The 72,089-nt window shown below is 41.6% G+C and overlaps 1 protein-coding gene across 1 annotated transcript; it reads left to right on the top strand.

The window, feature by feature from the left end:
• Positions 1-14,327: 14,327 nt before the first annotated feature.
• Positions 14,328-70,650, top strand: T265_05285 (hypothetical protein; the record flags this gene model as incomplete). Its single annotated transcript, XM_009170260.1, has 12 exons — positions 14,328-14,661; positions 27,644-27,855; positions 30,470-30,656; positions 32,149-32,403; positions 34,789-34,914; positions 38,064-38,419; positions 41,193-41,269; positions 59,938-59,970; positions 62,038-62,147; positions 64,116-64,223; positions 65,743-65,859; positions 70,324-70,650. The coding sequence occupies 12 exons, from the start codon at positions 14,476-14,478 to the stop codon at positions 70,363-70,365; spliced, it is 1,809 nt and encodes a 602-aa protein (XP_009168524.1).
• Between the last annotated feature and the right edge of the window lie 1,439 nt (positions 70,651-72,089).

Raw genomic sequence — 72,089 nt, 5'->3', positions numbered from 1 at the left:
GAAGTTTCCCTATTTGTAATTATTCCGGTGAGTCCCCTATTTGTATTATGCATTATTTGGGAGAAATAAAATCTATAATTTATACGCAACACACTACTCATAAAATTGCTAAAAACTCCTCTGCAGCGAGTCATGATCGGTTTCACCCTTCTTGTGGCTCATTAAATAGGCGCAGTCTCCTATTTTCCGTCAACCTTATGTTCTACTTGAACCAATGGTGTACAAAATGTGACTTATTCGCTCACCTTCGCACCAGTATGGTTTTGAAAGGAGACTCATCTGGAACTCAGCAGGACAACATTATAAACAAGAGATTTAGTTGGGTTCCAGCCAAGTCTCCCGTTAAAGTCAAAGTGGCACGCAGCTCACTCTATGAAATACACATTTCAGATTGGGAAGCTTCCAGTATTTTGAGTGTGAAACTTCGAGGAGGGTCATAATGGAATAGGTGTTCATCCCGGAAACCATAATTCACACAGAAGTCTGAGTGAATCTGGACAAATTACTGTCTGGAATTAGACGATGAAGTGCTCAAATCATTGGACACGGTAACACACGAGGACTTGTGGGTACTTGTATTCATATTTCAACCATTTTCTCCCAAAAACCGTACGATTTTTATATCCGCGCAGAATGTGTTCGTTATCCGATTGGCTAACGTTAATCTGAACGACCTGGGATCCGAGAGTTGGATCCGAGATCCACATAAAGCTGACTGCAGGTGATTGGGGTCCGTACAGTTAGCGGTGTGTACCTGATTCCGATGGACCTTAAGCGGACTAAGTAAGTAGGGCTTCGCTGTCGTTGAGCACGATGCTTGTGTTGGGTCACTTTTGCAAAGGATGCTAATTCGGTCGCACTGATATGGCTTCACGAAAACACATACCTGGATTTCTATCTGAAAGCTGTTAGCAAATGCAAGCATCGTTCTTTTCGGATTTTCTCCTAGAGAGAGAGATTTCTTCACCTTAGACTTTTTAACCATGATTGGAGCTCCTATTTTCCCGACTGTTTAGCAACCCAGTGTTGATGTGTCGATGATGTTGATGATGACGAACTCTCCCATTTTTTTTAGAATTATTTCAATAGNCGATGATATTAGAAAAAAAAAACCTCCCATTTTTTTTAGAATTATTTCAATAGTAGAAGTCTTCGAAACTTCTATCATGACTTTTTTATTTGCTTCTACGGTGAATTATATTTTCTTTCACAAGTGGTTGGTTTATACATTCTCAAAACCGAAACCGACTGGTTACCAGTTTAAGTCTCACAGGGAGTTCGCACAAAACTGGGTGGAAAGTCTAACTGGTTCATGTATTTGGTGGGTTCTACTCATTAGATGCAGCCAGATGATGACATCCATTTGTATCATCAAATAGATTTGATGAGTCTGGAATTAAGGTTAATCTGTGCCGAAAAAAAAATAAAAAAACTGCACAGCTGCTTCATTCTTGAGGTTAACTATCACCAGAAAGCCTTCCACGCGCAGCATCTTGATGCTCCGTTTGCGAAATCTCCACACAGGATTGAAAATCGTGGTTACACACCACCAGGGTCGCAAATGGTGGACAATCTCGCGCGTCATGTTCCCAAAGCTTCTGAAAGAAAATTTTCTAATGCCAACGCAATTCCAGTATAGGGAATGACCCAGTCTTCAATTAAGACAGTTAAGATGCGAAAACTGGGGTTATTCATAGACAAGGTGTTTCTCTCTGATGGCTCCGTGTAATCGTCCCTATTCTCATGTCCCTTCAAATTAGACCACAGTCATTTTAGCTATTGCAAATACTGTTTTGCCTTACAATATTTCAATTTATTCCATTGCAAGGACTACCAAATTGGCGTAACTTTGCAGCCAGCAAAGTAGTAGTCATCTGCAGAAAGCCAACTTGAAGAAAACCGATGAGCGGACGGTGAAAATGGACCCAATGAATGTTGAAATGAGATCCAGACCACGACACAACACAAATTCAGAACCGATCAATGGACCACGGTGCAGTTACACTCCTAATTTACAAGAAACCGCTAAGCTGCTGGATGTGTTCAGTACACTGCAAAAACGAAAGAAAGATAGGAACGACAATCCAGTGAAAAGCACACTGATGGTACCATATCACGTGGTGAGAAAAAATTCTCCAACTGATTGGCAAACTCAGAGGCTGCGATTTGATATCTCATCAGCAACGCCTTAAAAATACCAGGTTTTGGGTTGCTCCATTACCGTGCTGCATATTTACTTCAAAGTTTACACTTGTGAGTAGAAAGTCAATCTGACATTGACTCACTGGGGAGTGGATTCTCAGTACCGTCAAGCGAAGTATCACTCAAAACAAGCCGAAGGTGGTGAAAAAAACATTGCCTGTCGGACACACAACGCCCCGAATAATCCTGGTCCAAGCACTTTTGATTTGATGCAACATGGAGTGCTCACATTTCATAGACGACATGAATAAATTACTCCTGCGTAAATTAGGTTTAGCGGAATTTCGTTTGCTACCCTGAATGAAGATGAGTGGCCCTAGAAAAAATCACCCACAGATTCACAAGTTAAAGATTCACAGTCATTCTCTTTCCTCTCTCATCAAAAGATCACTCAATTTTTTCGTAGAATGTAAATAAGATTTCGTACATTGTCGACTTAATTGTTAGACGGTGAAATCATACTTTTGGGCTAAACACCCCGTCAGTTTGGTGTTTCCTAACTAGAATTTGTTGGGGAGCGAGACAAGTTTTTATGCTAAATTTTTTTACTTCAGTTTTCGCACTTACTACTTATGCAATCAGGAGAGGAGTTTCTGACCATAAATCTTGTCGCTGCTATTCACCGTGGAGTAGATGGAGTAAATTTTCAATTCTTTTGGGTCATTTTACGTGCCATAAATAAAAGGCTGTCTGAGTTATGACGGATACCCAGTGGCCCGCATTCATGACAAGACACTGAACCGCAAGGTCAGTAGTAACTTAATTTATAGTTTAGGAACTGAACAATTGGATACAAACAGAACTGAAAACGTTTTAAATCTATCCCAACAAGAGATTGGTATTGATTTTTTTCAGTTACAAATCTTGGCGTTCATTCAACTAGGTTAGCTGAAGACGACAAGTGGCGATTGCTGCTAGCTGAGGCAATAAACTTTAGATGAGACAAAGCGAATTCTTAGACAATCATCAGCGTTTTTAAACGTGATTGAAACTTGGTTTTTTAGAGTCAATGACAAACGTCACTGATTGAGAAAACCAGAGAAACAAAGTTGGCGAAGAGGAAAAACGGATTGCCAATAACTGGTTACAAACAAACCACTTTTTGGAAAACATTCCAGGTAAATTAAATACCAAATCTTGTGCCTTGGTGTCTGTCGTGGAATATATCTCCGACTTCTTAGTCTGGATAGTGATTGCAATACGTCATTACAATAGATCACAACAGCCACATACATGATATTTTAGTCAAAATTTTCAAGACAGTTGTTCGATCATTGTTGTCACAACCTACATTTCAGCGATGTACAGAACAATATCTATCCAGAAATAGAAAGTTTATTATGATCTCTCTGGCTAGAAAAACAGGGGAGCCCATGCTCAGTCACCAAGGTCAAAGGTATCAAGGTTCACAAATCCGCGGTAGGGCTTGCAGTCCAACCAATCTCCCACAGTTTAGTCACTACGATAGCTTCCTTTTCAATGGTTTTCGGAATGCAAGATTACTAAACTTGGCAAACGCACGTTGTCTTCCACGCTTCTGATTGATGCATATCTGTTACAACCAATACCTATTTGATAGACAAAAATTTTACGTCAACCAGTACATGATGATGACATTATTAATCCATGCAACAACACTGAAAAACATAGAAGTTCATTTCACGAGCGACCATGCCGCCTCACATACAGAAGGTTGAAATGTAGGCATTGGATCCCTCTTTACCGTCTGAATCACTGGAAGTTCATTTTTGCCTAAAATCTGCAGTAAAGTGTGGATCACTTACTGGCCCCTTTCCAACGAAAAAACCTTGGGCCAATTTTTGCAATTGCAATATCAAAGGAATCCCGGCAAATTAGTGGAGATGCTACCTGATTTTCTGAATAGTTTCTCCACTTTTCCGTCACGAAATATAGTGGCAGTAGTCCTGGGCGATGGCTCTTATTCACATAGCAATCACGCAGCATCGGACGATTACATCAGCATCACTGATACACTTGCGGTTGCGCTGGCTTGATCTACCTTGACCGGACATCTAGCATGGTACCCGATCGGAACTTGTTTCACAGCTGTAATAAAGAGATAATTTGGTAAGTGCATACGACGGCTGAAAGAGGAAACTACTCACAAGGTTGCTGAAAACTCTTCGACAGCCCACGACCGGTTTCGCCCTTCTGGGGCTCATCAGGTAGGCGCAGTCCCCTAGTTTCCGTCAACATTATGTTCCACTTGAAACCAAATTGGACGGTTTTAGACAAATGCACTCACTTGCAAATTACTTTGCTTTTCAACCTAACTGAATCTTTCGTTTATGACATTCTACAACTGAATGTGCAGCGCACAGGCCGCCTCATGTTTCAGTTGGCACAATATTCGAGATATCGCAGTATATTTTCTTAAAATAAACTACTCTCAAGGTTGCTGAAAACTTTTCGACACCCCACGACCGGTTTCATCCTTCTTGGAGCTTATCAGGTAGGCGCAGTCCTCGAGTTTCCGTCAACCTTATACTGTGATAACTCGAATATCGTGCCAACTGAATCATGAGGGGGCCTGTGTGAATATCATAAGCGAGGGATTCAGTTGAGTCTCTCCTGAGAGCCACATTGATTTGCAAATTAGTGTAATTCTCGAAGGTTTAAACAGGCGATACAAGTCATTGACAGTCTAATTTATGAGTCTGCCGACAAGATGAGGAGATGCAGGGATGATTTACTCGAGATTTTGTTTGGTAAGTGAATCCATTCTGTGCTGAAAAACCAGGAAGCACGGTACAGCTGTTTTCTCAGCATTGCTCACCTACTACAGGTAGAAGCTTAACGTTTCCAAGTTTATTCGTGAGAGGCGCATTGTTGATGGTTCCTACTATAAATGAGACAGATTCAAGATTCATCTTAGCCTTTCCACACTGTTTTATTTCAAATCTTGGGACCCTTGAGACATACTAGAATGGGCCCATCATCTACCTTAATTGATAATATGAACCCAAGTTACAGGTGGATATCTCGTGGTAGCCATCGACTGCACCTCTTTACACCTGATTAAGTCACAGAATGAAATCGAAGTAATAAAGTGAAGACCGGAATTAGGTTATTAGCACTTAGATTAACGCGAAATAAGCCCGGAAAAACTGGTTAACCAAAGCACGCTGAGTCTGAAGCCCCCTCCCACACGAATGAAAATTCAATACAACTTGAGATCTGGAACCACAATTTTCAGTGATACATTAGATTAGAACGCTAGAGGCTCAGATGGACAGTGGAGCTATTCAGATTTTCCAACCAGTTGCGCTTATTTCTTAATGATGGTCGGACGACCAGCTAAAACTCCTTTGGTACAAACCATTGTGGAGTGCTATTTTTGTTTGGCCGTTGTACTGTCCTCAATAGACTTTTAACAGTGAAGTGCATTTAAACAATGCGTAGAAGAAACACGCATTTGAAGGACAAATTTAATCAGGATCGGCCATGAACGACCAATGAATGCACTTTAGCTATCAGTATTTTGACAAGTTACCAGACTGAACCATATTCAGGTCCAATATCAGGACATTCTATTCAGCTTAATTTAAAAGTACGTATTTTATGGCGAAACTAGGATAGCATAAGTAATTCAGGAATCATTCCAAACTCCAGATAAGTTTGCATATTCCCTCCAAAGTACACATGGGCTACTGAAGATCAATGTGCAATTCTTGGCCAATAAGCGTATATCAGTGGTTTCTGAGTGCATAGGCGATTCATAGGAATGAATTGAAAAGCAAACCAAAAATGCTAGCAAAATTTCCTGAAATATCCACAGATTTAAGTTTCATTCAACTATAGCAGAACACTTTGAGGAAATGTTGCCTGTCGAAAAGACATTGTGTTGCGCTCGTGAACTAAACAATTTAATAGCAACATTTTTGAAGCATTTTCTCTGGAAAGACAGTGTCAATACCCCCATGTTTGAAAGTAAAATATGATCTTCTTAAACATAAAAAGTGACGAGAATATTACCGTGTTTGTTCACGTGAGCAAGCTTTTTTGAAGTGTACTTATAAGTGCCATTTCCGCAGCTTAAACCAGTTGTGCATTACCCGACGAGCGACACTCAGAAATCGTGCGTCAAACTGTGAAAAATTAGTAAGTTTATACCTACTGTATCTTCCAGAGATTCGGGGGCTGGATTCGGGTTTGTGAACCGAGATTAAATGATAATGTTAATCAGTTATGAAATCCATTAATTTCTGAGTTATGCTCAAGATTTTGCGAGGTCCTCTGCACAATTGTTAATTTCACCTCACAGAAGTTGACCTTAAGTCGAACTTTCAGGTCAAATGTCCTTATCTGGTTGAGCAAATGATGTTTGATGCAAATGAGCACAAATGACAATTCGAATAATGTCGAGTGCTACTGACCGGAAAATCGATGATAATCAAACAATGCTTTATGTCAGGCAACAGCACCGTAGAAAACGAAAACAAAACTGCATCTGCTCAAAAGTATTGATCCGCTGACACCGTCTACTTGAATGAGTAATGTAACATTATCAAGTCAAACGGAGATGACGTTATCAAAACAAACCAGCACTAGTGTTGGCAAGAATAATCCGGAGGCTGGTCAGTTTTGAGACGATTGTATTAAATTTCATGCTAGTGGGCGTTTCATGCAACGTGTATATGATGAAAATATCATGCAAAATAGAAGAACTGACTAGCGAAACACACTCGTTTGCAAACTAGTTTGGTTTTTTTGAGAGATTCACCTGGAACCCAGCTGAATCTCTCATTTGTGGTGATTCCAGGCAACTGAATGTGCTGTATCAGGCTGCCTCATGCTTCAGCCGCTACGATATTCGAGATATTACGATACGCGTATATTTGTAATGCACTACTCATAAGGTTGCTGAAAGTTCGTCGACAGCCCGCGACCGGTTTCGCCCTGCTTGAAGCTCATCAGGTAGGTGCAGTCCCCGAGTTTCCGTCAACCTTATGTTCTACTTGAAACCAAATTGCACGAAATTAGCGAACTACACCCATTTGAAAACTAATTTGGTTTTCCGAGTGACTCACCGGGAACCCAGTTGAATCTCTCGTTTGTGATGTTTCCGGAATTACTGACTGCCCTTTTATTCAAAATATAGTTACCTTTGAAAGATCTTTTGTCCTTTTCCTTCCCTAAAGCACTCTGTTCCGCTGAACAGTTTAAACAAGGCAGCAAAAAACAACAAGGTTATTGAATGAATTTGTTTCGTACACTCCCATCCACCGCAGAACTTGTCAGATAACATAAAACAACATATCACAGTTTACGATATTTATACAACGATACTTGTCAGTAAAACCAAGGGAGTCCAGATTGACCCCTGGGTCTTTCTGTGCACAGAGGACAGGCTTGAAATGATTTATCGATATGGCCACAAAGAACCACAATCTATTAGGCCACCTGCCTTGCGCTAACACCCGGAATTTTGGTCTGAGTTAAACTCAGTGACATGTATCGGTTAGACGTCTAGAGATCGACCATTTGGTCCCGGATTCTACCGACATTGGGTTGGGGTTAGCTGATGTGATACAAAGTTTTTTAGGCACATGCTCCTTCACTCGCGTTCTGAGCCTTTTGTCACTTCCACCGATAGTTTTACCACCCCCACTACGGTTGAGAGAATAAATGCAATGATATGTAGATGAAACTAAAGTCGGCGTTTCGACTGGTGGGTGTGACTTAGCTCAAATGTGCTTCATTGTAAGTCCGGTGCAAGGAGATATTTAGTGTCCGTTGAAATAGGCCTAAAGCGTGGTCATCAGTGTGAGGAATTTCAGTGCAAAGGTTCTTTTTTGGTAGTGTGGATGACGCTTTCGGTTGATCACTTGGACCAAGATGCTTTCCGAAGAAGCTATTAGAGGGGTCATTTGACTACATTATACATATATATATATATATATCAGCAATTTAGCTTCTTCCGCGACTATATCCAAGATGCAATTCCATCTAGCTCCATGAAGTGAAACCATTACCAACGCGACTTTTTCATGTAACAGACAGAAACTTGTAAAATTCAGGTACTGCTGGTTCCCGATGAGTAAAGCAAGATATTGTGCTATCCGAGTTTCTGGTGATCGTAAACTTCAAAAAAGAAGTTTGCCGGCCTACTCAAATTCGCAGATAAATAAGATGTTTTAGTAGAGACTGTTAAAATGGAAGGTAGATGAGTAAAACAACATCCAAATATTTTCATAAAGGAAACTACTCACAAGGTTGCTGAAAAATCTTCGACAGCCCACGACCGGTTTCGCCCTTCTGGAGCTCATCAGGTAGGCGCAGTCCCCGAGTTTCCGCCAACCTTATGATCTACTTGAACCCAAATTGGACTGTTTTCGAGAAATACACTCATTTGCAAATCAGTTTAGTTTTCACAGGAGACTCTATTGAGGACACCATAAACGGGGGATTTAATTGAGTGTCTTCCTCGAAAACATCCAAATATCTTTTGTAAAAGAGAACTTGTCAGCTACCATTGCTTGGTAAAGTTTGATAATGAAAATGCCGGTCTCTAAATGCTCCCCAGAGCCATACCATTAAACTTCTCTGGAAGTAGAAATTTAGGTTCTTGGTACGAAGTAAAATGAGGTTTTTAGGAACACGGGTAAGAGTTTTGCGAGGCCTGACTGAGACTTCAAATAATCGCCTAATATATCCAGTTTTAATAAGGAGGACTCTCACAAATGCACGTCAAATGAACACAGGATTTTCTGCGAGGCATCAATGTGTCCTCGTAATGTTAATGAATCATTAATGATTTACAAACAGAGATTTCCGGGAATTATTCTAAGAATTAGTACCAGCTATTTAGCTGGGTAATGGCTGGGCTGAACTATATATACATATACATTTAGGACAAACGAATACTTTGTCTTATGAGTATTTGGGAATCCATAAAGCTAGAATACATATGTATTGATAGTCTTAGGCCGGTTCGATAGATGAACCCATGTAATGAAAGACGCTATAAGTCAGGAGTACTTTGTTCCACGTAGCTTATCGGAGAAAGATTTGGAACTGTCGGCTAAAACTGCGCTTATTTGAACAAGTGTTTAGTTTTATTTGGAATAACAGGGCAGAATCGCTTGTTTTAGTTGACTGCAATCACAGTTTAGTCTCCCGTTACTTTACGTAAAGCTTTTGTGTGTTCTTTCGATGTGGCACGTTTTTTGTATATCAAATAGGAGAATAAACAGTCAATGAAATCAGTCGGTTTCGTCTTGTATCAGTTCTCGTTCCCAGAAGACGTAAACTGAAGTTACCTGAGTTGGTCAAACAACTGCTCTTGTTCAGGAGTGCTCAATTTTTATGGGCAGAATTCCTAGTGATAGTATTTCAAGTTGTAGCAGATTTAGGTTAACATACGAAAGTTTCTTCCACATGATTTCTCAAGTCTGACGAAAAGTCATTCCTGGGTTCAGCCTTCCTTAGGGTTTTTAAAAATTTTTCGTGTCATCGCACAAGTGTGCAGTTTACTATAATATTTAATCTAGCCAAAAACTAATCGGCTACCGAGAAGTGGCACAAAATGGCCCTGTGTTTCAATCAGGGCTTCCAACTTTGGTTGGTGATGCTCAGGAACCATCGTCACTAAAATAGTTTGAATATTTGTAAAACTGTGGCTATTTAATTTTGAATCTAACTATCTCGTAAGCGTCCATTGGTTTTGTCTTTTGGTCAGCTTATATCAGGGATTCTGCTGAATATTTCCACTTTTGAGCGTGTTTTGATTGTCACTCTGGTCGCTCAGTGGCCCAAATAAAGTCCGTCAGTGCCATTTTCGTTTTCTTTCTTGTTTTGGGCTCATTTGTCAAAACAGCATCATTTGAATCTGCATCCGTGTCAGCTACATTAAATAAGGATAGTATCGCGCTCCTAAATTGTTATCGATCAAAGATGAGACACCGCGGTCTCTTTAACATGAAGGCCCCTTGTTTAGAAGATAGGCTGGTTAGCTCAGGCAGTGTAGTCAAATTCTGCATTCTTCTCCCAACTCGGGATTTTTCACAGTTTTTTTAATTCTGAAGCTAGCTATACGTTTGGCCTGGTAATATGTATGGCGTATTGTGCGTATAAAATACTCCGTTTTCCGCTATATTCCACTAGTCCTCCAGTTTGTGGATTTACACAGGCTATTTAAAATCATATCTAATTTGAGACCCACCCAGAGACATGAAAAACCGCTCTTATTAGCGTGAAAGATTTAGACAAACCTAAAATGCGAATCAAGATACTCAACAGCTGAAGGCCCACTAACTTAGTCGATATTTTGAATACGTCTATGAAGGTGTTCTCTCGTAAATGCTTTAACGAATAAGTGAGGAAAAAATTTATATTTGTGGGGTTTTTGCCTTACAGTGAAAGTCCACAAGTGGTCACTGATAAGTGTATTCAGACGATCAATTGCAAAAAGCATAAACCGAGACGTCTGGAGCTTGAAATTTGCCTTCAATAGAAAACTATTTTTAGAACATCAGAAAAAAAGCACTGAAACTTGCTGTTTTCGTTAAACGCTGATCGATCAAATGAGACCGATTCCTCACCATGACAACGTTCGACTCAGTGTCTTGTATGTGACCATGCATAAATTGAGCGGCCTTCTTTACAAAAAGCAGATTTCTGAACAATAAAACTTTCATCCGGCGATCTTTTTCATAATTTGTTTTTGTATTTCGGCTTACTGCTAGAATAAATCTTGTGTGCTGCAGGACATCTCAAGCCACAGCTATCGACGATAACTTAGTCATGTTGTTCACCCGAATTGGCGAAGGAGGGCTCACCATGCTCCACTGCGTTGATACGGTATGGAGTGTTTGTTGAATTCTACTCATCGAGCCCCGGAAATATGGATTCACGTTTCATCGTTTTCGTCACACGCTTCCGGATGATGAACTGTCTCGACAACAATTAAGGACCCTTCCGGGAAAGGCCTCTCTCTGGTAGGATAAAACGCTAAATGTTAACTGCTGGGCTTCTACTCTACCTACTTAGAACAACTTTGTATTATTACATCTTCTCAGTACCCAATGGCTCATGAGATTTTCATGTATTCGGTCAGATCTGTTCCAAACAAAGTATTTTAAGAGAGGCTAGAATTCATCCAAGTAATGCCATTCATCTCTAGTTACAGGATAAGTAGAGACCTACTTCTTGTCCTTTAGGACTGCTCCTAACACTCCCCACTGTAAAAAGAGCTTCAGAAAAAGTATGTTTGCATGTTTACGTTTCTGCTATTGGGAATTACATCACCAGGTTTTGTTTAGACTAACTGCACTTATTCACAAGCTCCTTAGATTCACACACTTTTGAAAACGCTTTTAGTTTACAGTAATGGGCTGGCTTGGGCAACGTGGCAACATCCCAGCCCTTCCTTCGGATGGCGTAGCAGCTAGGCACCGGAAGGGTGTTACAGCTGAACGATCAACTCACCAAGAATGCATTTATTTTCAAAGGAAGGATAAATTAAGACGGATGGACATTACCCAGAGGCGTCGAATATTTGTGACGGAAATATACTGGTGGCTCTAGCAATCGCTCAGCTGGCCGTTGATCTTTTCACCGAGCTTGGCAACTACCTTGCACCGATGGCGTCTTCTCGATTGGTGACAAAACATTTGCAAGCCAACTGCGTAGCTCGGAAAAGGGACCAACAGCTAACTGATCAACTACCACATTGGTATCGCTCTACAAAAAATAAAACGCAAATACGATTTGAAATAGAACTGTATCGTTCTCCCAACAAGAGTTGAGTTTTGTATAGAACAAATCTTTTTTATTCAAAGAGACGATATTTATCTTTCATTTTGAATTCTACACCTCGAATAGTCGCACTCTACGACGAACTTACAGAATCTTCCATTTTTTTTACCTTTACTGTAATGTGAGTTTATTTGGCTGGTTTCCGGTTGACAAGGGACATATTTCAGCCAGTAGGTTCCACGACCGAAATCTAAGTGAGTGTGCATAGAATATTAGAAATTATAAGACTCAGCGCAACAAGATTATTAGAGCACTGCCCCCTGCTCATCCACAGAGGTTCGGGTGATATTGGCCTGTCATTGTGCTTGAATACCCTTGTAAGATGCCTCGGTATACTTTTGACGGGTGTGTGGATCACGATATGATCGAGCAGTCTCAGTTTTTGTATCACTGAATTCACTGAATCCATTTTCTGGATCTCAGACTTTCACGTCTTTATACAATTGTCTTGTTAGGCCACACTACGGGGTATTCGTTGCGCTAAAAGTTTGCCGAACTTGAATTTGATTATGCATTAAGTGCAAACCACTGAGTTACTGTACTCAACTATCCATTCAGATACTACTTAAATACGTAGATATATTCTGTTATTGGCATAGCTTAAAAGAGAAGCCGATCAGAGAGGAAGCCGCAATGTCAACAGCTCCAAGATGACACTTCTTTTTGAATCAACTGGTAAAAATTCGTCATGGTTTAAAGATTAATAACTGCACTTTCCATCCATTAACAAAGTAGCCACGCAGTAAGATGTGCTCAAACGTGTTGCTGGTCACTTCTTTTTTAATACAGCCCACTAGTGACTGCATCTTGACTACAGCTACTCCACGGCAAAACCTGATTGTTGTTCGAAGAAATTTGTTGATGTGAGCTGCTTTATTTTCCTCGATTACGCAGCTTCCAAGACACTAGGCTAAAAACTTATCATCCGAACCGTCATTCTGTTAAAATAAAATAGAAGTCGCCTAGTTTATTACATATTAACCGTTCCATGAATCATTTATTAAGCAATCAACTCGTAAATAGAAAAGCTACTTTAAATCTGCATTGCTCTTCTCGGAGAATGAGAAGAAGTGCTTTCGGTGCCCCAATAGTTCATACTTGAGATAAGAGAAAACATACGAAAATAGGATCAGATATCTGTAACCAATATCTATAACTAGTATACAAAGATACCTTTGTATGGGTCCATACCTGACAGGTTTTTGTTGCTTACTTGAACGTCAAAAAGCTTCTGTGTAATAAAATGATTTTTGAAGTATAACTTCTCTTTCACGTCAATGCTTCTTTCTGAGGGAATGCGTTCGTCATTTAAACAAGCTCAGTGGTGTTTCGCCTCAAGTACTTTTATTGATAATATTATCTATCCTAGAAGACGATACTTTTATCTAGCTGGCCTCTCCTATCTGGCTGGATGTCGTTCCTCTCAAAAATCCAAGTGTGACCATACTAAACCTGCAGTGGAGAACTACAGACTGAATGTGTTACTCACTGATTATGTTCGTTCCGCGATATCGCAATCACAATGCAGGGTAGTACTTTGGTAAATATCAGTGATTTCTTTTAATCCAATTTCCTAACTTTTGCTTACTAACTTACTCAGTTTTTGAATGATTTCATCTCATGCGTACCACGCCGTTTGGAGGCAAGTTTTAGACCCAGTTCTGTTCCAGTCACCGAGTTGCTTGCTTTACATCGGTCCCTGTAGAAAACGTGTACTTACCTTGTTTTGTCTTTATGTAAAGTCGACGTAGGCTCAAGTAAGTCAAACCTTTTTCACATCAGTCAGCCTGAGTGATAGGATAAACTGTTTCATTGGCTCATGGAGCACTAATGACGTGTTTTGCATTGAAAGTTACATTTCCGCCATTATCTGTTTATCCACTTGGTTGTGACAGAACATTTGCTGATGGTGGATATGGCCTACTGTTATTATTGACAATGCCTGTACATAAAAAAAACACAACGGACACTTTTAACTAGCGAAGTACAAGCTGAGTATGTACACAATTAGTGCAATAACAAATAATCTAACTCAGTACTTTTCCACTCAGACCTGTGTGCGTAATGAGCTGAAGTCCAAAGCCTATATAATCAAATTGTGTACCATAGTTAACTGTAGAATTGTGTGAAATATACCATGAACATTTCCGGAAATCAGTAACCCTATTGGATGTTCTGCAAAGACATTCTGACGTGCCAAACGATCCCCCGAAGTCACGTGGATAGACTGCCTTAGTAAACGATTCTATTGGCAGGGCAAAACGGCCAATCAGGTTCCAGGAAGTTTAGCTGGTTAGCATGGAAACTTAGCCTAAAGACTGACAAAGTCAAACACGTGCCAAGAGGTGGAGTTTACGGATGTTCAGCATGTATTCAGGGAGTAGCTTCCAACTAATTAATCTGTGTGATTGACACAAACATCTTGCCGACAACTTGTTTATAAATAGGAATATTTCACTATTTCCACGTCCATAAACTTATCTGGAATTAATCATGGCGAGTTCACCCCAACAACCGCAAAGGTGGAAGCGTCTGGGCAGTATCAATTCGTTGGATGGCCTAGCTCGTAGTACCATATCTCTGGAGGTGCCGGAGGCAAGGAGCTGTCGTGAGGCACGTGAACAAAGCAGAAAGGAAATGCACGTATTGAACGAGAAGCTGGCATCACAGTTGGAAAAAGTGAGTACAAATAGTCCTTCAAAGCATTTCAACGACTGTCTGCGTCCCTACAACCAGGTTTATAAATATAAAAATGGTGATATTTTAAAGATGTTTTCCATTGTAGTTCATGATATTCATTGCAGAACAGCTCTCAGACTCGTGCTGGCAGCGAAGGTCGAAAGGCTGTCTTGTCTACTTGCTGTCATAAGCCTTATCAAGCATTCTTAAAAGTGGACTGTGGAAAAAATAAATCCAAGATGTTTTATTAGGCATCAGAGGAAGAACACAGGGACGAGAATAGATAAGCCACAGTTGATTCTGTCAAAGCAAATCAATAAACGCCTGTGCAGCTCATTAATTTGCACTGATTTCGAGCTCCAAGTGACGCTGGCGGTCCATAGATTGTTGCTGGTTGGGTGAATGCGGTGGCAACATCATATGGAGACAGCAGTGGCAGCACCGTGCTCTGTATCATTCATCCTAACACTACCAGATGGTAGGATGACTGACCATCACCAATTTCGCTGAAACGCACAGCCGCATTTCAAACAGGGTGTTCTTGGCACCNCACCTTCCGTGCATTTTTCTACACTTCTGGATGTCCTATTTATATCTACTGCGGACAAAGAAACCATTTCAAGACTCGCTGTAAAACATTTTCGTAACGGAACCACTCACAGGTTGCTGAAAACTCTTTGAAAGTATACAAATGGTTTTGCCTTTCTTCGGGTGCAATCCCTGAGTTTCCGTCAATATTATGTCATACTCAGATAGCACCAAATTAGTAAGATATACTCATTTGCAAAGTAGTAGTGTGCGGTTTCTCGAATATGGTGCCTACTGAAACATAACGCGGCCGTTGTGCAACAAATTTATTTGAAAAACTGTCATAAGGAGTTCCACTTAATCTCTTTATAAAATCAAATGGTCTTGCAAATGAGTATTTTAGTTTGATTGCAGGTACACCATAATGCCAAAGTGTAAGTGAAGTCTAGTTGCAGAATACTTTCAGAGAACCCACTAAGCTAGCGCGCGATCATACAGCTTGTAGTAGAGTTTAAGATCGAATGCACCACTCGAAGTCTATTTGCCTTGTTCGAGTTTAGGCGAACTCAGGCACACAAGATCTATAAGTATACCTTGAAGAGACAACTCAGCATTCTTTAGTCTAAGGTGAACGAGCATGTCGTTTCTCTTGACACGATTACCGAAGAACATAGGTGCCGACTTTCTGTCCATATTAGTGAGCTTTCATTAAGCTGGTAGTCGCCAAAACTATGGAGTGTTCTTATAGTCGACTGAACAAATCATAGCAACCACATTTGAGCACGTAGCCCGGGATATATATATTGTGTTTTCGTGGATTGAGTAAGTCCCAACGGTCAAGCTCATTACACAATACCAGAATAGTACGCTGGGGGTAATCCATAGAACGGAACTGGCCTTACGAAACTTCTGGCTAGCCATGGCTCTAACAGAAGTCAGCTGTTATTCCAAACTGCACTGGACTCAAACTGGTTTGTGGAAAATCTTCTATGGTTGGAATTGCAGTACACTATCTGCCAGGTATATTCCACCCTTATTTTGGGGCTTTTAGTTTCATCCAACAACCCGAGGGTATGTATCATGGGACCGAAAAGTTGGATGATCTGACCTCTTGAATGATCTTTATTCAGGACGCTGTCCCGTTACAATCCCTCAACACAGATTGGTCCAGTATCTCAGGTTTCTACTCACCGTAATACTGCTTCCTCAGACTCGGAGACGTGACCCTCATTGTCATTAGGAGAACACATATTGAGATCTTTATGGCGTGTGACCAGTCTGCGTCTGTCCTTGTGGAGTCAATATTTAACAATGAAAATTTGGACAGAGATAAAAAGCAAACATGCTTCTATCGAAAAATGTGGGGGAGTCCAGAAACATCACAAAAGTTCCTCATCAGACCCAAAGAACAGACAAAACACTGTCCAAAATATGGCATGTCGAATTAGATAGAGTAATGACTTGGCGTTTGGTCACCATTACAGTTCTGAGAATTATACTCACAATTAAGTAGGCAATACGTAATATATTTGTGTACACAACCCAGTCTTCTCATATAATTGGCAACTTGAAAGTAAACCACCTGAAAGACTACTAGTGGACTGTCTGGACGCGAACTTTTAACCTCGTTTTGCTAGTTGGTTTTTGCAGCAGTAATTTGCCTGCATATAATCATTTCAAAACAACTCGTTTGCAAAAGGTCCAATATCGCAAAGCAAATGCGGATTCTAAAGAGGCAATCAGATTACAGAGAATCTTAGGAGTGCCATAAGCCTTCAGACAAAGAAATGGAAAATAGCCCAATAGTGGTGTACAACCATTAGATGTTGCTAAGTTTTACAACTGTTTGCTTTCAGGCAACAGAATGCGGGCAGGACAGGCACTCTTACAGTGCCAATCGGAGGAGCACCGGAGGAACTGTGTTGATACAAGCGGCAGAAAAAACCATGCCATTACAACAATATGTTTTAAAGGCGCGTTTATCACGGCGCGATTTGCTTCCCTGCGAACAACGCGGCTACCATTGACTCCAAAGAGATGAGTATCCAAGGTCACCCGAGTTAATACATACTTTCGCCTTTGATTTAGTAGAATGACGAGCTCTAGTTTATATAAGTGTCTTGACTTTCAACGACGTCATACGAGAGCGAAAGTCAATAAGAACTCTTCTGAATCTTGGCTAAGAATGACAAAAACTTATTGAAAGAAGCCTGTCGTCTGAAAACCCAGAGATTAAAAGTTGGAGTACAGGCTCATAAAAGCCGTAGTTGTGACTAAATCAGAACTGAAGCTGACCAACTCCAGTAAAGCGTTGAACTCGGTAAGATGCTTTAAACACAAAAGTACACTAAACATTCAGACATTTCACTAAAAACAGCGTTTATAATGCAGGTCAGATGTGCAGTACTTCAAAATTAAAAAAGAATGTGGAATTCAGGCGAAAGTTGCTGCATTGCTTGCACAAGTTAATAGGCTTTTGGCGCCGGCATCACGTTAGAAATGCAGGGAGAACGGAGCCTTGCTGGTTTGTTTTTTTATTATATCAATATCTGCCGGACTGGACGGGAGCAGAATGATTGATCGACCTTATCTACTCAAAGTTTTACTTTACTCATGTTATTCCAAAGTGACCGAATCCACTAGGGTTGGTCGCAAAGTAAGGGGCGCACGATTCTGATGAACTTCTATAAGAAGCTACAGAGGTTGTTTTAACTTGACTCTCTTTTGAACAGTCTTACCCTGATACTGGAGCAGTTATTCTGGTCTATATCAAAGAAAGAAAGTACTGAACTCGAGTTTCATACTCATTAGAGGTCAGCAGCAGCAACATCATGTACTTGGCCGCGCAGGGATTGGAGCTCCGGACGTCCGACGTGTGAGGCGAGCGTGTTAACACTACTTCACCAGCGCACATTGGACTAGGTCGAATTCTCACATCTGAGCAAGCAAGCATGTAGACGCCTGAGCAATGTGATTGGTTTGCCGGATGTCTCGAACGATGGCCCAGTACTTGTCCTGGTTGTGACAGTTGATTTCCCCGGGCTGTCAGAGCTCCCAGTCAGATACCATCATGAATGCTTTTAACTTGCATGAGCCAGTACCAATAGTAAGCAAGGCATGGAGAACATAGAGAACGATTGTTTGGATTTATCATCATTATCATCATCATCAACAGCATGACAGAAGTGCTCAAAACTGATGCTTCGTCACCGTGCAGCCATGATTTATTTGGAAAGTTTGTTGTGAAGAAAAGAATAGAAGTTGAAGGGAAGGGACTTAGCGCTAGCCTACCACAATCATGCTGAAGTGCCTACCCCTTCGGACACTCATGTAGGCAACCTGGTTAGAAACTGGCAACAAGAACGCCAATGACATCGATTAGCAGTCATATCTTATGGTGCCTACAACCATGCATCGTGGGGTCGCGCGGTGTCCATTCAGGATAATGAGTCCCGCAGACATTAACCAGGCTTTTCGTAATCTCTTTCACACACCTCTACTTGCGCCACTATGAATTGCTTGGACTAAGCAATTCCGCCTGAGTGTGTTAGCGCTTCTAACCGTCAGTGTTAACGATGAGTTGGTAGGTAGAAGTCTGTCTTCAGTGTGTGCAATATTTCACAGCTGTAGTTAACCAATTAGGACCGTCACTACTTAAATTGTCCTTTTGGAGCGGATTTCTAGCGGAAGCTCCGAGTAAAGCCTTTATCTAGGAGATTTGTAAACATGGCACGGAACAACCTCACCCTGGTTAGTAAATGGCACATGGAACAGATCACAGATATGGGGAAAAAGCAAGCTTTTTTGAGCGATTCAGTGAAAAAGTAATGTTAGCTAGTCATCAAAAGACCGTTGAAGCCGTTCAGTTTGCTCAATAATTAATGACAAGACAAGCCAACAGAAACAAAGTAGGAATATCAGCGAATATTCTCAATTGAGTGCCAATCGCAAATGTATTTACTCGATCCGATAAATCCAGAATCTATCCTAATATTTCGATTATCCCTTGTCCTTCTTCCACCAGAGAAACAGCTGACTACTGGAAACTCTATCCTGGTTTGCGACATCCGAAAGTGTGTTGATTGGTCATGTGCGGTGGTTTATTTAGATTTGATGAAAATCCTCCGAGTTTTGGAATGTTAAATCGCCTGTATTTCATCCAGGACGTCCTGACCGGTAACAAAATGTAGATGTGTAGAATCAAGGTCAATGTGCTTTATGCATCTCATCTAAATGCATACAACTTGCTACTGTCATCAGGAAGCAGCTCGGCCGTTCCGTGTTCAGTTCACACGTGACCCTCGCTGTGAGGTTGAGCCTAAATGTCAGTGAATGATAAACCGGTGTGTGAGGACACCTTACAAAGAACAGTAACAAAAAGAAAAGTGAATGAAAGGCGGTGGAATCCCGATTGAAGACTATGGCTGGTAGATCAATATCTGAGAAACGTGTCGGCTCCTCAAACTACGGTGTGACGTTCCAGGCCACATTTCATCCTACAAGTAAAAATATTTGATGCTCAAAATCCGGGACGCACTAAAGAGATGTTTCGTTCCTTTAGGGAATCATCAGCAGCTGATACATAGAGAGTCTCCACGTAATTTCGAACCCGTCATTATTTTCAGCGGCCAAGACCTGTGCTATTCAGTCATTCCTGGATGATCAGCAATGTAGATGACCTAAACACAGTTGACCTAACGTGGCACTTTACCCTAGTCACTGGACTAGCTCCAAGTAAATTAGACCTTAATTGCCCCTTGACTGACAGGTTTCCAGAGAAAAGGCTTGTGAGTCCTCCAAGATGTTGCTTCTGTGAAGATTACTTGTAGTTTACAGGAGCGGATTTTGCAGAAACATGTGCCCAAGATTGCAACGTGTTCACGCCTCGTTACGACGTGCGCTAGTTTGTTTCCGGAACTAGGATCGCGCTCGCTAGCGCTTTACAACTGGATGTTTATAGTAGCTACATCTGGCATTCAAATTTACCTGGCGTTTCACAACTTGTGAAGTTGTTCTGCACAGGCTAAAATCGAATAACCTGGTCCAGTTAGGGGCACTCTTTCCATCTTTATTCTTCATTCCCCGTGATAAGTTTGAAACTGGATCCAAAATCAGGGATGCGTGTCCAACAAATCGTCTGTTGATTTNTAACCTGGTCCAGTTAGGGGCACTCTTTCCATCTTTATTCTTCAGTCCCCGTGATAAGTTTGAAACTGGATCCAAAATCAGGGATGCGTGTCCAACAAATCGTCTGTTGATTTGACGTCACCCTCCTTTTAACCTGGAAAGACAAACGCGAAAGTCGTTGTAAAGTACCAACTTGGAACGGGGCGTAAACAGAGTGTATGGACATGTATTGCCTTACGATTCGTTGATATGGTTCAAGCCATCGTGTTTAGATGGAACCTTTAATTGATACCCTAATAGTCTAGTATATGACACCAAAAATTGATATTTAAGTCACCATCCATCTTCTTACAATCAACAAATAACAGTTCCATTTCACAGTTTCATTCGGGTTGTAACCCATTTTAGGCAAAATAGGGTTGTTTAATTTTGGCACAGAAGGTGAACTTACCGCAGGTTATTAGATACATTTCAACTATTCTTCATGCCCAATGCGTCCGGAATTCAGAACTTGTCTTCCTCTCCATGTGTTTGTACTTCTTCATGCATGGGATGACTTGGAACAATGTCGGGCGGCGTGGAGACAGGCTAAGTCAAACTGAATACCACAGCTGTTTTTCACAGTCGCACCTCACGCATATCGGCCCAGTATAGCCAGGCTTGTGGGCTGAAACTTGATAGAGTTGTCCAAGTAAAGAAAATTTTCAACCGACGAACGTAACGAGAAATTTGATAACAACAGCAGCAAGTCACCCAAGGAGATATTCAGGCACAACACCAGCAACTCAAACATCCGTCCTAACGACACTGCATATCTGCCAATCAGTTCTCCTCCGAACACCGCCGTAGTCAGCAGTGCATAAGTCAGTGTTTTCCCGTGCGGAATTTTTCGCAAACATGGTTAAGACAGCAACTACCTTACCGACTGTTCTGCCTCGCGATCAATCATGCTACATCGGACAACTGATGAATGTTCCCTGCCGCTGCAGCTGGGATCCTCTCGACTCACTTGGTTGATCAGGTTGCAGACACCAACACCTATCAACCTGCCGGCGGACCCAATTTGGTTTTAAATACTTCCAATGGACGGTTTCTAGCATCTCTGCTTCTGTCTCATCTTGTCAGGTTAATGACGAAACCCATCCGCTTGCTTTAGGACCGCGTAGTGTAAAGCTAAGCGTGTAATTCCCCCCGTTGCCGCTTTTTCCCGGTGATATGCACCTTACTACTGACTTACCAACTCAATTATTTTGTCACGAAAGCACTCGCGCATTCGCTTGCGCTGAATACGTCCCAGCTTGCACACTGCGTGGATACTTAATCAAGTAGGCACTTACAAGGGAGGAACGCGAAGAGTTTTGTGTTTCGGAACATTAGGCCAGTAGAACTCACCACTTGACACGAGAGAGGTTTAATCTCACCTCCGTTCTTTTGCTCTCAGAGAGTAATGAGCCTCTAGTTTAGTGATCATCCTGAAAGTTTCTGTTGGTTGTGTTTCCGAAACCTTTTGAAGCTTAACTAACAGACCACACCTTTTCTGCATAAACTGGGCAACACTCTTCCTTGTGGTATAATTTTGTGTAATTTCTCAGGAGAAACTTTAGTACATATTCAAGTAGAAAAGAGCCCAAAAAGGACAATTGACAATTGTTGTGTGAACGAAATGAGAGCAATCTGTCTTCATGTCTATGCTGGTAAACTTGTGTTCCCAATGAAGCTTTGATTTGCACGTGACAGGGTAATTCTTTAATGAAGTATCGTTGCCAATTTAAGCTACACTCCGTAAGACAAGTGACCTGTTGCAGTTTGTTTCACCAAAAGTAGAGCAAACAAAACTGGAAGATCAATAATACTCATTTCTTTCATGTAACTCAGGTGTACCGTACAATGTGTTTCGGCATAATAAATGCGTCCGCATTATCTGCGTTGTCAAGAACGTTCAGTGTCTTTGATCAATGTACTCTCCTTTGCCTAAGCACTCAAGTAGCCAAGTACTGACTAAATAACTCAAAGCAAGTTCAGCGGACAGTTTTTATTTAAAAACCGAGGAAAAACGGTTAGTCTGTCTGAAGGTTAAGATGTGACGTTGTTTTCACACTGTAATTTGGGTGAATCTGAATCATTTGTTTCGCTGGACTATCCTCGTAATGAACCTCAACAGTTTAGTTATTTACCGAGTCACAAACGAGAAGTGGCCTAGCACGTGGTGAGCAGACTGCAACTACATCAGTTTGGTATATCAGCTACAGCGAAAGTTTTATTTAACCCTACAAAAATTGGCTTCTCAGTCGGGATAAGTTAGCCCAAGTGAGATAAGAACACTTATCACAGTGCACTGCATCACAGAATACTGACTGATTTCTTTTCTCTGACAGGCTATTTCGTCCTGTGGTCAGCAAAATTTAGTTTAGTTGTTGGTGTTTGCAGTTGGTGTTTGCTGTAGAATTCACGTTCACGTCTGAAAAGTCCTTCTCCTGTTCTGGCATAATCATTCTGACGAGCTCGTACCAAAGGGGGAAATCAATGGACTCGAGTTTTGCTCCTAAAAGAGCTTATCAGTGGTGCATCTCCTTGGCCTTACCAGGGCTCTCATTCCGGACATCTGAAGCACTATTACACAAGCGCACGCCGAACACATCCGATGGATACGTCTTAGGTGAACTGTTTGGAATAATTCCTCAAGACATTTGGACCACAAGAATGATCTTAACTTGAATTCTGCAAATGCTAGAACCATCCACAACTAATCAGGAACTTTGTTCATATTCACACCATTCTTGTTTGAACGGTCGTCTCCGAGTTCTGGTGAGTCCACACCAAACCACTGGACTGGAGTTTCGCTTTCATTAGAGCTCATCAGTGCATATCTAATGGCCGTGCCGAGATTTGAACTCCGGACGCCTGACATGCTAGGCGATCGGGATACCACTAATCCACCAACGCGTTTTGGACGCATTTGTTCATTCACGTTTGAACGTGTCCAGTAGGTTTCAAGCATTTCGCTGATGAGCTCTGATAAGAGCGAAAATCCAGTCCGTTTCTTCCCTCCTTTAATGTGGACTCACCAGAATAACCGTGCCAGGACGAAATAAAAGGCTATTCTAAAGAGAGTGATTTGAACGTGGAAAGTCAGTTTATGCGCGCGGCAAATGTATGAGTAAGTTGGGCAGCCGTCACGAGAAGCATAACATGATGAGTGCCAAGGAAACTCCGCAAAACTCAAACCGTAGCCCAAGTGCAAACTATTGTCATTTGTTGTGAATCAGTGCAGCTGATGGCCACGTGACATTCCTCTGATTAGTCAGGTGACATCTAGTCGTGCTAAAAGGCACAAGCTTGTGTTCTTATGAGTTCAAGAGCCTATCGGTAAGGTAACTGAATGATGAAAAGTGAAGTAAAGTGCAAATTACGACACAAGATCTATACTTGCTGATTGCCCAAACAATTTGTCAGAAGAGCTTTTACGTCATACTTCTGAACAGAAAAACTAGTCCTTTTTAGCCCTATACTGTCCCAATATCGATAACAATCGAAACAACAATATGAGAACTGAAATACGTGAAGGATATTAGGTTGGGTGTGAGGCTTAGAATCTATAAGCTCTCATGTTATCATAAGTTACGAGATGACATGCCCACAAATGGGGAGAGCAATTTACCCCGAAAATTGAACCATTTTGTTGATTCACCAATGCTATGTGATAATGGCATCAATATACATATATATATGAAGATTACGTTTGTCAAGCAACAGGTCGCTTCCATAAGTGACAATCCCCAAGAAGGGGAAGACTGTACTTAAGAAGCACCTAAAGTTCTCTGGGTTAGCCCAGTGAGACCGTATTCACTAAATATCGGAACAACATTAGTTATTATTGTGCGACAACCCAGGGCATTCACAAGTGATTTTCCTTGTTGCTTACATTCAAGCAAAAGCTGTGGTCCTCATAATATATTCACAAAGATCGTCTCTTTCCAGAGACGGTTTTGTTGCTTTTGCATCCATATTCGTTTGTAAATTGATCTTCTAGACAGGGAGCAGTAGGCGGAGTTAGATATTAGCGATCTCTCGGTCCGACCAGATACGGGTAAGATAACGCATTCCACATGACATATACGGGCCATCTGGAGCCCAGAACCTGTGGTTCCGTTTACCTGCCTGGATAAATCTGTTCCGGTTCTTTCACTCAACCAGAGTTTAGTAGGTACTGTTGCTAGCATATGAAGCACCATCTGTCAATCTAACGACATCAAGGCAGTTTGACAGTTCCAAGCAATACCAAAGCAACTCCACGCAACAATTCATCATACAACATCTATGGTCACCTAGATTTGCCACTTAAGCTGTGTTGTTGACATGCAAACATTCATCGTGAAAATCCGCGATAGCGATTGTTATTGCCGCTTGGTATGGCGAGTTATCCCATGTTATAGTGAGTTCTTGCGTAACGCATTGGTTTCAGTCGAAAGCATAACCTCACATTGTAAAGAACAGCGGCTGTTGACCATAGAATGGACCGATTCTTGGTCGAATCGATTAGGATTAGTCGTTTACTTCCAGTTAAAAGAGAAGAATTCTTTCCCATGGAACGCGGTTGACATCGGACCGAAGAACTCGTTCCTAGCTGTTCAGATCGACCGTTTAAAGGTATACCTGTTGGACTGATGTCCCCAGATCCATCAAGCTAGTGAACCTTTTTAAAGTACCTTGTACGGCGTAGAAAACTTTGATGAATATGAACATGAGCATGAACCATAAGTTGTCCTTTTGCATATTGCCTCTAGGATGGAGCTTTCCAAAGATTTCAACGATTGTCTTGCAGCAATCAACAGGCCACAACAGCTAAACTTGCGGGTTTTATTAATCCACTGTGCAAATTCTCGGAGGATTTAACAGAGATTTTCGTCCTATCTAATAGTTTTGTTTCGCCGTTGGTCTATGCAGCCACACAGTAGCTGGTAGGATACGTGGTCCAGAGCTGTACACCATGTAACTCGCTTGCTTGCACGCATTTCTTCAAATAATTGGATAACGGTTGGTTGTCCTTGGCCGTGGAGTCAGCAGTGCAGCTAATGTAAGCTTTTGACATCTGTCAGTTGGCGACTGACAATTTCTGAACTTCTGTTTTTCCACTCGCGTCATGAAACAACTGTTTTATGGCAAGACGTTTGGCAGTTTGTAGTTGAACATCTCAAGTGATGAGGCAAGAGGTTTGCTTTACCTGCATCAAATGGATGCTCCAAGATTCAGCAAGAAGAAGATGGATTGACTCAGCCCTTTCTGATGTATTTTTGTATTACGGAGTTCAAAGTATACTTACATGAGTACCTGGGAAGTCTGGATAACATAAAGGGGTAGCAACACAGATGGCTAGCACGAAATGGAGTCCTGTACTGCATACAAACTTCTGAGCAAACCAGCACGTGTTCTACAATTTCTTAGTAAGGAGGAGATTATTGGACTATCAGAGTTACCGAGTCTGCCTAAACAGCAATCAAAATGACCGTCTTGAAAACGACTCATCATTTTTTTTAGTTTGTTAACTTGCACGGTAGTATTCAGTGATTTGTCCTCCAGAATATTGCGAGTGAATTTCCGCAAACCACTATGCGGTCTCCGAGCTTCTGTGCTAAAAACCTGTTTTAGCTGCTTTTTTAACTTTCATTTTGTTGGTCGTTCCAGCTAAAAACGCCTCTGCCATTGAACAGATTGGAGTATTTATGGATAGATTTTACCCTTTGCTTGGTAGGCCCAAACATGCAGTCGGCGAACTAGGGCCATATTTTTAAGAACTCACTTGCCTCTGGCATTAATGAAAGCCATTGTTATTATCGAACCTCGCGGATAGTAAAGTATGCAATAGCAATTTTTCCCTGTAAAAGTTTTTTGCACAAAAGTTTGATCAGGTAAGAGTCGCTAAAAATTCAACAACGAAACATTCTGTCACAGTCCAAATGGGCTCTTCTATAGAACTTGATCCTGTAAACGGTGCTTTTTCACATCAATTTAATGAGGTAGCCGCTTTATAGGATGTCTGAAAATGAGTGGAGATTTTTCCTCTCCAATACGCACTGACAAATGGCATAGTAGGAATATGGTTGTGCTTCGGAGGCAAGAGTATTTAGAACGCCCGATCTTCAAAACATATATGAGATTTCCTTTGTAATAAATGAATAAATTCTAACATAAGAACGACGCTTTCCTGGCTACCAAGTTAATTCACCGTATTTTACTGCCATAACGGCTTTTATTTCGTTGTCCAGATTGGTGTGATCTTCTTTTCACGCATACATCATTCTGTATACTAAGAAAATAAAACGCACAGAGAATGTCTGCATACTTGGGGTTGAAGTATCGGTTATGATGGCGTCACATCTTTGATGAACGCTATCCACAAGGTTTACCCACTTGTCTGTAGTGGCTTTCAGTGCTAATGCAAGTATGCCTTGGGCTAAACAATTAATTAGCCAAGTTCCAACAGCCTCTTCCAGGGAGTTGGAGGGTTTGGTGTGCGCTACAGTGGTCACAACTAGTGAATAGTACTATGATGTCATGCTAGTGAATAGACAGAAGCGCAGGCACATTCTGCCTAAGTAGGTACATCATCCAAGACGAACTCTATGAGAGCGTACAAGTGGCAAACATTCGAGGTATTTATTCGAGCCGAATAGTTAGTGGAAATTATCGTCGTACCCGTATCCTAACTGCATATGTCAATCGATCGCCGGGTAAGAGTTGGGACGATCGATCGTTGTCTTGTAACTTAAACCCGAGCGAATCAGGTTGCCTTATGGGTGGTGTATTTCGTCACACGTTGATTCACGTTATTTTTAATTGCCGTCAGCCCAAGATATCGGAGTCACATTGTCTTAAGATGACGTTTTTTACGGCCGCATATGGGTGAAAAACGCACCTCAGCAAGTGCTACGGATTTTGAGCACCCTTTATTGCCATACATGTTGTGGCATCTCATGCTGCGAAGAAATTGTCTAGAAGTCAATTTTGGCCATGAACACAAGGAAGCAATTTATTGTGAGAAACAATGACTTATTTTGGAGGGGGTGTTTAATACAGGGCTGAGCATGAAACGTGGAACACCATAAAACTTGGAAAGTGTTTCTTGTTGACGCGAATTTCCTAAGAGTTAAATCGTATTCGGAGCAGCTGATCGACCTCTTAGTGCCTAGTGGAATTGCAGTATTACTAATACCAATAAATGTATCCCAATATTCGTACAATGTGATTTATACGATCATGGATGCAAAAATAGCATCGAATGTTCATTGAAGTCTCTTCAATGTCCAAATTCTACTTTTGCACTTTCCAGATGCGCTTTCTAACAGAACAGAACAGAAAACTGACGGAAGAATCTCAGGGATCTCGGGGTAGATTTACCAGAGAAACAGAAAAACTGCGACAAACATATGATACAGAGCTTCGACAACTCCGCCAGTTAGTAGACGACTGTGAACGCGAGAAGGCGGACAGCCTGGCGAAAATGGCCAGTTTGCAGCAAGCTCTTCGGACTAAACAGGACCAGTAAGTCTAATATCCGGAAGTATGCTGTGCAAATATTCTCATATTCTCCGTCTTTAAGTGATCTCAAAGGTGATGAGAAATTACTGAATTTCTTGCTAACGTAGCAAACTTTCAACAAACTCTTGAAAATGGTCTTAGCAAATTAACACTTGACTTGTCCTGAACCGACTCGGTTGCGTCATCAAAGTAGAGAAAAGCGGAAAATTGACCTCTCAGTTGTGTTCGCCGGTTAGTTTGTTTTATGAGACATCTATTTCAGTGGGGAAAGAGCGTTGACCATGCATTTGTGTGGTGAGTGACACACACATGTGCAAATGTGGTGTGGTAACTTAACGGTCTCTCTGAGTAGATGCCACTCTGGGACATATAAATGGTCGCTTTATACAATGAGATCCCCTTCCAAGGATTACGTCTGTAGAATCAAATAGCATCAATTCCAGTGGCACTCATTCATGTGTTTGGGGTGCAAAGTCACAAACAGTGGAAAAACCTGAAATCAGACAGCATAATTCGACAGATTGTTTGCACGGATCAACCTTGGTTGGTCGCGTGAAAAACCTCAGCTAGATTAGTCCGTACTGTGTAAACACGCCTCGGAACACGTGCTTTGTTACTCGAGGCGACTGAATGAACAGGCAGCTGAGGTTTATAACCAGGCCCGAGTGCATGGCCTACTATGGCCATAGGTCATCAGAGTGACCCGGGAACATCAATCACGGTTTCACTCCAAAACCCCAACGCAAGAAAATACCAACCAGTCACTATCTACTAAGCTAACGCGCACGACAGTCATTGAGAGGCGCAACTAGCTTGCCCGGGGTTGAGAAATCGACCCCGTTATTTTCACACGGCAACTGAATGCGTCTTTTGTTGTGTTCCTATTCGAATTGTGAGAAAACCTGATTATATCTCGCGTACGGCAATCTGCCTTCTTGCTGTGTTGTCAGTGAACTGATATTTGTAAACAAGAAACCTAAGGCAAGGTTATCCAATCAGCAACTCGTATTACGCCTCCCAGAACTACAAAGTAGACGAGATAAAATGCTCACAACGATCTGAGCTGAATATGCGTAGGCTAGTGCGTAGTAGCCCAATTCAGAGACCGAATTCTCAACTACAGTGGCAGTGAAACGGTCGGCTACATGGTAAGTGTATTTTCTGTAAATATAGGCATGCTCTGCTCAATCTGCACTCATATATTACAAGAAAGATGTTTGGTTAACATATTGATTTTGGGGTTGCTTGCAAAAGGAATTGGGTGGCACGTTGTGGTTTGTCTTCGAATCGCATCACAGCTGGAGTAAAGACACAAAACCCGTGAATTGAGCTTCCGTTTTCATCGAGGACAGTGTTGCATCCGACGATCTCTCAAGTTTGCTGGAACGCGCACCTATTCTGCTGACACGTGATCTGTTCACCAACCGCGTCGGTGATTTTGTCAGTCCCATGCACTCATTGATCTGTAGGTCCTTCCTATCACAATCTGAGAATTAGTAATGCATGTAAGATTGAAACAATTGTTCTACTTCATTGAATGCTAAAGCGTTTACCGTATAGGTGTCTGTCGTTGTAGAATATACCTTACTAACACCACCATGATCAACCGCTTTTCAACCGAATGTGTTCACTAGTGGTGTGTGTTCCCTACTCCCAGCGGCAAGCCTCCTCGGGTACAATACGCTGAAAGCATAAAAGCTCCTCAATTATTTAGAAATACGTTTAAATCTTTCCAGCACCCGCCAACATAAAACGTCTACTCGTATGTTTGTTTTTTTCTCTGCTTATTTATCCACACCTTTATCCTTCATAACACTAGCATATAATGGGGCGCACTTCATTACAAAATAAAAATTTACATACATTAATAGTCATCTGTTATGTTTCCGGAGACTTCACTAAACTATTATTGAAGGAGAATAATCAGCAGATTTCAATCGCTGTGTATAATTTGCAGTCACGCTATGGTGTTTAACAATTGCGCCCGTACATGTGAGGATATGGGCACTCAAAGTGTAAGTTAACAACGCTCAGCTTTACCAGAAGTTGTACATCCTGACGCACGCAGAGCTAGTGGGACAAAGTGTTGAGAGAGTCTGAACGGGGGCGAATATTTTATGGCTTGCCTTTTGGCTACTCAGCATGGTTGCACTAAGCGTTAAACACAACGAACAACACTGAAATATACCAAAACTCCCTCGCGAATCGTTTCTTTTTAATGTCAGACACAATCTTGGCTTTTCTGTTGCATTACTCCAGTGTGAATCATATTCGTATGTCGTTTCTACCTGAGTCTTAGCAATGAAAATAACAATGCATCTTATGGGAGATTATTAGATGCGTGCCTTCTGCAAATGTTGCTTGCAAAAAATTGGTTCGATGCTCTTTAGGCAGCTATGCTTCGGTGTTTTTTCGGACTCTTTGAGGTTAGATACACTCATCCATACTTGATAGACTATAACTCACCGTCAGCTGACTGGTCAGACGTCACACAAAGAACTAAAAATTCTGTCGACCAAACTTTCTGCTTTAACGGTACTAGCTGGAGTGAGGCCACAATGAAATTGGCCCTAAATCTGCTTTGCAATAAGGATACAAAATTTTCGCTTCCATTCAGAATTCAGCATCTGTCACAGGCCAACCAGAAACTATCGCAACAGTTGGACGATGCTTTAAAAGATGGCAGCGCTAAAGAAACGGACAGAGCAATTTTACAACGCCGTTTGAATGCAGCAGAAGAGGAAATGCAACGTCTCCGTGGTGCCTTGGAACAATCCAAACAAAATAATCAACAGCTACACAAGGTGAGCTTGACTATAGCATAAACTATAAAATACAACTTTCGGATGATCACGTCATGGCTTCCGGAATCTGCACTTTGGGTGGCAGGTCACGACGGTGTTCTTTGAGTTGTCCAATATGACAACTAGGCGCTTTGTGGGCAAAAACCTTTCCCAAATGAATTCAGAATTATTTCAGAGTGTAAATTCACACCTTTAAATCAATGGCGGATGACTCCAAGGATGAAAACCCGCGTGACAGTTTTGTACTACTTTCGAACGTTCTAATGTAAACAGACCAACAGCCGATCTGTGTGCCTTCCATATCTGACAAACGCAAAACAAACAAACGAGGCTGCTTCCCGATGTACCTAAAATCTTCACTCCTTTCGACGCCTAATTCAAACATAAAATAAGAATAGAGAGACTAGTCCTCTGTGCCCGGTCTTTAGCCAGTTTTACGAAACATCTAAGCAGTAAGACGACAACGTACGCCCAGATACACTAAACACCCTTCCCACAGAGGCCACGAATATCTATGCATGAATATCCCATGGAAAGTAGTGAGGTACCCACTTCCTTCAGGACCAAACCTAGAAACTATATTCTATACTTTTATTTTCTACCACCACGTGATTTTTTCAGAGAGGAGATAATACTTGACTTTATGCATTGAACAGTGCTAAACCATTTTCCACACAGGAAGGAATATAGAACATACAATTTTGACTTTATTGTTGCAATCGGACTTCAGGAAACTAAGGGCTTTAGAGTAAAATGAATCACGGCTCACCCACTACAACACAGTAATATTTTTTACCAATATGGCTACTGAAGTGAGTAGTAAAATGTATCCATAAATATCTGTCGCAAGTAGTATCCGTCGTGGCAAATAAATAATTTTTAATTGTTGTGTTGTTAGTTAATCTGGCGTTTATAACGAGATAATAAATAGTTTTGCCTTTTAAGTAACTCCATGTATCACTAGGTACTTTGCTGTGGTCGGGTAACAGGGAACAAGGGTGGTCGGAAACGTAGCTGTGGAAACGTAGCTGTATTCAAGCCGATTATAGATCTCAATGTTGTGTGGATTGCCCGATTGAACTTTATCGTTTTGCGGATGACCAGAAAGGAGGGTATTGGAGCAACTATGCGGGCAACCAATGCAGCAATAGAGAGGGCATAGTGACATAACTGTGAGACATCTTTTTGGTAAGCGGGAAGTAAGCAGAAGGTAAGCAGGAGTTCAAAAGTTGATGTGAAGTCTACAAAATTTCTCAAACTTTTTCAATCAGTTTGTCTGTACTGATAATAATGTCTGAAAGAAGTTCTCCAGCAGACAACTGTATTTAGTGCTCTCTCAGTCATCTGTAACTCATTATAATACGTCGTTTATTGACTAGTGATGAAGGAAAATTTTCGTTCACAAAATATTTAGCCTAAATTTGGCGATCCCGGTGTTTTACCTACTAGCCGGGTCCTTTCCAGAATCACAGACTTCAGCATCTCCTTTCAGAATCTTGACGAAGAAACCGCAAGCCGCATGGCTTGTCAGTCGGAGATGCAAACACTTCGAGAGGAAATGGAGTTCCAGCGAACGGTTCACGAACAGGAATTGGAAGAACTGCGGGTCATGTCCAACGTGGACCACGAACAGGACCGCAACCAATGGCGTGACGAGATGCAGCGGGCAATACGTGATATACAAACAGAGTATGATCAACGTTTGGACAAAATCCGCAACGAGATGGAAGCCAATTATAATAACAGGGTACACACTTGTTCATTCTCCTGTTCGATACCACTATCGTGTGCTTGATGTCCTAAACACACATATAAGGAGGCTAAATTCTGGCTCGGAAACCCCTACATTCGGCACAGTGCTTTTCTATATATAAACCGGAGTATTAACAGAATTAGACCATAGTTACTTTGTCCAACCATATCTTAGAAGCTTCTATTGGCGGGCAGGTAAACATGTATCCACTATTTTACACTATCTTTGTGTTTAGATACATGAACTGTGGAGTTGTTCTGGTGCGTTGGTGATAGGCATCATATTAGTCGGTAGTAAAGTTTCTAGCAGACAGCACCTCCGATGAATAGCCGTCTTGTGTTATTTTCAGAATTCACAGATTTTGTTGGACGTAATTAGCCTAGGGATCTACTTCTTCGGTCCTAGTTTGAATGACTGGTGATTCTCAGAAAGAGGTTCTGCTGTTCCAATTATCAATGCCATTTCTCACAGAACAGCCAGTTTTGTCACTCACATTTTGATCTGCTATAAACTTCAGGACTTTAGGGACAAAAAGCGGATCTTGTTTGTACACTAAATTTGATGCTTTTGAGAATTACGACCATAGTTTGAATAGTAGTCAGAATGTTTTGTCTGAGCAGTCCTCAATCCTTGTGTGGGACCTCATAACCACCAAGTCAGAGGCTTAGAGCTTCCAAAAACCCGTTCATAGGAGAATTCCCAGCAATATTTAGAATCATCAGTTTTTTGATCTGTATAAACTTCAGGACTTTAGGGACAAAAAGCGAATCTTATTTGTACACTAAAGTTGATGCTTTTGAGAATTACGACCATAGTTTGAATAGTAGTCAGAATGTTTCGTCTGAGCAGTCCTCAATCCTTGTGTGGGACCTCATAACCACCAAGTCAGAGGCTTAGAGCTTCCAAAAACCCGTTCATAGGAGAATTCCCAGCAATATTTAGAATCATCAGTTCATCTGGGAGTGACAAGAAGTGTTGCCCTTTGATTAACGGCGTTATCTCGAAACCTCAAGTCTCCAGGGACTCGAGCATTAGACGTTTGATGAAAATTCCAAGTCCAGAGCTTAACATTTATCAAGCCTTGATGAGGACCTACGACCGGCCAGATTTTTTTCAGTATTCAGATGATATTTCTCAGCATAACTTGAGTGCGCCTAAAGAACCAAATCTCTACTGAAAATTCCCAAACCTCCTCACACTAATAGCAGTTAATAAGTAGCTCAGAGGGGAGGAAATTCCACAAGACGACTCAAGCTCTTAGCTGAGAAATCGTTACTTAAGAAGTCGGCCAACACGTGACCAAATGATCCGTCCTCCGTGATTGAAGGATGGGTGGCGCTGTATCCTGTCCAAGTGCGAGTTATTCGTAGTGCTGATAGCCGCTCGTGGCCGAACATCAAAGCGTCTATCCTGCAGATCACAGGTTTGGAACTCTAGATTCTCGTAAGATGTTCAATGACGATGGTCCCCGAAAATGGTAATACAGCTGTACAATTTTTCTCGGTTTTTAGCACAGAATGGCCTTACTTAAGGGTGTATTCTCCATTAGATTCACATGAGTCCTTGAATTTATCGCCAGTTAGGCCAGGAGCCGCACTGTGACTCAAGTTCACCGGCCGCACAAACTGTTCGGTAGCCATCTGGTTAAGGAGTAGCAGCCCGGAACTGCTTTAATGAAGACCAATGGTAACTTTGCACTATTCCAGAGTGAATTCTTCTTTCTCACAAGTGCACCTGCCTTCAACTTATGCTTACTTTGAGGAAAGCGATGAAAAAGTTGCCTAATTCTAGCGAAACTGCATTTTGAATTGTTGTACTGTTGTTAAGTTAGAGTTCGACAAAACACTCAAATCGCTCAAGTGTGAACACCATCGCCTGAAGATTCAGGTGCGTCTGGCGTGCGCTTATGTGGCGGTAACACGCTCGCCTCGCATGTCAGATATCGGAAACTTAAAACCCGGGCACTTCTGATGAAGTCTAATAACAGCGAAGCTCAGGTCAAATGATTTCTCTCTTCGGTGCCGGCTCAACAAAATAACTGTGCCAAGACCTGAGGATGACTGTTCAAATGCGAGTTATGCGCACGCGAATTCTACCAATCTCGCAACAACACAAAACTAATAAACCTGATGATCAGTTTACCTGCTTTGGTGCAAACTGATAACGTTCTGGGTGTAGTGCTCAATCTTCGAACCGTTCCAACACTGTTTGCTTTAAACGCCATCTCGCACGGTTTTCGTCATCGTTTCTGTTCCAGATGGCGGCCAACTCTTACAAAATTGCCTATGATCTTCCAGTCACTGTTTTACTCGCCTATTCCATGAACAAATTCCATAGTGAAAATGTTCATATACTTCCACCGTATTCTCCACTCTTTAGCTGTCAGAAGTCAGTAAACAATACGCCGCCCAGAATGCACATAGTCAGCAGGTCTCCGAAGAGAACAGACAACTGAAGAATAATTTGAATGACGCGCAAAAGCGTGCGGAGCAGCTCCGTCACAAAGTGAGCGGTTTAAGTGTTTTGGAGACGTGAAGGCTTGTTTTGCATATGTTTTGTATCCATTTGGCGAAGTAATATTACGGTGACGGTCCGTGATGGCCGGCAAGATTTTTTTACACATTTTTGCCACATCGGTTCAAATTCGGTTTGACTCTCCTCACAAACTATTCCTCTACCTATTATTTCCGGGAACTCCGGAGATAAAGCAATCTCACTTCACCTGGAACCCATCACATTTTGCTAACCGCTAACGGTGAAGAGGAGCTTTTACGATTTGTTGTTCAGCGTAGCTAAATCCATTTTTGACCCGGTAACTAATGCATTCCTCGACTGGCTAGTAAACGGTGTGTAGTACCTTCGGAGAAGCTACACTTTGAAGTCTGGTAAACTCTCGACTTATAGACCATCTGGTAGCATCTTTGAAAACCAGTGAGATGCATTCGATCACGGACGAAGTGAAAAATCGATCAACTATGCAGATGATTGTTACTAAATCACCTTAATATTTACGGGCTAAGGTTGCTTGTTCAGGTACGTCGGAGGGATAGAGTGTCCTGAGGTCGCAGACGGAGTAATGCACTACCAGCAGAACAGCATTGTATCGGTGAGTCTGATCTACGATAGTTACTATACGCAATGAACCTCAAATAAACCACGAGTGTGAATATCCACAGTAACTTGAAGCCCTGCACAAACAGGATATGGCAGAAAGTCACCGAAAATATAAACTCTGCTGTCGTGCGTGTAAGCATATTCTAGGCAGACCTATGAACCTTTATTGAAAACACAGCTAAGATCCTTCAAAAGCAAACAGACGAGTCGGAGCGAACGGTTCGCAGTCATGTGAAGCGAGGACGCATAGAATATCAGCTAAAAGCAGTCACTCCACAACAGAAGCTTAATTAAAATTTTAAACTGCAAAAACAAGCGAGAATAATCCGCAAGGTAAGCGAGCCAGTATCACCTTTAAACATCGACCCGTTTATAGTCAGTGCAGCTGAACGTTGTAAATGTTTATCGATGAGCACATCTGCTGGATTACGCCAGCACACAATGGCCTGTTCACCGTAGGATAATGGTAGAAAAACTAAATCCAGAAGTTGATCGTGCCTTCTGGAAAGAAGGTTAAGAGCTTTGAAACTGTGATCGGTAAACCCTGTCCTCAACGACGGACCTGCTTGTTCAAACATTTCTGAACTACTTATAATGGAAAGCAAATGGTTCTCACTGAAAATAGGCCCGAGTTTATTGGAGCGATGGAATATTTATGATCGTTGTAGGCGATGAAGCACGCGTGGTTCGTACACTACTCGAAAGCCACTTCTAGCCTGTCAAGTCACACAGTAGGTATTTGGCACGTAAAGAGCATAGGTCCACACAGTGTGGTCAATCTTGCGAATTCAATGAATTGAGCCCAAGCCCCATGAGAAGGCACACAAGCAGCAGGAAGTACAAATAGAACCAATTTGTTGTGTACCGGGAGTAATAGCATGATGTGAAATTAAAGTAGAGAGTGACAAACGTTTTCGGGCCAGATATTTCTGTCCTCAGCAGTCTTTCGGTTTGATTCAACTTCTAACCCCGAGGCCAAAGTTTTCATTCGTTTGGCAGCCGACCGCAGGGTTTCAGTGCTTCAGGTCCTAAAAAAGAGAGGGGCACGGTGCATTGTTCCTCAGAAGTCAGCGATGACGCCTTTGGTACCTCATCTTTCAAACGTGTTCTCACGCCTGCATTTCGATTATCGGATAACTGATAGTGTTGTTGGTGTAAATGCGTTTAAATCGGTTCATTCTAGGAAGACGAAAAAGAGTGAGGGTCGATATTACTAACATCGTTTATCAATAGTAGCCTGAGGGGATTCAGGCCTACTTCGGTACGCATGTGGCTTGAATGACATAAAGATCCGAATAGTGCGCATTTTCGGTAGCTCTTGTACCATTACCTTTCGATGGAAAAGAGTTACGGGTGGGAGAAAACTCAAATGAATCGCGCACTCAGAGCACAGCTTACTGAGTTTGACTGCGTGTGTTTTATGGTCATTTCCTCTACTGGGGACATCATTCAAGAAAATCGTGTCAACTTACCATTAAAAGAAGTCATGTGAATGGTGACGTGCGTCAACAGTCTTAGAACTTCAAGGTACAAGATGTGAAAGCCAAACCATTCACACCAGATACATATGATGGTATCCACCTGATTCTTTGCCTCACCTGGTGTGTATCCGTTCATTTACGGTTGCAATGACGCGTACAAGCACAAAGCGACGGTTTCAGTTACTCTATCAATCAAAAAGGCTTACTGGGAATAACGATCACACCGTGGTTCGTAAGAATTGGTGGAGACACTCAGTCCCCTTAAAAACCTGACACACTTTTTGTGGATCTACCGGGGATCCTTCAAATACTTCGTTTATAGATGCCGCACAACAATGCAGGTGTCAGTGGTTTCCACGCGGTTTAGGTAAAGTGTTTCCTTTTTTTGGGAATGACCGTCGTTTTCTTTTGTAGGTGATGTCTGGAGAACCTTGTAAAGTGCCTTGCCACCATTCCCGCACTATAATTGTATTCAAAACACTATTCTAAACATGGAGGATCCATTCACTCAAACTGATTCCACTAAGTTTTGGGAATGACCTTTCTTTTGTAGGTGATGTCTGGAGAACCTTGTAAAGTGCCTTGCCACCATTCCCGCACTATAATTGTATTCAAAACACTATTCTAAACATGGAGGATCCATTCACTCAAACTGATTCCACTAAGTTTTGATTTAGTTTTTATTATCGTTTCAATTTTTCCCCGCAGATTTTTTCATGACCCCCATAATCGCCCAATTAATGAACATGACAGTTCTAGTAACTTATTTGTGGACTGCATACCGGATGATTCCATGGTCCGGAACATTAGTGATTTTCGTAATGCAGGAAGGGAGAACTTGTGTAGTTTGAAAGCGGTTGGTGGTCTTTTGTCTGTTTTCGTCTGGGAACTGAGCTAGGCTTGTAAACGATGCTTTGTAGCTCATGTTTTCGTAAGTGTTTGAAAAACTTGTTTGATTCACTGGACGCTGCTGAAACGTGTAGCCCAGTCATCGCACCCTTGCATACTTTTGTCTGAATGTGCGCTATTTCGTTTATTATTTATTCTCTCACACTATAGTGCACCCAGTTAGAAGAAGCCGTTCGCGAATGGCAAGAAAAGTACCAAGCATCTCAGCGAAAACACGATGCGGGTCTACGTGATGCAGAACGAGAAAGACAAAGTGCAGAGGATGCGCTCAACCGCGCATTGAACGAACTTGCTGCGTTGACTGATGTGAAGCTTAACTTGGAATCAGAAATAGCTGCATATCGACGATTGTTGGAGGCACAGGATTCGCTTATTTCTGGCACGAACGATACCCGAAAACCTCGCATATCATCGCCTACTCCCTACAAGCCAAAAGAGTTGAGAGTACGGGTCCCAACATACACCTCTTCTCAAACAACTTTTCCGAGGTCATCTAAAACTGACAGGTAAGTATGACGTTTACTATGAAGGGTAAGCATTGGTTAGTCGAAACAATTCATTGAATGAAAAGACTAGAAGGGAGTCAAAAATCATTTTTGTACTTTATTAGACTGGGATTAGATCAGTCGACTTTACGATGGCTTGCCTTTAGGAGGTGCGTGATTTTTCCTGTTTGTCAGGTGAGTTACTGGTCTGTGTGGCCTAGGTAGAATACCGTGGGGTATCACTTTTCAGCCGTTCAGGTAATTAAGTCATCCTCAGTAAGCCATCATTTTGGCCTGACTTGTGCATCACACCGCTGAAGTCGATAAATGAACAGATTGTGTCCAAGGGATTTTCTTTAAAAACAAAACATTTCACAGAGTATATTTTCAGAAAACTTAACACTGAGTCCTTCAGTGTCATTTGAGAAAGGCCGAATGCTTGCGCAAAGAATCAAAGGCTACCGCCATCCATCCGGTTTTATTTTCCTTAGGAACTTGACCTTTGAAAGTTAATATAAACATAATGGTTTGGTAAACCAGGCAAGGTTATTCCACTTGTGCGAAAATTTCGGTTGTCAAAAGTTCCAGAACTAACAGGGCAGAATTAGTGGAAGGATGAGAATGAAGTGTGGACTGCGGTGTTCCACAAGCGTCCTACTTAATAAGACACCATAAACAACTTTACTTCGTTACCGGATGGACCTGTTGTATAGATTAAAGCCTTAGTGAGGCAGAATAAATCATACAGTCCTCAAGGTAACTCCAGGACCTCGCGGCCACATGGAATGCCAAAAATTTACAGTCCACTAGACTACTAGTCCCCAATTCGCAATGAGAAGTGATCTGAGAAAACCTCACCCAGTACAGCTTTCAGTTCGATGGATTTCATAAAATAGATATGATTCACTTAGTATGTTGACTGCCTACATTGGTCTGTAATGGGGTTACAACCAGCTTAGTTGTTTTTCGTGACACCCAGACTTTAGTCCGAAATGTCAATAGTCAAGTGAGGACCTCTGATATCGCCTCAAGCGAAATAACCAGAGTGAGTGTGTACTCCAAAAACATACATAAATACTTGTATATATGTGCCTTATTAAGAATGTGGCGTTGGCACAGAGTTACCAAATTTGTCACATCGGTACTCAGACGATACTCTGCCTAAAGTGCCAAAACTGCGTGTATGCTGTATGTGTATCCCATGAAGTCCCTTGCAATTGGTAGGCCATCTGTCCAACCAATGGATCTGAAGCATTCCACGAAATTTGCTGAAGACGGCTCAGCAGGTTAGGAGTGAAGCTGTCTATCCCACGATTATTCAGTACCACATTGGAGTATCTTCTTAATACTTGCTTGAAAATACTATTTTTCCCCTACCTATCGTTCAAAAACTAGCATTATATCTCAAAATACCTTCGGTAATGAAAGACTTCAGTGGTTTTCTAACGACTTCAAGATATGCATTCTTCTAATCGTATGGACCTATTACTGTTGTATGGATGCTAATCGGCAAAGCTGACCTGATTGATCGTACGGCGAGAAGATAGCTGGAAGTCACGATGGAATGGATAAAGGGAACCTAGAGTTACAAACCCGTTTGACCAAGTTAAACTTTAGTCAAGAAATTATTGACTCATCTATATTGGATCACATTGAGCTTTTTGTTTATCACAAAGCATGATGACAAAAAATGTGTTGACTTCATTTGTCCATTACGTTCAGTCAAATCCTAGACTTACTTCCTCCGGTTTGGTTTCTTACGCTAAAACAGAAGTACCAGATTACAGCAGAACTCCGGTGAAACAACTACTAGATAACCTTCCACACAGGGAGCCACTTTTGGTACCATTTTACAAGAACAGCCTTCGTCAAGCATAGAGTTTGATCCTCTTTATGTGAGGTGGGCACCATCCACGCCTTCTTTATCGGTCACTAATGCAGGAACTGCTGTCCTTCCCCAGATATGTTGTATTGTCGCTGCTTCGTGTACTTCACCTCAGAATCTACCAAGTCCTCCTTTAGTTTCCAGTAATTCATGACAGCACCTTTGAGTATCAGAAGTACATCATCGTCCGGCCTTCCTTAGGAGTCACGAAAGGGGCTCCTTTCCGGGACCAGCAGCTGTTGTTGCATTATGCAGAGGGAGTTGCGAATCACTTAGGACGTTTCGGCGATTACTTTTGACAGAGAATGGGTATGTCTACTCGCATCAGCCCGTTAAGATGAATTCTGGCGGTTCAAATCCTTTCCCGTAATGGTTTTTCTTTCGTGCTAAGTGCACTTACGCTCCTCATCACAACATTACCGTATGAGTTAATTTCTGACTATTACCCTTTAGTTAGGAAAGTGACAAGTGACATAAGAGTGAATTACGGTTGTCTTCATTTCGGAACGTAAGGGCTTATGATGCATGCGGGTTGTCTGGCATACCAACCAAAAAATACAATGTCTGCTTTTGTGATTCAATTATGGTGTGTGAATTTGACTGGCAACTCGTAGAAGATACAGCGAGACAATCAGCCCCAAAGAGCCTAGCACATGACGTGTTGCTTTTTCTTCGGGGTTCGGTGATCAGCTGCACTACACCAAACGACGTTCTACATTTTACTTGCACAACTTTGATTTTTTCTCGGTTATTTCGTGCAGCCCATCAACTATCTCAGCACTGTCCTTTTTTGGTTCGTTTGTTCGCCTGCTGGTCGACAGCGTACAAACATCTTATCAGGCTCAAGTTTTTTTTGCATAGTTAATTCAGGACAATTATTTGCCTACTCTTTTTGGCCTTCACTTTCAGTGTAAACCGATGGACTGATAGGGAAGAACCCAGCGGGCAATCGGCACGATCTCACTTGGTTGAACGAACAGTCGAAGGTGAGACTCTCTGGGTTGTTTATATAGGTTTTGTTCCAAACATGACTGCCATGTGACTCAGCAACCTGCCAGGTCTGTTTGGCTGGTGTGGATTAAATTTCCGAAGGCCATTACTGACCACACCCTGTTCTGTCCCAAAGGCTTAAAGTGATTCACACTGGTAGGTGCACAGTTGTGGGAAACGCCCTTCGTGAGTAGGCTATTGTGACTGTACAATGTTCGAGGCTCGGTCAGGTCTGAAGCGCTTACGACGTTCCGATAGTCCGATAACCAAGGTAAATTCCAGCTTCAACCAGCCCATATTCCGTCACTTTCTGAGCCCCACCCAGTTGTTCATTTGGCGGTATGTTGAATCATTCACATTTAATTCCGTAGTACCTGAAGAGACAGGTGAAGGTGTGAGCGGAACGGAAATAGCCGTACTGACTGAGGGTATCGTGTATCAATTTTTTTCTGAGTATTCCCTAATGTCCACTGAATAAAGAGCAGAAGGGTCCTAATTATCTTTGATTTCTCTTTTGTCTGGATAAATGGCCGAAAACAAACCTCAACACAGGTTTTTTGTCAAAAGAATTCAGTAGATTCGCTTAATTATCAAACTGCCAAAAAGGTCAATGAGTGAAATGTTTGATACGGTGTGATAACTTCGAAAGCAGCAGAAACGTCAGGTGGATTACCATGGCTAATTAGGTGATAAGCAAGAGAAATTAATTCGGACCTAGTCAAGCTTTCTACATCAATGTTGGGTAACTGTTCAGCACTCACATTACGGGTAAAGTTACCACAGGAGAAACGAAAAACAAACGCATCGGAAAGGTAAAAAACAGTTTTCCAATGAGGATGGTTTTTGCGGTTGCACACCAAGTAGAGACAGTTAAAAGAAATCATGTGCTCGTCTGTATGGTAATCAGCTAAGGCTTAGGTTGTTTTTTTGAATGTCGAAATAATTGCGGCATTTAAGTATACTGGGAGTTGTTGATGTGCCGAAATGATACAGGCCAAAAATGTTTGCGGGTGATGATTCTCATTGAAACAGTGCTTGATAAACCGCAGAACCTGGATAGCCACCTGAAAAGATTGATATCCTCAGTCTAAAAGGCACACTCGCTTGGCTCAGAGAGCGATAAAGGAAACATTCATCCGTCATTACCTGGGTAAAATGTGAAAGAATGGCTTGCATGAACAAGACGGATATCTCCGGGTATTTTGTACTAACAAGAGCGAGTTTCTATCTTTCATCAACACCTGTAGCTGTTATTCGAATGTTGCCACTGGGGCTTCTGACCACAGAACACGAAGGGTACAGCACCTAAACGTGTTTCGGTATAAACTAATCAAATTTACAAACGAGCGATATGGAATCTCACATGGTGTCTGATATACAGTTACGATGTTTTTGAACGTCCTCGCTTTACTTTGCCAGCAATCATAGGATATCCAGGTGAGCAGGCTTTTTCTACCTCACGCCAGGCATTTTAAAATAAGGCACTACAAAAATGCAGTGCACTGCATTCGCCTTTAACTTTAAATCTCACCGCGTTTGTACTTGCGCCTTGATTCCACTATTCAGATGCTTTGTGTAGACCTCGCAGCAGAGTCACTCTTACACTGAGTCGAACTATTCCTGCACATTAGGATTTTTTTTACAATTTACGCGTAACTACATTTCCGATAACGGCATCTGCCAATCACCACTGCCAGCTATAAATTTAACAAATACGGGTTGGTATTTTCGCAGGAAACCTAGCAAACCCACAGCAAACCCGTCTAAACAGAATCATGTTCAGTATTTTAGAACTGAAAAGTACCCTAATATTTTTCAAGGGGATAGTTTGTTTTATTGTACTATGGAGTTTAAGTTGCATCAAAAGTTTCGGAGAAAAAACAAGTTCCAACGATGGACATGAGCCTTATAATAATGTAAGTGACGCAAGGCTGTGTCCAAAACAGTCCTCTTTCAGCACCGGCAAAATTATTCAAGCCAGTTTACTGCACAGTTTGCGAACACTGTCCGATTTCTTCTCGTAGCAAAACTTATCTGTAGTACGGATCCCTGGCTATGTCAGGATTTGGGATTCTTTCACCTGAGGTTTATATTAGGTACCTTGCCAACTAACCAACTAATAGCGCGTGCTGATCGAGCTTGAAAACTGTGTTTACAATGTGAACGACTACAATTTACTGCAATTTTTGGGTTTTGCGGAATGGATATTTTGTTCACAGTCACACCACTCTCGTTTGAACGGTCGTCCCCCCGTTCTGACGTAATTGTTCCGGTGAGGCCATACCAAAGAGAACCCCTGGACCCAATTTTATTCTTATGAGAGCTCATCGGCAGTGCATATCCATTGACCGGGCCGGAATTTGAACTCCGGACATGTGAAACGCGCGGCGAGCAGGCAACCACTAGTCCACCAACTACGGAATTATTGTCCGGAGGTTCCACGAGACTGATTTAGTGTCCGTCCCGAAAAACAACCCACATTCTGATGAAATGTAAGCTACTTAAAGGGGTCCGGTGTCCTTGCCGGGATTTGAACCCCGGTCACTACGATTTGACGATTCCACTTGCCTTGGTCAATGAATCACACGGCTTTCAATGGATACTTCTAACCTACTGGATACGGAATCCACTCCAACTGTTATAATTTGGAAAGAACAATGGTGCTTCTGGGATTAGTTTACCGTCGAAATATGTTTCAAAGAGTCGTCGAAAAGTATTTTTTAAGAAGAGTATCCTTTTCAGGTGCACCATTTCCCTCTGATGCAAATCAGGAAGGAAGAATAACCGCAGCTGAACACCTGGAGGAGTGTTCAAACGAGAATGATGTGCATGAAACTGCAAAAAGCCCAAAGCTGCTCGTTTTTTGGTAATCTCAGCTATTTCTAACAAATAAAAGAACCTACTCATTAGAAGAACCCGGCGCTGTTAGCTCACTCTTTTGACGTACGAATATGCTACCTACAAGCTTTAAATATGACGTCCAAATAATTGGACAACTCATTAGGGACGTTTTAACCATTGTACCATCACTTGGTGGTTCGCACTCAATGACGTGACCCACACCGAGCACAACTCGAAAGTACATGCAAGGCCGGAAATCTGATATCGGCTCATCATTTTCTGAAATACTGTACAGTTACGAGAATTGACCCATATTTAATCGCAACTGTTTTCTAAGCACCAAAGTGCCTCATGATGATGATTATGCATGGCAAAGCATCGGTTTGCTGGGAAATTGTCTTCTGGATTTTTGAACAGTTTACACTTACCAATGACAAAATATCTAACAAATCAAACATCCCAACTGTAACCGGATCACTAGATGCCTCCATCGCAAATGTCTTGTTGGATCAAGAAACCTCTCTACTGTAACCGTTCACCAAACATGTGTGTAGCCAGTTGGGCTCATTTCGGGTTCAGCTGAAGCCGGCTAGTCGGGTGTGAACTTTCGCATCCCAAGACCAATTCCGCCTACGTTGAAACTTTGATGATTGGCTTAATCCGGAATACCACTTGCATCCACACATCGACTTTATGGGGGCACTGACTATTATTTCACTATTCATTTGACGCAGTAAGTTTTTTTTAACTTCATCAAAGCACATTACCATAGTTTGCGACGTTTGTGTGTTTATTTGGATGGCATGTCATAAAACCTGTTTGCTCACTACTAGATATTGCTTCTGTTACGATTGTAAACTACGGAGAGTGAAATCCGGCTAAGCAATCGAGAAAATAAGATTGAAGGGAGCTTCTGGCGACAGATCAAGCTTAGCACACTCTGATCAATGGCGTATACCCGTGTATGGCAGGTGCGTGTAGTCAAAAGCGTACACAGGTCCCGTTAGAGCATGACATTTTTTAGGTACGACTTGACTATCCTCTAATGAGTTGATAACTAATATAGCAAGCGGGAGATTTGCACAAAACCCCTTCAATTTTGGAATGATGAGTGATCACATGGACTTAACTTACCTGCTGACCACGCCGGGGGTTAACCGCCACGTATTCTATCCGGAGCGACACTATTTCATGATCACTTGATACGGCGCTTACGCGATGTCCCTTCACTTATTCTTCGCCCTAAACTTCAATCACCCTCGCTTTTTGGGAGAAAATTCAGCGGAAATTTTGACAGCTTTCGGAAAACAAAAACAGACCAAGGTAGAGCAGTAATAGGCAGTTAATTGATACCCGTTATTTTTTTAGTTTTGAATCACAGCCTACCAATGGCTCACTGTCGGGTACTCCACCCTCGTCGTCAATGATCCGTTGTACATTCTCTCACTGCGCTATTCATTTTTCTGTATCCGGTGAGGATGTCCAAGCTGGTTAGTCCGCAGTGTGTCGTGACTTTATCACTCTAGCATTTGACCACTTTAAGCTGCCTATTCACTGGTAGTATTTTTATACAAGCCCTCGGAAAGCTTCTATGTTTAGATGATTAACATTCCATCTTTGATGTTCTACTTTATCGTTTGACTAATCAGTTACTTTTTTTGGATATCCGATCTGATTAGGATCACTTAGGCGGACTTTAACAAGTCGTTTCCAAGATACAAGCTTCGCATTTGAAGAGGACTATGACAACATTATCCCGCTTTGTTTTGTCTCCACCAGCTAACAGTTCGCAACGGTACCGAGTCACATCTGACTTTAACGAATATCCCATTCACTAGAAGCAACCTGTTCTTTTGATTCCTATGAATAGCCAGTATAACAACTCGTCTTCCGCTCCCAAGAGAACAGGTTTTCTCTGTAATAGGTAACATACTTTTCTATCGTAAGAAAATTTATGGTTAAGAATCCAGTGTTACTACAGTACCCCTTTATTGGGAATCCCCAATCGTTCATAGTGAATGAAAACACAACGTGGTGTGATGGCCGAATGTGGACCGGCAGTGCGAACAACCCTCTCTTATGCAGTATACCAACTTATATGCTCCATTTGGTGTAGATGTATGGCAACTGCACTGATACTAACCGGTCTGGCCAGTTGGAATAGGTCGAGTTTAATTGCACAACAGAAGTGACTCATTCAAAGACAAGATAACTTGTGCTGGTGACCTGATAGGCGCTGCACAACCATTCCGTCGAATTTCTGTGCGTCTCAAGACTCTGAAGGAGACTCGAACTACTTTGAAACTTCGTCCCTATTCCGTCTTGGTTAATGTTCATTTGTGCACGACCGGTTAACAATGAGGCTATTTTACCGCTTGTTGTTCAGAATGCCTTCTTCAATAAGTAATCCGTGGGTTCATATTTTGTGTAATGTCGCCCGTAATATAAGGCTTTCATGTAGAGAGTCTTTAGTTCGTCTGGATTAAACGAACTACAAACTCTATCACAGCTGCTTGTAACATATGCCGGGGCAAGATGGCCCAAGTGGTTAGAGGGCGAAATTACTGACTGGAAGGCCCGTGGTTGGAATCCGACCTCTGCCTCTCGACTTCCCCTGTCTCGGCCTGGGCAACCTGGCAGTATCCCAGCCCTCGCGCTTCCTTCGGGTAGCATGGTAGCAAGGCACCGACAGGGTGCTATAGCCGAACGGTTTTTTTAACATATGCCTTCCAGAAACGAAGTAATTTGTGGAAACTATCAAAGTAAGGCAGAATGTCTACTCCATCGCACGGGGTCAATTTTTTTGACGTTTACCTCACTGAGTTTGTATGTGGAACAATTTCTAATTCCACTTTCCATAGGTAAATTGTGTTACGTCCAGTAAACTTCCTAACCGCGTTAAAGAAAATATATTGACAGCTGATTTTCAGATTAGAACTTTGAGTGCAGGATAATTTAAGGGCTTCGAGAATGGCTGAATAAGTACACAAGAATTTATACAAAAAGGAAAAAGCGAACCGGAAACAATATCTTCTTCAGGATTGCGAGAAAAAAATCTGGGGCAGATGATAATGAGCGCAGTGATCTTTGTTTTCCAACAAAATTCCGTCATTTTTCTTTCTAAACAAGGATATAGATGCGTCCTCAACTGATGTGATATAATGTTCATTTACTTAGGAAACAAATTCTGTAGGTGGGTGGAAGCTTGAATTTTTGGTGTTATTGACTCAATGACATCAACTGTTAAAAAGACACACTCTTTGCAACTCTGTGGAATGTAGCAAGAATAAACTGCCACAATATCCACGGTTTCCTACTCAAGTAACAATTCATTAACGAATACTAAGATCGGGCTCTTGAATCAATAGATTTTCTTCGTACGAAGTCTGGCGTTCTGACATGTGAATCCATTGCTGTAGGAGACACGTAGTTGGGTTTAGACGCCGCCTTAGGCAAATCAGGTTACTGCTAAGAATCCACATTTGAAACACTAGACAAATGGTCAGGACAGCCAGTTATTCATGACACCAACATACCTCCACAGTTTGCCTTTCACCAAACTTGTGCATGACTCAACTTTGAAATTTGGTCTTTCATTAACACCACTAATCATACAACGTATGGAAGATGTGACTTTTTCTGACAGACTCCAGGATGTGCTTAATCCAGTTCATGGTATTTAGGATACAAAACCGTGATTAAGTTCATGGGAGCTAAGTTGTTGAGCCTCCCGATTGCCAAGCAAAACATCATAGATCTCAGTTGATGTCATGGAACTGAATGAAAAAGAACCTCGTTTGGTGTCTTGCTTCTATTGCAAAATTACATCCTATTTAATCATGAAAACCATCAAAACGATCTGTTCTAGCTAGTCAGATGTTCTGTGCCTCGTATATATCTTGCGTGAGTGGTTGCACCATTCAATGCACTGTTAGGGTTAGTTAGTTCCGACTCAGGTAGTTCCCTTTTGAACATGTTCGTAATTTATTCACATGACACTTCTCATCGTCAGTTTTCGACGGGGCCCGCACCATACTTTATGCAATGTTAAAATTCAACCCTTGGAATCTCCAAAACTCTTGACCACCTGTCAGTAGACTTGCGGCAGCAGTTGAGCCCCATCTAAATCACTCTATATTTTACACTGTTTCCTTAGTAAACACCTGTTTTGGGCTTTAAAAAGGCAATACTCAACTGTTTCCACAGCAAGATTTTGCCAGTGCTCAGTCCTCGCAAGTCACTTGGATCTTGAAGATGATTGATGAAAAACGATTTTTCATGAAGTGCACAGGCCACTTGCCATATACATATTTTAATTGATGGTGATAAATGACATCCTGTTGTTTGACCATGTGGATATTTTGCTCATCTGTTCAAGATGTTTCTAACACCGCTACACACCTCCCAGGCACTCCATCTGTGGCAGATTGATTCTGCCGTGCCCGGATTGAAATTCGAAAATGCATTTCTTACAGTAAGGTTTGTTGTCCTAAGTACAAAGGTGTTCAGGGGAATTGTAAAAGATAGGATGTTTCCGAAAGCATTTCGTACAGTAACTTCACATGAATAGGAGACCGAGTATGGTGAATCGGGGTATTGTTGAACTGATGTTACATCCGGCAGAGACCTCGTCATCATCTTGAAAACGTACAGCTCACTGATAACGGGTAGAAAGTGTGTTTGAACTTCGCCTCAAAGATGAACCGCTTCCTGTATGATGGGTAATGTAACCCAGTTAGATTGAAGCTTAGCATCTCGAGTTATTAAAGCTCCTCGCCACATAAGTGATCTTCCCTTAAGTCAAACGGTGACGTCAGCGACGCATTTACTTCCAGTTCGTGATTTCACATAAGCTGACAATGCAGACTAGCAGTGAAACTTGTTGGTCGCATAAGTGTTATGGCAACATCACCAACATCGTAGCTCAGTTCTGAATAAAAAATCACCTAAGCTCTGTGAGGGTATGTTCATTAACCGGCGAAATCGCCAGATTGGTTTTCATTCAAAATGCTTTTTTATTGCTCAGAGAAATATAACGTATGCCCGAAGGTTTTTTCGGTTTTATGGTGGACAGCTAGGCCAACTTGAACAATGGTAAACGCTAATTGCCTGACGTGAGTTCTGGTCAGACGTTATTTCATGCGGCATGTCATAGTTAAAGGCGATCCAGCAATTAAGACGAATGATAAGGGGAAACTTTTATTCTCTGAATCATTCTTTCCAGCAACAGTCCCTCCCGAAGGCAACAACGTTATGTGATACCAGCTGGCTGACCAACAGGCATCACAATACACTAGATAGTTCGCATTCATATTGCATAATACGCACGTGATTCATACTGCATGCCTTACAAAGCCATTTCATATTTAAATATGTATCTGTACACGGAAGGTGTCGCCTCTAAAATATCCATGAAGCTCTCTTAACATAGGAAAAATCTAGTTATTGGATAAGTTTGTGCGAAGCATTTCCGACCCATTGTCACAAAATGGGCAACAAAATATTATCAAAGCAAATTCGCATCTACTTTATCCACACTGGCTCCTTGTGGTCAACTTGTCCTTGCGCAAAACGATGTTATCTTTTGAAAAGTTGAACTTGTGCTCACGGAAACACTATTCACATTCTTTCTCATGACAAAGGTGGATATATCACTCGGTCCTGGTGCCTGGTAAACTCATATTTGGANCGTCATATACAAAACGCTCTTAGGGTTGGACAAATGGTTTTTGTTCTGTGGGGACAACAGTATTTTTAAACCAAATATTTCGGACTAGATGCAGATATTCTCATTGTTTTTGCCGTCAGTAAACAGAAGAAGTTGGAATGTGCCATTAATTGCATTATGGTGCTCATAGGCGCCTGACAGAAGCACAAGTAAAGCAATATTCTGGTCTTGCATTTGTACTACCAGCAGGAATCCTAAAGTTTCACATGACTATTCTAGTCACGTGCTTAGAAAACAACAGTATGACGTGTCTTGTGGGTCCAATGTGTAAGGTTACTAGTTAGTCGTTGGTCGAGTGAGCTTGGGAGTTGCCCAACTGCTGAGACTTTCCGCGGGTCATTTTGGTTCTGTAGGCAGACAGCCAATCGAAAAACCGATTGGGGTCTACTTCGTCCACACTGCTCTCAGTTACTTTATCCCACCCTGACTTGATTAGTCTGTTTGGCTTACATGACAAAGGCGGTGTTGGATTCAAGATACTCTTTTGTTCCAAAAAAGTCACTTCCACTCACCGTACAATGCACTGTTTGAGTACATCAAATGTGCTTGGAAAATTTTGGGAAATGGAGTAACTTGAAAGTGGTAGTCTGTCCAGTACCAAGTTATATCATTCAAAATGATACCACCAGACAACTGCTTAATTTCATGCCTGATGGTAACTAGAAAATGTGATAACGATGTAGCTATGATATACCACAAGTGGAGTTTTATGGCAAATCCCTTCAGGGGTAGTAATATTGAGGGGTCGGTTCTAACTGGGATTACATTTTAGCTCGTCTATCAAAATGCGATCTCAATAGAGTGGCTGAATAAAGGCAGCTGTGTTTGATATGGTTATTTCAATGTCTTTCGTACGCTTCCTTGTTTCCTCGTCCTCCACACCTTCACTGACTTAGAAAAAAACAGAATAGTCATAAGTTATCGTAAGCCAAACTAATCTGTGCTGGAAAGCCGAGAACCCTCTTACAGCTGTTTCATCCCTGTTGAGAATCAGTGCGCATATAAAAAAACCCTGAGGAATCTCGAATCCGCGACCTGGTTGGTAGTTTGGATACTTAACCTCTCGGCTTTGAGTGGCTAATGATCAGTGTGGTCAGCTCAAACCCATAAAGGATGGAATGGCTTCATGTAGAGGACGAAGTCCTCGTTACACATTCCCAAACCTCCGCACACTACCAGCAGTCATGAACTGCTTCCGGAAGGTAAACTGGGTTCCATCTGCCTCTTTTACTTTCCGCATTTTGTCGTAGAGTTTTTGAACCGAAATTGTTGCTGGCCTTCTACGACCACCGTCTTTGACAGAGGTGAGTGCACTGTGTTTGGAACAATCTAACAGTCTCACCAACACCAACCTCATGAGAGGAATGTTATCGCTTTGCTTAAGTTTTATGACCCTGTTTTCCCTTATTTCTGGGAGAACCTATAAACGATTGGATTAGTGAATCTTTGTATTTTGAAACTTGGCTAACAAGCCTTATCAATTAACCTTTTCGTTCTAACCAGAAGCGAGTTTTCGCTCAAAGAGCGACATATCTGTGCATTATTTGTTGTGTATTCACTTCCTACTTCGGTCGGATGGATTTTCACCGACGTAGGGGTTGAAAACCATTTGATTCTACACTACAAATTCTGTTGGTACAGGTTAACAATGTGAGGAGATCATATGACGCAGTTGAACTAATACATATGAAAAGGCTTCTAGAACATCCTCATTTACGTGGAACTAGTGCGATTCCTTAAAAACTGACTGACGAGTTTAAAGTGCCAAGCGGATAACAGCCCCACTGTCCAAATGAGGAGGATCTGCAGTGTACTAACAAAACTCATTACCATGACATTTCACTCAAAAAGATCTTCAAGCAACTAATCAAAATTCGAAACTACAGAGCTTGCATCAGACTAATCCGCCTTGTTTTAGCTGGCAGATGGAGTTAGGCCAGGAGCAGCTGAAAATAGAACTCAAAAAGGCCTAACCTCTTGAACACACTAGTGAGGTTTTTTGATCCCAATTTTTGTCACAGTATAGATGAGCCTTACCTCTGTACCGTGAAGACGGGACAAATTTGTTCAGTTTCAGTTTCATCTTCTCATAAGAATATGGTTTCGATGGGTGCCTCTCAATATGCTTGGGATATTTTCTGCTATATAACCCAAGGAAACTCAGGGCATACACCAAGCCAATACAAAATGAACTTGGGGAAGCATCGTGCGACCGACCTGAACAAAACGCAGTAATCCAGTGGTGCAAAAGCATAGTCTTTCGCCCGATCACATTACAAATTTTGACCGAAAAGGTCTAATTTTAGAGCTAAGGCTGTGTGTGTATTTAGTATCCATATCTGACTTCAAAATAGGTCGAACACTGTTGTTTAAGCACCTTGGACGCATCAGTGGGAGAAGCGAGTAGCAAAAGTGTAATAATCTAATAGAGCAATAAACACCACTCCACTGCCATCGCCTGGTAGACACCAAGAGTCACGCCGTCACCAGTTAAATCTGGTTCCATATAACTTAACCCCTATATGTCTGGCTACCTCTTCCTCAAACAGTTGAAATAGAATACATCAATCTGCCCAACAGATGGACCGACGCAAGTGTTTGTTTCAAAAACGAACAATATACTCATTTCTTTCGATTTTCAGGAGGATCCATCACTCACTCAATGAATTCGTGGTCCTTCAGTGTTTTCCGGTGATCACGTTTCTCCATAATCAACCCAGATTCGCTCATCTAAACTCTATACTAGACTGGACGTCACAAAAGTTTTGGCCATTTATTTTCAACCAGTATGTATCAACTGAATTGACGGACAACTATCTGTAGTTCAGACAGGGATAAAAAAACAACAAAACGGCGGAACGCGTCCGGAAATATCCGTTCTGGATGACATCTGGACACAAACCATCAGGTCAGGTTTTAATGCACAGATCTACACTAGTGGTAGCCAAAGTACTCAGTCCACCAGGTTGATCCACTACGTTCAATTCAAAAATTTCAACCAGTTGTAAATTTTTAGGACCAACTGAGAGGTAATTGTGTCAGAAACGTTTGTTAAACACTTGCAACTCATTTCGAACATCGTTGTGCAGCACAAACCTCGAAGTTCTGGGGATACTTGAAGCTCTCTTGACCACCAAACCTCATCTTGTTCACGAACACTGCTGAGGTCAATGACCGGATTGCCTTGACATTGATCAAATGGCCTGTAAAAAACAACCAATCATACCTTCAGCTGCAATCTTACGCTTGACCGTACACAATTCGAATGTTTGCAACTGGAGAAAACTCAGGAAGACTAAGACAACTCAGGTGGTGACCGTTGCAACCACATTCTACAGTTAGGCGGAAGAATGAACGGCCATATTCGCAATGCTTTACATGCATGGCCTAAGACCCTAAAGAATACGGCAGCATATATTCTGAAATTCCCAATGAAGTGTATGAAAGAAGTACAATATATTGAAACAAATGCCCAAGAACAATCTTTAAATAAAATGTTCTGGGCTTGAAAAGCAGATTTCGAAACCCGGTCGAAAATTCTTAACTGTAAGCCCTCGGTTTTACCGCTTACATATCCAGACCAGTCATATAAAACGCAGCCAGCATTTAACATGGAGTTGGCTTACTGATATATAGCAACCTTGCTGGCTGGCTCCCATCGTACCTAAGAGATTGATTAAGTCACCTATGATATTGAAGTTTCTACGTCAAAAGCGAAATCCGTCTAGTATCAGATCCATTAACTTTTCACGAAACGGTAGGCGTGGACACTCCTAGAAATTAGTTATCATTGGATTCGTTTTTTTGAACACAGTCTAGACTCCACTTTTCAACGCTAAGTACAATAGTACCGGATGATGTGCAGACTAACCATTTGTAATTGCTTGCAAATGCACGATCGCCTGCGTATGTATATTAACTAACCAGTCATCTAACCATTGATCTAGACGTCTTATGGAGAGAAATGTGCACTGGTTTCATTTGATGCCTCTCAACTCCGAAGAAATGAAGATCATAGTAATGTGTCACAATAAACAGCCGCAGATCTCCCCAAGCTTTAGGTCGTTCCATCAATGAACGGTACTTCTTGTAAAGCCCACGTTGTGTAAATAAATTCATCACCAATAATCGCTGAATCCCTTATGTAGGTTCTGTTTTTTCATGGACATAAAGTAGTCGAGTCCTCCGTGATCAACAGTAAAATTTGTGCACGATTCGTGCAGTTTGGAATCAACCTGAATATGAGGTTGGCTCCAAATCCCGGAATACATTCGCTTGATGAACCCTAAGATGGCTAGAACCAGTGGTGAGCTGGCAAAAAGTTTTCAGTGACTTCATGAGTACTGCGCTCTGTCAAGAAGATTTGCCATTCGTAAACTATCAGCACTAAACAAAATTGTTCACATATGTTGATCACCGATCATGTTGAGCGCAATTGTTTGCTACCTGTAAGTTTTTAGTCTCTCTCAATTTTCCATAGGTTATTTTGAGTATCAACCAATAAATTATCGATCGCCTTATGGTGGCTTCAACACAAAAAGCCTCAATTTTGTTCACATCAGTTCTCATAGTTTACCAACGATCAATTCGTCGCCACCATATCTATTACTGTGATCAATACATACACCTTATATTTCAGTACGGCGCATTGCAGTTCCCCAAATAATAATTTGGGTAAATATTCACTTCCAGGGACTAAGGAAGTCACTTAATCTTCCGTCTTTTGAAACACAGTAATTCTGACTGTCGGCTAGTCAATAGACCACAAAGAATACGACTTTACGCGGGCTTACCTTGCAAACGTTGATTATTTTAGTCGACTAACATATCCATAGCATATTCATAACTAGCCGGCGTAGGAAACTGTTTAACCGTCACAATGACTGATGCTTTACCACCAGCGTTCGGTCAGTGGGTGTTTTTTCACGTTTCTAAATGGCACACTGAACTTTGTGTCCGATAGATTTACCTCAGACAGCTCAATGAACCTACCGAAACTCAAACAAGGTGGAGAAAAGTATGGTACGGCTATAGATTATCCAGCTGAAAATTAAAGACCTAACTTAATATTTTGCCCATATGGCAACCACGTTTGCTGTTAATTTGTGAGTCAGATCAGGTTAAGGGAAATTCAGAAACCCTGTACAGTTGTCTTGCCATTTTAGGTGTCGCCACCAATGCGAACTTCACCAGGGACATTTGAAACGTTTCACGTATCGCACTGCAGATACAGCAACTTGTGGTAGGCTGACCAGATTTTACTGTCCAACTGTTAGTAAAATTGATACGGCTTTCGGATTATCCCGCTATTCAGCATAGGAGCAGCACTGGTCCTTCTTATAAAGTAGGAAACACCTGCACAATGCCATTCCAACTTGCGGCATAAGATAAATAGTTATCATACAGTAAAATTTATGATTTTACTCACGGTAAGCCGCGGTGAACGAAAAAACTAAGTTTCTCAACACAATTCAATAAATTGATAGGCTAACTTTCCTAGTTGGATACACCACAAGCTAAACCACCCAGTTTAATCGGAAAAATCAAACGATTTGAACTATTCGAAAGAAGTGAACTTTGGTCGTTAAGACACGGCATCTAATTGCGGCGGCTGAACAGCCAAAGTCCTGTCTATTTCAGTTCCTCATTATCCACATCAGCTGACTACACGTGGTATATCTCATATAACTCAGTCTGGTCAAAACTATCAGGTAGCCGATTATTTTCGAGTGACAGCTGCCGCTGAGAGGAAGAGGACCTTCGCTGAGGAGTTATTTATTAGAAAATGCCAACTGACCAGTTACAGACTATTGGACAGGGAAGCAAGACACTCATATACAACTTGTTTATAAAAACTGAACATTCATCTTCTCTTGAACGCGTCTTCCTGAACTTTCCCGGATATTGATTGACTGTTGCTCAAATCCAAGCAAATGCTACAGAGCGACTCCACAACTTTCGCAACAGATCTCCATTTTCAAGAGACTAAAGCGGATTTACAAGAAGAAAACATACTACTCGCATGTCTTTCCCATCGGTATTATCACCGTTACACCTCTACTGCTGACTAGATCGGGAAAACCAACCAAATCGCTCAAGCGTAAAAACATTTACCTGTTTAGTTGTGCATTCAGAGTACGTTTGGCCTCGCATGTTACATATATCGGAGTTCAAATCCCGGCACCACCAAGGATATGTACTGCTGGTGAGCACCGCATTATTAAGAGTGCAAATTCAACCCGGTGCTCTTTCCTTTAGCGTGGATTTACCGAAATATTTGCCCCAGGACAGGAGAACCCTTGTTCAAACGACGCAACATCCTCTAAGAAACAACATATAAAAACTGGAGGTATCTGGGATTTACTGCTCCTGAGGATACCGAAATCCAGGGCTTTTTTAGTTAAAACGTGTCCTAGTATAATGCTTTAGAAGAAAAACAACAAACTGATATAATGTAAACAACTGTACCTGAACAGTAGAATAACATGACAAGTTTATTCTTTAAACCTGGTATAACTCTAGAAGATCCTTGGAGAATAGTCACATCATAGTGATGGGTTCTGCGTTTCGGAAAAGCAACTTCTCTGGAACAAAAACACATTTTCTGCCCAGATATCCACCCACATATTTTATCTCATCCTTCTCCCAAATATGTGGTTTTCGCCCTGGAAAGAAAGATTACTTTGGAGATGGCGACTGTTACTTATCCGGATTAACCACTAACCTGTTCATTTAAACAACTCATGAACTAAGCACGGCTGATTCACAAGCGTACTATATCGGCGAACCCACATTGGTCTCACTTAGTCGGTAATTTAGCCTTGGTCACGCCCAAAGCACCGCTCATTGGAACCTTGTACATTTACCTTATCAAAATCTGGCTATATAGCCTAAGCATAAGACAGTACAGTGAGACCTACTCCAGTGGTTATATTGGGTTTGAAATAACCACTTTGGTTTTTATGATCACGGCGATAATTATCTTTTCCAGTGACCCTCAAATGACCCTAGATCTGTTTCAAAATAGTCCATCATAACCGAGATGACGGACGCTGAGTAATACTAAAACATATGCCTCGTTTTGCTGAAACGCATCAATCATGAGGTTCGTAAACCAAAGACAACTTCGTTTCGTTCTCAAGAAGTTCGCCTAATTTCTCACACACAGATGAAATGTTTCTAGCTCAGTATGCGAATCATGTGCAACAGTTCCCGTTTCTCAGCCTCGACAGGATTAAACAACCCTATTTGAATTTGCTAAACGCGCTTTTTTGACGGAAGGAGTAATATAGCGGTCACCTTGAAGTGTGCGAGCTACAATGACCACCCACTCTACTAGACTGCACTGAAACCGTGTTGATAACGTAAAACGTAGGAGTTATGGCGAACGAATACTGCCATGAAAATTGATGTTCTTCCACACAGCCTTTAGAGGTTCTGTGGGTTTCCTGTATAAAATATCGTTCTGGAAAGAGTAATTTTTCGACACAAATATGTATGGCGTTAATTTGGTCCTTGTGTCTAGAATGTACTATATTATTCCTCAATCATTTGGATCAGTTAGGTCACTAACCGTAACAATTTTCAGTCTACCACTTCAAAAAAGGACTAAAATGCAAGTTTTTTTATAATGTTTTCTGTTAAATTCAGAAAACAAATCGGAAATCGTATTGAAATTTCAACTGAAACTTTATAATCTTCCAGACTTTTGTTTGAACCGATCAGAAAATTTGCTTTCGAGAAATGCGTGAAAGTGACCAAGAATACTTTAATTACGAAGCCATGTAACTAGAGGTGATTAATAGATTTGAAACTGTTACGGCATATGGCAATATGGTAAAAGACGGGTTCTGTCTCAATCAGAGAGCGGCTTGTCGTCAAACAGTTGACATCCGTTGGACTTTTTGCAGTTTAACAGCACATGCTACGTGGTATTTGCCGCCACGTTATTTTCCTCTTGATGGGTATGATGCGGAAGCCTAAGTGGAGAACCTTGCGGAATCACATATTGAAGTAAAGTGCGAGGTTGATCGATTTACAAAAAAAATACAGAGAATGAGAATCTAAAAACAACAGTGTACGTCAGGCTTTGATGATGAGATATGATAAAACGGTCTTTTTGTGTTGTTTCACATTTCAATTTTAGTGCCAACAGAAACGAGTAAACCGACGACTCGGCGTCCAGTTCTATCAGACAGTGTGTTCCTGCAAGATAACGAAGAGAATCACCTCGGAAAACAGACCTGAAATATAGTTGCCACTTCGAAAATAATGAAAACCAGCGTCGTTTTGCCCTCATTTATCACAACAATGCTTGCAAACAAGAAAAACCTTGAAGTCATATCCGAACGCTGTTCCGCTAATTATAGCAGGTTTAACGCTACTTATTGCTCCAAAGTAGTGCGATATCTAACACAGTCTCACCGTCTTTGCTAACCATTAACCCGTTTTAGTGTAGGTAGTTATGCCTATCTATGTGTTGCATTTAGTCATAAACAATATATCAAATTTAATCTAATCATTTTACTTTTTTGATATGCACTATGAATTATGAAAACACTGGAATGCGATCCTGGATAGGGCAGTAAATAAGTTCATTTTTTTAATTCTAAGTGTTAAGATGACAGAAGTCAGCATAAATAGCAAACTTTTGAAAAGTTCACTTTACCTTGTTCGTCATCTAAACTTTGTAGTTCAGCTGCAAATAAACAACGTTATCTGTCTTGAATATGAGTTGCAGGGTCTGTCAAAATTCTATAATCTTATATAAATCTGGTTGGTTTGTTATTGACCGCCGAAAACATGTTCGTCAAACTGCCATTTTTTCCCAAATTGACACACTAGTGCCATTTGTTCAAAGACGAGGTTTCAAGCTAACTACGCCGTTTCTGTTATTTTTCGAGCAAACAAGTAAATATTTTACTATCAAATTTAACAAAGACCCACCCAACTCTGTTTGCAGGTGAAAACAAAACGAGATTGAGCACACAGCAGCAGTAGAAGTGATAAAACGTGGAACACGGTCACCAGACACCCGTTCTGCTAACAAAGCACGTGGTGAATCGGAATATGGTGTAGTTCAGCCTCACATAAAGTGTAAAAAGGATGTCTCTCCGAATCATTAACCGCAGTTTCAATTCGAATTTGTTCTGGAGCGGCTGCTGACACTTTCAAAATCATCTTACTTACCTAAGCTGATCTGCCTGCAACCGGGTGGGTTTGAATACAAATCGTTGCCACAAAAGGTTTAAAAAACCCACTGAGCAACATGAAACATGACTCAACGTACTGTGTTCAAAACTGTTTGGCACCAAGATAAGTAATTTACAGGTGTGGAATCGTTACAAATAATCAACAGTGCGTGCCCAGATGCTTCGGGTCAAAAAATATTGTCGTTCCTCCCTGCATTCTGGGGAAATATTTTTTGTCCGGAGGTTATTTCCCAGTAGAGTCTTATTTGATTTTAATGCATATTTCAGGTTTTTGCTAAAGCCGAAGTAGAGTCGTTACCTTTGTGATGTACGGCACTCTTGGGTTGCTGGAAAAGCACTTCACCAACAATGGTTCATCACTACTTTAGGCCACATCTCGTGAAGTGCCTTCGTACCAGACCTTCCACCTCCAAGGATAAAATTTTTGAACCACTACTTGGGCTTTTATTTGCTGTATACAGTCGTTTAAGCAAATGGGCTTGCCACTTAGTTTTAGTATGAATGAATGACCAAGCAGAGCCCCAGCCGGGGCTACGCATGCAGACTGGGTTTGTTCCTTGACGAAAGACGTGCTAAAAATCAAACATTTCAAGGGGTATACACACCCAATTTTACAAGATTTCACGCCGTATAGGCTCGCTTGCTCCATGAGGGTAGAAACTGGAAGCAGTTTGTGTGCGTCGGTATGAAGTGTGGTTGCGTGAGTTCATTGACCGGGTATGAGATGGAGTGTTGTCCACCAGAAAATCTAAAACTATAAAGAAGTCTACTTTTCTAATCTGAGTGTCCATATCTTACCCCCATAACTCTGACTCAGCATACTACAAAGCTGTCACCTTTAGAAACATGTATCATATTCACCCTGATTGTTTCTCTGTTTCAGGCAGTCAGCAGCTGTCTTGCAGCTATTCTGATAGTAAGTTAAAATATCTATTTTATGCGTTTCAATATCAGGTTTACCTTGATTCAGCTCTGTCGTATGATCACTAACAAAGTAACTAAGATTGCTGTCGCGGTGATCTGCAGACACTGTTTCCAAAGATTGGTGATCACGATACTCTGTGTGATTTTCCACTGGGTTTCGCATAACAAAATAAAACTGAATGAAGAAACTGGCCTCAGAAACTGATAACATATATCTCATGGAGTATGTTTAAAATTGATTACTTGCTGCAAAGCTAGCGTTTAATCAAACGGGCCATGTAAATTAAATTAAATCTTTTGGATTTTCAAACTTAAAAAATCAGATATTACTGACTTCACTTGATTCATACAAATAAAAATTTTGTTTGTGGGAGATTGGCATTACAAGTAAAGCGCTGTTATTTCGTCATTGTTGACTGATTGAACTCCCTGAAAAACGGGTCACTATTTGGCATTATTACCTACAAAGGTAGTCAGACATATGGCAATTCTTCGAAGCCCTATAAAATTGGGCAGTTTATGGTCTTTTTGACATAACCTTGCCCTTCGCGATTGTATCCCCTAATTCCCGAGTTCCGCAATGTTTAAGAAATTCCACACTGCTCAGAAAATCTTTTGATGAGGCAGCTGGCATTTATCGCAATCGCTCTCTTCAGATACGATAAGATCCACGGTAAGACCGATATACAAGTTCTTTACGCGAAGAAGTTTGTATGGTACCATGTGCCGTAAATCGAGATTTTGTACTGCACCCGTCCTCCTATCAAAGGTTTCTCTTACTCCACTGACTGCGTCACCCTCCTGAGAGTTGAAGCGGCCTAAAGCATAAACGACGTCACGGTACAAGTCAACCTAATAAAGTGAACAAGGTGTAAGTGGAATCCTGTTCAAAGATTTTGACTTATAGGTCTCCGGATTAAAACATATGTCAAATTTGTCTCAGTGTGCACGGAAAACCGGAATTTGAAGATATACTCTGACAAGTAAAAAGATATATCATCAGCTAAATATGCGCGTGGAATGGCAGTAAGCTACTGGATGAAATAACGTTCAAACTTCCAACCTACCTATTTAATAAAGATTTCTTTAAGTAAATGAATTCAACCTATGATGAAAGTCACCACTGGCGGACCTCTCTAGACATCTCAGACATTTCCAAATTCGCGACCTCTTTAGACACTTAACCTTTCGGCCAGGAGCGTTTAGTTGTTTCCACTAATAGTTGAGAGGTAGCGGGTTCAAAAATCTCTACCGGAGTTTTGTGGAATGCGCACTGCTGATTTCTGGATGGGCTGTAACGGTATGCGAGGCATGCGAGTAGTGTGTGTTTTTCTCGTAAGTCCGTCTCGCGCCAAATGGAAGGTCCACCCCATGGGGTTTATGACGGAACCTGTGAAACTGCTTTGCAGCATTCGTTTACACTTGCGTGATAGTCAATGAATATCCACGAAAGTTCAAGAAGTCGCATCGGATGTTCAGTTTCTTAAATTAAGTTGCGTATGAGATGCATACTTTCCTGTCCAGGAGTTTGTATCTGTTTAGTTGATGTTTGCTAATAAACGACTTCACGGCGACGGGCCTTCCTCCCTACCTTGGTAGAGGTCGAGGGTTCAAAAAGCTCTACTGCAGTTTTGTGAAATACGCACTGTTGGTATCTGCAAATGAGGATTAAACGGCTGTACAGTGTACCCTGGACTTTTTGGGTAGACTGTACTCACCTAAAAAACGGAACCTCCATTAAAAAATTGCCAAATATCGCAGCACTAACTATTTTAACTGACGTTCATGAGAACATCAATATCCGTTTACTTGTGTGGATATTTTGTCGGATATTATGGACAATATATGCTGCTCCCTGGTTATTTAATTACGAGGTTCAAACAATTTTAGAATTCATTGCAGCTGCTGTAACGGATTGACTGAGGCTTTTTTTACATTGTTCAAACTCACTTCAATATCGTAAGAAACAGTAGACTGGATCATCGCAAAACTAACCAAACTACCAAGGAAACAAACTATTCAAGTTTTTCATTGGTTCTCAATCGTTCTGTAACCACAGGTGAGAAAGTTAATCTGAGTCAGAGTGAGAACTACTATCGGGGACAGTTGGCCTTGTCCGAATGTTCGCCCAATGGAACCTTCATAGAGATAACCAATACCGGCGAAATTGTAAGTTTCTAATGGTTTTGCTTTTATCCCTGATACAATGATGTGACATAACAAATGGTTATGCTTCATCGTGACCTTATCTATTTGAGTTGCTTACAGTCATGGGTTAAACTGCTGTGGAAGGTTCTTGATTAGGTGGCTGTTGATCTGTTCCCAACGGCACCCAAATGCTCACTGGTGATGTCTCCTCTTATGGTGACGAAACGTTTACAAGTCAATGTCTCGGCCGATAGATCAACGGCCACCTGATTAACAACTAACACACTCATCAGAGCTACAATTTTCTACACAACGGAAGTTAGGCAGATTTCTTATTGAAACTTGATTAGCAAGTTAGGGTCGGGGTAAAAAAAAACACAGGTGACACTCATTCGCTGTTAATAGTGCATTCTGACGTGTGTTTAGACGGGAACAAGGGTGATTACACTTGAGTAGACCTAAGTGGTTGAACTCTGTCGTTTTTTCGCCAGAAACGACATGGAAAATGCATAATCTCGTCTTCTTGCAATTTGGTTAAAATGCCAGCCGTATTTTTTACTAGATTTTTTTGTGCAGCTGACTTAAACAGAACACCTATTGGTAGGCCTCATCCCAAACCATAGTTGGACACGACAAATACGTTCATTTGCATATGAGTTCCGTTTTGACAGGTCTAAATGAGTGCGGCTGGAGCTGTCTTTAATTTCTTTAAAGCGTACTATCACAAACAAGAGGTTCTGTCGGGTTCAGATGAGAATCTTTTCAAAACCCGAATCGTATGCAAATGAGAGATTTCATCAAATTCTGTCTAGTTTGGGTTGAAATAGAAAATAAGTCTGACGAGAACTTGGTGACTAGGCCTACCTAATGAACTCAAAAAGGAAAACGATCATAGACTACTAAAGTGTCTTCAGTAACCGTATGAGTAGTGTTTTGCGTCTGTACTTGTAATTCTAGAAACAAACCTTGAAGAAGCTGATGAACAACTGACGCCCTCAGGAAAATATATAAGGGTCCATCTGCTCAGGAGGACTTCAAATCTCTGACGTACGATTTGTGTTGTTTTCCAAAGGTATCTGAATGACATTCTTACCATTAGTACTTTATTCCCGTTTTGCGAGGGCCGCTTTCTTGGCTATCGCATCTTAGCTAGTGCAAATCAGTGCGCTCGATACGCTACTGCCGCATGTGCGTCCTCACTAGAACTAATATTAGGTAGTTCAATTTTCAGAAAGAAAGAAACCGGTTGCAGTGGAGCTACGTTTGTGCACATGCTCCTTTAAAAGAATGGCTCTCTAGTTTACCCAAACAAACTACTAGACTTGAAAAACTACGTACTAGAGATTTGTGGTTCATATAGCTCTCTTGTTATTGAATGTATGCGGTTGATAATGATATGCCCTAATCTTTTGAATGGGACAGTGTCTAACCTAATGCGCTGAAAATATGGCAAGGCGTAACAAGAATATGTAATATTGAAATTATATATTGGTGCAGTTTTTCCGTTACAACATAATGCAGTATGGCACTGTATAGTATGGTCGGGTAAACTGCAACAGACACCATTGAAAATCTGTCAAATTAGGGAACGCTTGAGTAGAGTTGTTAGGAACGAATTAGAGTTAAGTATATCAGTATAGAGGGAAACTGAGCAAAAGGATTTTGAGGTGTGGGGTTTGTTATCAATTGATCCGTTACCCTACCAAAGCTGGTCGGTAGACGTTGTTTTGCTAGTTACGGGATTGCATCAGTAACAAATGGTGATCTGCTATAAACGAATCCGCACGAATCGTATTTTGCTTATTGTCCACTGAGTAGTTGTGTAGAATCAAGTGCCGATGCTTTTATAGGGTCAGGAAAATGTGGTTACATTTTGGGTTAACCACTACTTCTCTCATTTACACCCACAAAGTCGTCGGCGCGCACCCTTCAGTTTAGTTACTAGTGTTCATGAATTATTGCATGCCGTTGTTTTACGTGGCTTTTCAGGAAGTCAACCTTGCGGGATGGTGTCTCATTCGAAACATTGATCAGGGACGTCAAATCACACGATACACCCTTCCCAGTCGAATTATCCCGGCGCACACTAGTTTCCGAGTAAGTGAACTGGATAATACCGCCACGCAATTCACTGCAAACCAGTTAGTCTAGCTGCCTTTACTCAAGCACAAACCTTATTATAGACTGTCAATTAGGATTTTTCCTGATCACGATTATAGTGAGATAACTATTCCCCTAGTATTAAGCTAGAAAATCATCTGACCTGAAGGAGCTGCCTAGGAGAACGTAAAAACTATTTACGCTTTCGTGACACTTCCTTGTGCAGTTTATTTCAGAATAGAAACCGTCGCTGACGATGCATCTCACGCAGACGACCTAATCAATAAGTGTGATTTTCAGGCAACCACAGCCTAAAACAAACAAAATAATACTATGTGCGAAGTACCCATGATCTTACGTTTCATAAATTATATCGGTCTTTGGTCTGAACAGTGTAGCAGGTGGAACACACCTCTTCCACCTGCCATAGTACTTGTAAAAGGAAATATAAAGAAGAGTTTCAGATCTAGTAACAGCGCTTATATGGGACTAGTCAGTGAAGTCATTTTAACCTCTGAGTAACTTCCAGGTCTTTCTGAGGACAGAATACCTGCTTGAAGCGTGTAATCATTATTGGTTCAAGGAACTCTCATCTACAAAGTAGACCGCTTCACGCTGTGCCCTTAAATAGAGTTCAAAACTGGACTGCATGTCACAAATTACTGTTTTACAGCTCATCGTTCCCGGTCTCTCCTGAGCAACGTACGGGTAAAAATAAGTTTAAAGCCTTTATGAATTTTTCTGACATACATATTCACAGCATAGAATGGTCCTCCCTTCACTGAGACATCAGGCGCACCATGACCTGCGCACATTCTCAAAAAAGAACCCCGTTCGTGAACTCTGTAGAATACGTGCGGCAAAAACAATATTACCTTTCATCTAGTGAAAGCCAAATGATGCCATAAATCTAGAGGCTTTAGGAATTCCAGCTGTCCTATACCAAAAGGCCGAGAGGCACTGTTTCATCACTGTTACGAATCACCTCCCATACAGGACGGAATTTCGGATGGGCTTTCCAAATCTCTGCGCACCACCGACAAACCTTCCTTCCAAGAAATCGTCACTCGAGAAGTTAGCTAGTACCTGAACTCTTGGTGTGGGTTTTGACCGCTGCTCACTTGTTATTGGCCAGACAGTTACTCTTCAACCCCTGGTCAGTAGGTCGTGGGTTCGAGCCATTCTGGCAGTTTGTTAGGTGCACGGTGATGATGATCGCTAGTAAAAAAGAAACCGTTTTTTCCGCATAAGTCGGCAGGTCGAAATGTCGGTTGGAATTTTCATTACTGTTCATAATGTTGGAATATTTAGAATCCGTTGGTTCATTTTTTTTGAGGTAAGCCTAAAGTCTGGCGGAATGTGTGCAGCGCGGAACTCTTGTTTCCAACCCTTTCTTTGTCCGTAAAAATAAAAAAGTTCACTGATCATCGATGGTTTGATTCCCTGCAGTATCTTGATCTATTGCATCAGTTTTCTTCCTAATTCCTCCGTTCTAACGCTCTTTTCTTCACTCTAGATTTGGGCAGCTGGAAAAATGAGTCCCGGTTCCGGAATGTTTGATTTTGAAGGACCGTATGCAAACTGGGGAACTGGGACGTTAGTGCACACAAGTCTCTATAGTCCAGATGGCACGGTAAGCTCTAGACTTTCGGCTGCTGCTTTGCGCATAAGGTAAAATGTATTACGACACTGCTTAGTTTGCTTCCTTTTTAGCTTGATCTATTGATTGCACGTTCCTTTCCATTCATCGGAAATTGTTGGAAACGCTATTTTATTGCGATTAGAAGTTAGTTGAACCGCCGTGGTTCATTGGTCAGCAACGATCTTCCAGAAGCGATGAAGTCGAGTATTATCTGGCGCAGACTGTGCAGCGAGACACTTTATAGATATTTCTATATCTATCTACACCCCAGGTTCCCCTTTAGAAATAATGCCAGTGTGCAGAGGCAACGGACCGAGAATCAGGTCGTGCCGCAGGTCGTGCTGCGGCTTTTACGATCGTGACCAAATTTGCATGCGCGAAGCATAAATCATTACTGTAGAACGGACCGGAAAGATGATCGTTGGCTTGTTCACCGAGCTGGACAATTTAGCTGCAAACGTTTCATCACCAATCGAGGTGACAAGTGGTTGTGCACAACCACTAACCCACCGCTACGCACAACTACGCACTCATGATGTCACCTCGATTGATGATGAAACGTTTGCAACCAAATTGCCCAGCTCAGCGAACAAGCCAACGACCATCTACGCTACCTGAGCTACCGACATTCTCCTCTATAGAGGACCAGAAAGAGTTGTCAGTCCCGAGAATGGTGATTTTTATTCAGCAGCGGAGATTCAAACCTGAGGAGAATATTTGTAGCTCAGGTAGCGTAGATGGTCGCTGATTTGTTCGTTCAGCTCAGTGAGCAAACCATCGACCATTCAAATATAAGCTTGTTTTCAATGAAGAGTTCATCCTACACTCGAAGCCAAGAAGCAGTACGCGTCTTTCACAGCAAGAAAGGTCAAATCTGTGAACTCCCTCTTGGCGATGAGCGGTTGATCAGCATTTTGAATAACTCGCACTTAGTTTTACTGGGATATGCCAACCAAACAGCGGTTGGTAGTGTACTCCACTTAGACATCCACCAGAAAGCGTTGAAGACTGCGTTGAGCGTGAAGAGGAAGAAAGATTCCCTCAAGAACATTCCAAACGTGGTACAAAAATAAACATTTTTCCGGGTGTGAAACCTTCTCTACTGAGCATCGCCAGGCTACTATATCTTTAATACCGTCTACCCAACTTGTCAGAGTTTTCACTGTCATCAGCACTCATTAAATCACGATTGCTGCTTTCATTCTATGCAATATACTAGTGTGATCGCAGCTATATATGTTTCTTATCCTGAGACCCACAATGTTTGCTAGGGCAGTGGGAAACTCCCTGAAAACCAGTTTCTCATTGACCAATGATAACTTCATTGGGTAAGCGGTACACACTGAAACTTTTTGCGGTGAAATATCGTTGCTTCAACTCAGTATTTACATAGAAACCGATGTAGCTGATTGGTAAGTACTTCAAGGCCATATTCCACCGTTACTTCTCTGCCTATCTGTTACACAAAATATCATGAGACACTTGCAGTTATTACATCCGAGAGCATGAAGATTCACTCAGCTTTGGGATGCTTGCGCGCTACAGTCATCCAAGAAGTGTCTTTTACCTTCATGCGTTCCAAATACATAGCATTTCTTAGAGGGACTTGACGACCGAAACAAAACTCAATGGCTTCTTAACATCCGTAGCATTTAGTTTTCGATGTCTTTATCACTTAGTAACCTTCTTCGCTCTGCTCACTAAATTTTCAAGTGAAACCCGGATTTTCTTTGAACCACACCAAAAAAATTTTATCAAGAAATCGTTCAGTGTTTTTGTTGGTCAAGCAGTTCTCTTGCAGTGCGACGCTGCTCATTCTGCGGTAAATGCAGGCACAAAGTGTGATGTCGTCATTCTTCAGCTGACCCAACGAAGCTGGAGTATTCACAGCATAATATATTTGTGTATTTGAATCACAATCCATAATTATCTTGTCATGATTTTGAAGAATCTATAGATAAATCCCAGAGTAACTCCCCCTTTCAGCAGTATGCTATGTTAATCAGATGACTCTTATGGTACGCCACACTTTTGCGGCACAGACTTTACAAACCGAATCAAATCTGACGAAAACTGGAGCAGGATTATCTCCTGCTTAGTAAATTTTTGGTCATTTCGTCTTGTATCGAGTGAACCTTGAAGGAATGATCAATCTGTTAGCGTTTTAGAGCTTACATATGTCGGCATGATAACTCAGAAAGCCTGCTCTCGGCATCTGGAGGCAACCCCTCGTTACTATTCCGATAATGTGATTTATCAAAGCTATTTGAATCTTCAGTTGTTTTCTTTGGTACCGACATGTGATTGCTCCATGATAAAAATTAATATGAGACCTCCGAATGTGTGGTAGGTTAGCAACAATAGAACAGTCTTCAACTCAGGTCATTATCTACTGGGTGTTCTGATGAAACCTAATGAAACTTGGATGAAGACTGGTGTACCTCTCATTCACCAGTTTCTGATACCTCACATAGGCCCCAGAGTTGCCGAGCCCATCTCACAAAATAATGGTCATGGGCGAAATATCGAGTTAATTGAGACAAACTTCGTACTCCTTCTGAACAACTGTAGTCAACAAACATTGTGATCAAAAGTTTTCACATATCGAATAACGGTCACAGTTTCGTCACATATTCAGAATGTAACTTATGGGTACGTACTTATGGTTTAAGTTCTTTCCAAAACAGTACCAGCCGACCTTTACGAATAATTATTGCTGTCATATAATTTAGGCTCTTCGCGGTATGTTTTTTCCATTCTGGAAACATGGCAAACCCTGATGTGTTGACCGATGGTGTACTCAGCGCCGAGTTTTGTTTTTGTTTGAATTCAGTTATTAGTGTTTTGATGGGTACGTTTGAACATAGAAGGCCATGCTTGAAAGTGGCACCGCGGTGAATAGGAACGAATCACCGAATATACACTCATTTGCAAACTAATTTGGTTTTTCGAGAGACTCACCTGGAACGGATTTTCAGCAACCTGGAACGGATTTCAGCAACCTTAAGAAGGGGTCATTACAAAAACGAATCACCATAACATTCGGCAATGTAGGTGCTAAAAATTGTCTCCGGGTGGCTTCATGATGATGGTGACTGATAAAGATTAAACTGCACAATGTACGGGGCACTCCAAGATAGTTATATCCGTAGCAAGAAGTCATTTCGTCAATTTGATCAATTGAACTTTTTAGGTGTCTTCGGTTTGCGACCAAGAGGCGGTTTCTGCAAAAGCTTGCGAAAAATTGTTTTTGCATATTCCAAGTTTCGTAGACAGGAATAAGGTTTCCCTGGAGTAACCGGTGTTGGCCAACGAATACATCAACAGCCTCTGAGTAGGTTAGACATCGAAAATTCCATAGTACCTCTGTCATTTGTCCTCGAAGCAGGTCACCTGACTGTCCTGCAGACAAGTTTTTCACCTATACACATTATCATCGTATGGCAACAAGAGGTGGTTTTCCTTCAGAGGCGCCATTGCCACTTTGGATTTTACGCCTTCCATGAGCAATACAAATTCTGAGCTGAGTGCGGAGAGAAGGCCGATTATAGGGATATAAATTCGTCGCGGATCATTAACCGACCCTTGCGTGACGCCTCGTGTCACCTAGGTTGATCTTGACCGCGTTAAGAAAAGGTGCAACTTCTCGGTTCTTTTTCGGGGTTTCGTTACGATGAGTACTAATAAAGACCCTCAGTGCCCTATGCCTAAATATTCATCAGAAGAATGCGGGGATCTACATGATCTAACGGGTAAATTACAGCAATGTTTGGCCACCATCCACTAGTTTGGTTTGGTCACATCAGATCTAATGCAGAGGTGATTTTGTATCAGAGCTTGAAATAGTTAACGGCTCTCCTGATTGAGTTTGAACTGAAAGAGAGCTACAGATTGATCATTTGTTCGGTCTACTTTTTACGATGTTAGTACCATGAGGCAAAGTCGTTCGCACAGCCATGAATAGATTTCCTCGAAAAAATCGCCTCTTGAAGCCTTTGCAACTTTTTTCCATTTTTAACGACCTAACAGATCATTATTAAATCTCACGCAGCACAATTTAAAAGTGTTCATTCCCGCGCAAAGCAGTACAATTATATAAACATTTATATGTCTCAGTCTTAGTAATTCACACTATGTGATTCAGTCTAACTCATCTAACTGTTCATATTTTCAGCTTATTGTAAGTTCTGAGTCACCACAAACCGATACCGCTGCGGGTAAAGACAAACCACGTATACGGGAGGAGGAAGTGTGATTACTTCCATCGAGTGCACTTTTAGATTTACTGTACCACTCGCCAGCCTTCCAACTGCAGCTAAATTAAACCACGTGCCTTATTGATTTTGAACGTCGCACAAAATTTAGCCACAAGCACAGTGTCTCTCCGCTTCCATTCCGTTTTCGTGCCTTGCCTAGATTTAGCGCTGCATTTCTTCCGCTCCGCTTCCATTGCAGGAAAAAGCAACACACACTCAACGGGTAGACTACAGTCCATGAAATCGCCCTCCTCTGTTTCCCTGTTCATCCAATCACATATCACGCACAAACTTTATTATTCCCTATTGCTCTTTTTGCTAGTTTACGCAATCTTCCCTGCATGTCCACTTACTGTGCAGTTAGTCCGTCCAGACCATGAACGTCCTCAACGGCTGGACTTGACTTTCAATGAAAACCAATCTAGTCGTTTATTTGCCTACTTTCCTCCACAAGCTCTCTTCCACGGCTACGCAGTCGCAAACCATTTTCTACCGACGTTTATAATGGTGTCTCCTTGTCTTCTAATGTATCTAAATAGACCTAACTAGTATGAATACACTGCTATGGTAAGTTTGTTTCTGAAATCCATCTGCTTTTTACTACCTGACTATTTTGAAGCCAACTGGTACACTGAGCATCTGTGGCAGTATGCCATATCGTCGTGTTACAAACTTGAGCATGCTCATCAAAGTTAAGATCTACGTCATGTGGTTTTGAAATTTTACGGAAGGTGACTTGAAGACGGTTGTGAGAAATTAATGCTACGAACTGAGTTTAAGTCTAATTCACAATCTGGCAAATTTTTCCGACCACGTGACCATGTGGTTGCCATATGGATACGAAAATTCATAAAGCATGAGGTGCCGCTCTCAAGCCTCCTGTTGCTACTTGCAAAAAGCAATTCAGTCACTGAATGCTGAATAGCCAAGTAGTTGTTAGGTCTCAAACTTCACAGGGATCGCTCATACTTGAGAGATTGGATACTGGACTGGATACTCAGAAACCCATTACACCATAGAGTAAACTCGCGGTGTGCTGCAAAAACCATGGGCTTTATTTAGCCTATTCAAGTCCTTGAGAGTGGTGTGAAATATGCTGGTTTCCACATCTGAACATATGAACGGACTCCTTTTTGAGTGTTGTTGAAGAGGCATTACCATAATGACAATGCGACAGGGACCTTGACAATGGTCAGAGTGATTCAGTCGTGCACCAACAGCTGGGGAATTATTGTGAACTGTTGGCCGGAGTGTCGCCAACATGCACGCGTGCGAGGCAACATCATCCAAACTGACCGTAACAGACCGTAACAGCCTTGATCACCGGCACACGCGTGTGGCCTACAGAGGAAGGTTGCACTGAGTGAACATGCCACGGTTTCTGAGACAGAGTTAATGGCGATATTATTAGTTTGTCCGCTGTCAACAAACGTGGTGGGTCAGTGACATTAATCTTAGTGCTTGTGACGTGATTACCCGGTCAGCCAATCACAACGCCACGACACGTCTTCTTTTGAGTACAATAGTTACCGCTAAGGTATCGGATTATTACTCCTTGATGTCAGCCAAAAACACACTCAACTGATAAATGAATGGTCTGTTGATTAAAACCACGATTGACCTTCAACATCTCGATAAGATCCTTTAGATAATTGGACAGAAATCCCCAACTGTCTCGGTAGGATATTATAAATGACTTGTTGTGAACTAAAATACCGCACCACGAATTATACGACTGCCTGAAGCCCGAACCATTCCACCTTCCCGTTTAACTAGCATATCTTATCACCATATCACTTCTAAACTTTGTGGAGTCAATATAATGTGAACCGGAGACATGTTTGCGTATTCAGAAAATAAAGGAGTTTACTATGAACATCATCCAAACTTTGTTTCGAAAACTCATGAATACTGTTCAGATTAACTCAATTGAAGGGGGAAATCCACCTGGGATCAAAGCGTATT

This window comes from Opisthorchis viverrini (assembly GCF_000715545.1).
Source record: "Opisthorchis viverrini unplaced genomic scaffold opera_v5_99, whole genome shotgun sequence".
NCBI classification, from domain to species: domain Eukaryota; kingdom Metazoa; phylum Platyhelminthes; class Trematoda; order Opisthorchiida; family Opisthorchiidae; genus Opisthorchis; species Opisthorchis viverrini.
This window is presented reverse-complemented; position numbering and strand designations above follow the sequence as displayed.